Genomic DNA, 72,089 nt, shown 5'->3' with positions numbered 1-72,089 from the left:
AATTCACCAAACTACGTTTTGCGTAGATGGACCAAAGGTGCTAATACTAGTGTTGGACAACATCGTGAGGGCTCATCTCAGCAGCAGACCCTGTAGCCTATGTGGTTACTTCAAGACATTGCTAACCGAATATCCAGTGAAGGATCCCTTTCCACAAAGAGGTATGGTTTGGCGCATAAGCATATGAGCCAATGTCTTAATGACTTGTTGAATTTGCCATCAACCAGTGGGGTTTCCACTACCAATTTGGGATCACAACGTTCCACTGTATTTCCATCAGATCTGAACACCACACCCGTCTATTGTCCAAGGGAGTCGTCTTTAAATAAAGGGAGACCTAATAGTAGTCGGTTGAAGTCGGCCCTGGAAAAATTGAGGAATAGACGTCCTTACCATTGCTCGCATTGTGGAAGTACAAGACATAACGCGGTGAAATGTCATTTATCTCGTAAGTGTTTTATACCCTTAAAATGTTGTGATGCCGTCGTAGTATTCTTTTTTAATAAACTAATTGGTTACTTTTGTGTAAGTTAATGGATATGCAGGTGATGCGAACAGCCAACCTCACAATCAACGAAATCTGCATAACGATTTGTAGGGTACATATATGAGAGCAATTACATTTTGCAATGGGTAGATAAGTCGGATCATGGATTTGTGAATAGAGCAATTTCGAAGATGTTGTGTGATGCACTCAGCAATTGTGGCATTAAATTAGTTATTAAATGATCACATTGGTCAAAATAATGGAGGATATTCATTCATAGTTATCAGAAATGATGTTTTAATCAAAGTCTTTCGCGGATTAGTTGCTATCCCGGTGTTCAAAATATTATGTGTCAAGGTTTCCTTGGAGGTGTTTACAAAAAAAGAAAAAAAGGTTTCGTTGGAGGTTTCGAAACCCTGGTATGAATGTATAAAAGTTTAGGGTGTTAGAGAAGCCCCAACATGACCTGATTCAATACCCCAACTCATAAACCCCATATATGAAAGTGTACAAGGAACATGAAAGTAAAGAAACCAAATCTACACGGTCAAGCCACTTACAACACATGCCATATTTCAATGTGCACAGAACTTGACGAGTAGATGGTGAATATATGTTTACTGGGAATGTTGAAGTCTATAAAAAAATAAACATTCAATATGTTGTAGTCCATTGTCATTTACCCCCACGCACCTGTAATAGAAGGGGAGCATAAATGGACACCCTACCCCTTCCCGAACACACAGACTGGTGGGTGCTGTCCAAACATATGGGGAAATGGAGCAACGAGGCAAATGGAGCACATAAATAGACAAGGTGGAGCAGGTATTGATTTGTGTGATTATCGAGTTGGCTTAAGAAAGAAGGGTTTGGATTGCCACTATGTGTACCGTTGTACATTGATGATTGTTGTGTGATCATGGATCAGGTAGATGGAAGATCTGAATCCCAGTGAAAGGCCCAGAACTGCTCTGTTCCCACTTGGGACAAAGTTGACAAAGTTTGTAAGAGTATAAACTTAGTCCCTCAGTTCATCAGGTGCAGGTAAATTATGAATTTGTAGAGAAGCCCTCTTTCTTGATTTTTATAGAATAGTATTATAGTACAAATAACCGTTGAAAAAGAAATGGATTAACAAAAAGGATTGGACTTGTAAACTCTTAAGTTTCACAAGTTTAAATGCTCGAAAAAAATTCGAAACAAGGATAATGTCAACCCAGTTCTTTGATTATAGTCGACTCTTGAGTCCAATATCTTTTTATCCTTATAAGAATCCAAATATCAGTCCGAGCAATTGATGTGTTGAGATTAAGTATAATCATGTGTGGTTTAAAAATCACGAATGAAGTTTAAAAAATGTCATCAGTTCATCCGTAGTTTATGACATCTAGGCACATGTAAACGACGTCACAACAAATATTAAGTGAACATACTATGAAAAAGTGAGCAAAATATTATTGTAAAGGCAGAGAGAAAGTGAAATTGCGATGTACACATATTACATTTAAATTTATTCAGCTAATCAAATTCTAGCAGAACAACACCCATATCTTTGTCACATATATTAACTGATAATCCCATAGATTTAAAGTAACCTTTACTTAAAATTACAGAACACACCACATGTAAAGTATCATAATCTGGGATGTATCCCAGTGGAATTATTGTCCCCCCCAATACTATAAGCATTGTTTGACATCACTAACAAGTACACCTCTAACAAACCTTTCATGATCGAACTCCCCTGAAAATAGTTGTCCTTAATAAAGTTTCAATATCTGTTTTGGCAATTAATTCAAAAACACAAGCATCCCCCAAATGTATATTGTTTATCTTTGCAAATTCAGCCAACCAGCACCCAATTTACCCTGACCTTTGCGTTGGATGAACCGGACTGCAAATCTTCTACCATGTGAATCCAAGAGTGTGACTGTATCACCTGCATCCGTGAGGTGCTTACGGACGAAAACTGCTTTGACAATCTGCAATACACCCATTGAATACAGTAATGGTTAACAACAACGTAATTGATTAGGGAAGATGTATGTGCATATAGAATTATTGGTTGGATCTTGACCATGCCTTCTCTACGTGCATAGCTTTTATGCATATACATAGAGTAGAATGGGTAGTAAGACTTGAAACTACGTGCAACTTGAGATGCCATACTGTCTTCTATTTCATGTGGACTATGCTTTCGTCCTTTTAGTGTAAAGCAGAAATTGATTTAAATAAACGCAATTAAAAGGAAGTGAGAACAATTTAAGTGAATTTGAGTGGTATTCATAATTATAGAATTACCATTTCGAAGAGGCAGGGCATGGTTGAGTGTGGCACGTAAAATGTCCACTGTGATATGAATTGGGCCATTCTTCTTACTAACGTTGAAGACACAACAGTCTCCAACTGAAATACCATTATCATCAATAAAAATTTTCCAACCGCCACGAAACGCAGCTTTGGTGTCATAGTTATATAAACGGACAGACCAACATTTACCATTAAAATAAAGGTTAATCAGATGACATCCCCTCTGGAAATGTTTGTGGGCAAATGGAAGATGAACATTCTGCACAAGGAATGTAAAACATGAATTTTGATTTAAATGGAATTAGAAATTTGAAGGCATTTGAAAAGGTCATAATGATAAAGTAATATAATTGTGTTACCAAGCCCTTGTGTAGATACGAAGTTTTCATGACGCATTTTCTTTCTAATTAAGTCCAAATTAAAATTGCCTCTAACAGAATGAGTGGAACTAGAAACACCAGATACGAGATCGATTGATGTTCTAATTGAACCGGACATCATATTTGGTAGGTTCCCTGTTTGACCTTCTTCTGCTTTTGTGACATTAGGCTCCAACATTCAATATTGTGATTCACAACCACTAGGGTCAAACACAATTACTTTGAAAATCGAATGCACATCGTATTCGAAGAGTAATAAACAACCACACTCGAGTTTCAATTGCTTGGAGAATAAGTTCTAGCCATTTGTAAAAGAAATTTGACCATCACTTTTATTTTTGTCTACTTTCCACATGTATCCGGTATGAACCCTTAGAATGACCACATTTGGAACTTGATCTCCATATCTTCGTGCAAACTCATTGGGGATATCCTGGTATAAAACAAAGGGTGTTATTGCACATTGACATGGCATTCTTCGTTCATATATTAGGGTTTTCTTCCCATGTTGAAAGTTATAAATTGCAAGTATGTGTAATAGATTATTATGTTAAGAAATCAAAATATTATAATATTGTTACAAATGAAGAATATTTCAAGTCGGATAACATATATGCTTCAACAACACAAATAATTAACAAGCCTTAAAATAGTGGAAAGAAACTTACAAATGTCATACTTGATTCTATAGTTATTAGGAAAAATGTACTCGATTAAGTTAGATGTGCGCCAAAAGCGCAAAAATAAAGGGTTGTATGTGGACTTCGTTAAAGCATTTAAAGACCAGGATTCAATATTTCTACACTTACTAGTTTTTCAGCAGAAGAGTGAACTATGAATTTGATGAATGTTGGTAAACAAGGAGGAACCACCCACGGGTTATTTACGCCCATGATGCTCAACGTCTCCTCCACTGATTTGAGGAACAAATCCGTTGATAAAGGATTTGGTAATAATATTATTTAGTTGAAGGGGTTTATGCCCCAGCAAAACGAATATAACTTTACAGTGATAAGTCCTATTTTTTGTTAATGGTAAGTTTTTTTTTGGGTAGAACCTGTTTTTTGTTTTTTACATTTTTTTTTTTTGGATAAAGTGTTTTTTACACTTTTGAAAGTACCCCTTTCTCAAAATAGAAGTTTTTTTAATTCCACAATTCTATTGGGATATCCACACATAGGGCAAAAAGAATAGTCCCACATCGGATATGAAACGGATATGGGTGGGTTAATGGGTACTTGGGCACCCTCTCCTTAACGGCTAGCTTTTAAGGATGAAACCCAAGTCCTTAACAAGTGGTATCAGAGCTGGGGAGTAGAAATTTTCGTTTGACCGAGTGTTCTCGGGGTTTGATCTCAGGCTTTACGTGTTTGCCTTCCGCGTGGAGGGGGAGATATATTGATTTTTTTTTAACATGAACTGTTGGATGCATGCCAAGAATTTTAGAAGTAGAGGATGTAGATATCATGTGGATATTATAAATCTATCTACAATCTTTTGTTCATAACTTCCTCCCAAGTACTGAAAATAGGTGTGATACAATAAGTACTCATGATCTAAGTGGGTCCCACAATATAGTGAGGGGGATGACAGGTGGTCAGCTTTATTATGACCCATCTTGGCAAAAGTATTTGAATGATCATTTGAAGTGACAATTCAAAGCCTATTAGTAGAGGAGGAAGGGACTGATAATGAGACTATATTGGGAAGGTAAGCGTAGAAGAAGGACTTAAATGTTTCTACACAAGCTGGACTGATTGATTTGATTCATTTTAGAGTACTGGTAAACTGGATTTAAAAACAATAATATAAACAAGGATATGTGTACATGACGGTCCATGAGAAGAATAGTTTTTTTCAAGTGGGTCAGTTCCAGGTGAAAGCCTAGTAGAGGGAGGGAGTGACAATGACAGTGTGTTGGGAAGGTCATCGTCCAACCAGGAGGTCCAGGATTCATTCTTTTTATTTTTTAAATTTTTGATTTTGATTTTGATTTTTTATTTTTTGGTAACATTTTTTATTTTGATTCACTTCAGATCAGTGGTACACTGGATATAAAGAACAATAATATAAGAAGTCCTTTGAAAACGCAACCTCTCATTACTGCCATCCAACGGGTGGGAGTTGATAAAGATTCACAAGTTTTTGAACATCCTGTTAGACCTTTTGACCGAAGGTAAACCCCCAAAAAAATATGAACCGATCGGTTCAAACTCACTCATACCGAACCCAATACTCTAAATTACACTGATCTGCAAGGGTTTCTATTGTTTTGGGTCATCGTCTTCATCCTCCTTATCGGCTGCTCTGCTACAAGGCTACACCGGTTCTGCAACTGCATTATACATGGTGCGTAAAAAGCAGCATCTGTAACTATCCCTCTCTATTGTTTAATTTTTTTTTTGTTTTTTTTCCTTTATTTTAATCATATGTGTAATTGCAGAGATATGGCTGACACAACACCAAAGAAGGAATTGCTTAAAAATGTGTTGGTGTATCCTGACACAACACCACCGTTATGTGAATGTGGTGGTGGAAAGATGGTTTATCTTATATCCCAAACAGCAAAGAATCCTGACCGTCCATTTTATAAATGTCCTCGAGGTGGTGGGCATGGAGGAGACTTCCTTTGGGTGGATGAATATTGGGCAAAGATAGAGCAAGACATAGATACTTATCCTTTTTTTTTTACCATCTCACCCAACCGCTAACCATATCTAGATATGCATATGCACCTCCAAAGGAAAATGTGGTAACAACAGCACACCGACATGTGGAAGAGGTGAATATGCCTTACCAAAAAATTACTCTTTATGAAGGTAATTATTTTTTCTCCCTGTATGTAAGATATAACCATTCTTTGTATTAATTTATGCAGGCTGGAACTGTTGATGAGGATGAAACATAGGAAAGCCGAGTCACAGTATTGAACAGTACTTAAAACCAGTGTATTGTGTTTTTTTGTATTTTCCCTGTATGTAAGATTTAACCATTTTTTGTATTCATTTATGCAGGCTGGAACTGTTGGTGAAGATGAAACACAAGAAAGCCGAGTCATAGATGTGGACTTCACCACTTAAAACCAGTCTACTGTGATGCATGAATCAGTCCATCAGAGGAAGTTGATGGAAATGGATATTACTTATGGACATGTTATCTATTTTGTCTTATAATATTTGAGTTTGTTACTCTAGTCTCTACAATCGATCTATGCAAATTCCCTACATTCAAGATTTGAATTATAATCTTAGTTATTTTATGGAGTTGTATCTAGAATTTTGTGTGCTGCAATGACAAAATATTATTAGTATGGAAAGTCTAATCAATGGATTTGAGTCACTGATTCCAGTTCAAATGTAGATGCTAAAATTCAGGATTCATTAGGAAATAACCTTCACATGAGATGTATGGTTATATATGTATATCTTGGTATTCCTCAAGATATTCCTACAAACCAATCAATAACAGGGATTCATCATTAGTTTTTTCCCTATCATATAGCCAATAAGATTATCGACATAAAATTCTTTGCAACGGATTTTGTCGTCATACAAGTTTTGGTAGTTAACAAACAAGATTCCAGCTTTATAATGGTGGAATATGAATAATATGACTGAAGATAACACATTTATTTGGAGCATTATTTTGCTTCACACCTTCTGTTTGGAACCATAGTCTAAATTGTATGCTGCTATGGATTGAAGGTGATTCGTTAACAGTGGTAACCACAATTCTATCTCACAAAATCCCTTGGTACGTGCTTCAGGCAAGTCTGGGGGACGTTATAAGGAGTAGAGGATCAAATAGGTGGAAGAAAAAAGCAATTACAGAATCTGTAAATGGAGATACAGAGTTGAGAAATAGATTTTAACAACCATTGATGCAAGTTGGAAATACAAAATGAAAGTAAAAACCATTGCAATCTCCATTAACCTTCATCAGAAACATCACTTCTTTCAATTAACCCAAACATGAAAGTAAAAAGCCATCTAACAAGAAGAACAAATGTTCACTTACGATCATTTTTTAAGATATCAGCATATTGGTTCTAATTTAGGACATACCAAATTAACCGAGAGTAGACGTAAAGATAGCTGAACAAGTATTCAATGTTTTGGATTACCCTCCAGTTTCAATTATGTCTTTTAATTTACAAATCGATGAATCACAACATAATAGAAATTTGAAATAAACGGTTCACACAGTAATTATAAGAAATCACAATAATTGTTACTAATCCGTTACATGTTACAGATAAACCCAAGGACAGAAAATCTCCTTTATATACGAAAGACAATATATTTCCCTAATGTAAGGTATGATGTATAACAAATTCGTACCATACGTCTTGGAAAACACAGAACATCTTTTCGATCCTGGAAGGTTTGCTTTTCCAAGACTAATGGTCAACATCAATGCTTAAACTAAGGAAATATGAAATTTTCATTAATAAAGGACAACGTTCTGAATTGGGTTTTACTTTAAATGCTCATGAGAACACCGTACATTGATCACTTGTAGTTGAACATAGTCATCACGCTAAACAAATGATGATTGAAGTTGTGGAAGCACTGTCTTTTCATGGTCCTCTTTCTCCCTTGTCGATGGATTCTCCCGCTCAATTATGAAAGAAGCCGTATCAGCGTTCATCACAGAAGGGGGAGACGAGGGAAAGAAATCCCAAACAATGTGCTCTATCAACTTCAGTGTGCTTGACAGTAGATCTGTAGAGACAATTATGAATTCCCTTTCTTGTCCCTGAAATTGTTCCACACTCCTAACCTTGGGGGAGGTAGAACACAACAATGATCTTGACGATGTGATATGTCGACAGAAGATCACACCTGAAGTAGGAAGGTCGATGAAAAATCACACCTGAATATGAAACAATATTCATACATAAGAAGGGTACTCGGCCTGTCCAACGAAAAGTGCTGCAGAAAGGGGCCATGAGTAAATCCATATGGGATAAAACGAGAGAAGATAGTGAGAAACCAAAACAGATATGCACTTCGTAGGTACTCATGTTTGTTGATCTTGTGTGAGTAAAATTTATGAAGTACAGTAGTTAAAGCCATACTATTTATAAGGCTAAGGATGTGACTTAATGAGCTACACTAGGGATTTGTTTATCTCTATTTGTAGATTTGTAGATTGTAGATGTAGATTTTAAATCCAAGGAACATGAGAAACGATCCATCTACTCCAACATATATCGAATTTGTCACACGTCACATCGCCGCAAATTTTTATGTTGTAGTTAATGGTAAGATGCGTTTGTACCAAAACAAAATATTGGTAAAAGATGCGCAATAAATGACCAAATCCATTGGAAGGTGAAAAAGAATAATTACTTTTGACAAAAGGTGTTATTGAAACTTAGCTAATCTTATTGGAATTCGAAAAGTCTTATTGATGTATATACACTTAAATTGGTACTTTATTTTATTTTTGGTAAAGATTTAAATTGGTACTTGATACAGTCTTGGAGGATGGAAAGTTTTTGTTGGAGTTCAGATCGGGTACCGACATGGGGATGGGTGGGTAGCTGGTACATTCATTGCTTTTGGCTCATTGCAAGCCATATAATGTACCAGATAGATTGTAGTTAATGGTAAGATGCGCAATGAATGTACCAGATATAGTGGAAGTTAAGAAAGAGTAATGAGTTTTGAAAAAGGTGTCATTGAAACTTAGCTAATCTTCTTCGAATTTGAAAAATCCTATTGATATATTGTACACACTTAAATTGGTACTTGATAGATTGTGTTGAAGGATGGAAAGTTTTTCTTGTTTCCATACGTTACATTGTACCAAGCCATCTATTTGCTTTTCGGATAGCTATATTCTCTCCGAATCCTCATCCGTTTAGTTTTCGGACGGATCCGGCTACTGCTACACTGATATGGACACGGATACGAAAATGGATTTTGGCTATTCATTTACACTCCTACATCCGAGGATTGTCACGCTACATGTGATCAACCAATCTCTCTCTCTCTGTCTATCCCTATCTCTCTGTATCTCTATCGTAGTTAATGGTAAGATCTGCAGAATATCTGAACAATTGAGACTGGATCGTCTCAATTTTAATGTAAATTAACTATTAAATACAAAAAAAAAAAAACTTGGTGGTATATCTGAACGATGGACATTGGATCGTTGCAATTATAATGTAAAGTAAGTATAAAATAAAAAAAAGAAACTTTCATTTCGTTGTATGAATGACCTTAGGCTGAGTTTGTATGCATTCTTTATTGTAAACATGATATTGTCAATATACAACCAATGCAACAATGGTTTATACCACGGTCGTTGGAGAACAGTCGACCGATCTATGATGACAAGTCGACTGAATTTTGCCACACAATCGACTGCTCATGATTAACAAGTCAACCGTTTAATCACAATTAGGTGCTACCATTTTGGGTAAGAGTAATACACTTACTTTAACACTATACATAGATTTGTGAACTACAAAATAATGGTCAGTTTTCCGAATGTCGGTACTTGCCTTTAATTAATAGTATGGATATGGAAATAGAGATGATTTGACAGACAGGGTAATATATAGTCGACCGGTGCATGATGACAAGTCGACTGCTTCATGATTAACATGCGACTGCTCCATAGTAACCAATCCACTTTGTAACGAGACTAAAGTAATAGCATAAGTCAACAATAGAGAAATACTCGGGGATAGAGAGAGAGAGAGAGACATAGTACACCATTAGGGTTTTCTGTTCTCTAAGTGTTGAGAATTCAAAGTTCAAAATATAACATATTATGGTATCTCTGTCGTAGTTAATGGTAAGATCCGCAGAATTTCTGAACGATGGACACTGGATAGTCACAATTATAATGTAAATTAACTATTAAATACAAAAAAAAAAACTTGGTGGTATGAATCAACATAGGCTGAGTTTGTATGCATTCTTCATTGTAAACATGATATTGTCACAATAGAACCATTGCAAGGATGGTTTATACCACGGTTGTTGGAGAACAGTGGACCTATCTGTGATGACAAGTCGACTGAATTTTGCCACACACTCGACTGCTCATGATTAACAAGTCCACCGTTCAATGACAATTAAGTAATACCTTTTTGGGTAAAAGTAATACCCTTACTTTTACTTTTTTTTTTTTTTGGCTACAATACCCATACTTCAATACTGTACATAGATTTACATTGGTAAGGTGTGCAGAATATCAGAATGATGGACATTGGATTGTTGCAATTATAATGTAAAGTAAGTATAAAATAAAATAAAAAAAAACTTTCATTTCGTTGTATGAATGACCTTAGGGCTGAGTTTGTATGCATTCTTTATTGTAAACATGATATTGTCAATATACAACCAATGCAATGATGGTTTATACCACGGTCGTTGGAGAACAGTCGACCTATCTATGATGACAAGTCGACTGAATTTCGCCACACAATCGACTTACCTAAATTAATCAGTCCACCGTTTCATGACAATTAAGTAATACCATTTTGGATAAGAGTACTACCCTTACTTAACAGTATACATAGATTTGTGGACTACAAAATAATGCTCCGTTTTCCGAATGTCGGAAAAAATCTTAATTAACAGTATAGATATGGAAATAGAAATGATTGGACAGACAGGGGTAATATAGAGTCGACTGGTGCATGATGACAAGTCGACCGATAAGGCCGCCCTGGCAAATGAATCCGCCACATAATTGGAGGATCTTGGAACAAAAGAAAAAATACATGATTCAAATTTCTTTTGCATATATCAAAATATGATGGCAAATACTATAAATTTCCTTCTCCACCTGTGAATCTGCAGTTAGTTGGTGGATCAATTTTTGACAATCCGATTCCACTGTGACATGGGCAGGTCCAATTGTAACCGCATGTAATAGTCCAGATCTAATAGAAATTGCTTCACCAATTCGAGGGGATTCACAATGGATGCAAGAAGAATAGGCTGATATTGGAGAGGCAGACTCATTTGTAAGGATAAAGCCTATGCCACCCCGTTTTGTTTTATTATTACAAGCAACATCACAGTTGATTTGAATGAAATTCGAGGGAGGAGGATTCCTTTTGCATGTAGGATATGTTTCAAAAGTTTAGTTACCATCCTTTGCTTTTGGGTGAGTTTGTGCAGTAGCAGCTAATGATTCCCAATTTCTTTCCCCAAAAATAATATAGTATTCAACATGATAGGTAGAACACTTGAAAATTCCAACTATTACATCATTCACTACGACCATACTTCTTGTTCAACGCTTCCCAAATCATAGAACTTGAGTCAATTTGATAGTAATCACGAATTCACGATACACTTGAATAGAGAGACGTGTCAATATACGAAATTTGCACTTTTCGTCAGCACTCTCCCATTCAATCCTCTCCGTCTCAAGTCCAACATCATCACTTTCGTTCGATTTCGGTACTACTAAAGGAAACAATACCCCAACTTGATACAAAGCGAATAGCATAAGACGTTTCCAACGTTTGAAATTTTGACCGTTGAAGAGCTCAATTCTTTCAAACAAAGATTGAATCCTCTTTTCGTCCGGCGACAGACGAATACAACTTAAATCACTGATGGAGGGCTGAGGTGGATGGGCTCCATAGGTGGGAATGGCAGACATGTTTGACACCTAGTAGTAAAAATGGACGTGCAAATGCACGTGTAATCATTTGTTAATTGCTGGAGAAAAAAATATTTTGGTTTTAGAAGGTAATGCGACTTTGTCAATGTGCAAAATAGTATGAAGTACTAAACTATTGTTCAATAAATATTCATGCATATCATAAAAAATTATGGGAAAATGGTGTCTATGGTCTCCTTCAGCATTGCTTGTAAATCTTATGAGGTTTTATTTGGGAAATAAGGTCTTGAATTTGTGAAACATAATCAAACTGAGCCAAGGTAGCAGAATAAAACTGAAATCTTGAAAGACAAGGGGGAGGAGAGAGGTAGACTCATGGGAGTATTGGCGTAGGCCACACACCCAGAGAGAGAACTTTTTCAATAAAATTTAACATATTTTCAAGTAAGAACAACCTCATAGTTTTTTCACCAAAAAAAAAAAAAAAAGAACACCCTCATAGACCTAATTTAATTTAAGGAAGAACAGTCTATAATGTTGCATGTAGCACATTCCTAATCAAAACAATTTCCCGAGCCCATTTACAAGCTTCACACTTTAGAAGTTCTTCATCTTCAATTGATAACCACCCAGAAGAGCCATTTCTCTTATTGCAGACTGAAATGGTACAGATGGGTTCAGGTGGTGTTGGGAGAGCAACAGGAGTAGTCTACATTCCCCAGATTATCTCCTGCAATCGCTTACGACAATTTATAAGCTTTGTTGATGATGATGGTGAACATCCTTGGTCAACTTTTTTCAGAATTTCTAAAGCTTGATCTTTTAGTGGGTAATTAGTGCACAAGAGGATTAATCCGAGCATGTATCCAGCTACTTCATGTCCAAGATAAGTTGCTTTCTTCAGTAGCTCAACCCCTAACTCATATTCCTTTCTACTAAAATATTCCACCATTCCTTGCTTGAACAGGGCTTTTGGGTTACCATTCTCCTCGCACTGTCTTATGAAGGAATGATACCCAAGTGAAACCCGCCATGGAATTTCCAGTAGCTTTTCTAACGAGACCCTTCGAAGTACTTCTGTGTCAAGCCCAGCCCTGTACAATTGTTTACAAGTCTGTTTCAGGTTGAATAGGCCAGTCACTGCAGAAGATCCAACTCGAGCTACCACCTCTGTTAGCAGCTCGTTTGGCAAAGTTTCAATGGATGGAAGCAGTTGTTTCTTAGCTTGTTTCATCATCTTTGAACGATCCATTATAAGACAGAGAGTAGCAGTAGCAGCAGAAAGGAGGGCTTGGAAGACAGATTATGAATTAGTCAAACATAAAGGAGGGTTTGGAAGACAGATTATGAATTAGTCCAACATAATCAAACTGAGCCAAGGGGTTCTGAAGCTTTGTATTATGTATTTAAACGAAAAATTTGCTGTATAGTCCACATATAGTTAAAGATGTACCAAATAACTACTTTAATTGCAGAAATCTATAATCCTACAAAAAAAAAAATTTAATTGCTACAGACCAAGTGAGTGTAGAAGAGTTAACAATCCCCTAATTGTGGTGATATTGGGACAGCCAAATGGAAAGAGGTTGAAAAAGATTCATTCATGTACCAGTCAAATAAAGGTTTTGTTGGCTAGAGAAAAGAATAATTTTATGGGAAACCCTAATTTAAGTAAATAGTATATCTTGTTAGTTAAAGGCCTGATAATTTTGGTTGAATAATCCTCAAGTTTTCAAAGTAACACAATAGTGTATCCTTTTGAGGGTGTTAATTAGATCAACCATGAAGGGGAAAAACTTGTATCTACAGGCTTTTCGATCAACAAATGATGAACCCTGATAAAAATCCTCTACAATACCGGCGGGGGGGGGGGGGGCAGTGCACATCCGACGGGAAAGCAAAGGCCATGTGTGCCATGTGTGCTGCGCCACGTGAGCTCTGCTGTACCGTCAGATGTGCACTGCCGCCCCGCCGGTATTGTAGAGGATCCTAGTCCAAATGAACCCACTACCAACACAATAGTAAGTGTGTTGGTGGTGGTCTTCTCGTACATTTGGGAGTGGAGTTAGCAACTACAGCAGAATTTGTCAACATATTGCAAACAAACTCCAGTAAACACGACAGTCTACAAGTTAGAAAAGGATGACAAAAAATACCAAATATCCTCCAAATTGAAGGAAGTAGAAAACAAAAACAGATATACAAAGAATAAAAAATTGTTTGGTTGTGCAATAACTCCAATAAAAAAATGGACAACATACAAAACCATCCAACACGGAAAAGGACTGTAACCAAAAATTCATCCAACCTCCAAACTATTCTCAAACTCATTAAAACTACCGAATCAACCATCCATGACAAGTACGATAATTATCATACAAAATGAACGTAGTGGTCAACAAAAATATTCTTCTTCGATCAAACGGAGACGAGCAGAAATACATTAACCAAATTGAGACGTTATTGATTAAAAGAGTCAAGAAGGAGGAGATGTACCTCTACGTTTTCATATTATACAGTAGGAGGACATGTACCTTGAAAACGTTTTCCTCTGATACGCTAGATGAAACGAAGAGAATGATACTTCTTCGACCCTTCAGTTTGTCCAAGTCGGAGACAAATAAGAAATGGAGAAGATGACCCTTCAATATTGTCTATATACACTGGCCAAAGGGTATCTAGCAGGATCCGAAACGGTTTAGGGTTAGTATCCTTTGGCATTGAACATTTGAACCGTCTTTTTTAGAAGATTGGAGAAGTTTTTTTTTAATTTTTTTATAGTCGTATTTTTTTGGTACAAACGAAGAGTTGTTCTAATTTTTATTTTAATTATTTTTTTTGAAAGAATGGAAGAGTCCATTTTTTTTGTAGTAATAGTCATATCACTATAACTATTCATTCTTAACTTCTTAAATAATTTAAATCCACTTACCTAAAAAAAGGAAAATTTCACTGTACACACTACTCACGATTAATGAAGGCTATTTCTTGGGAGAGAATAAACTAGTCACGATTAATGAAGGCCCTTTCTTGGGAGAGAATAAGGGAATGGTTAAGGTAATACCTTAACTACTAAGCAGGAAAATGATTAATGAAGGGTATTTATTTGGGTATATTGATAATTAAATTTTTTTTTTGGTAATAGGTTTATTGATATTGTTGAATGGTAGATAGTATGAAATATGATAGCCTAGATATAATCATATAATAGATAGAATAGATACATGGATTACAAATTTCACCAAAAAAAAAAAAAAAGATATATGGATTACAATCAAAGCCACCAAGCTATTGTGACGAAGTTAATGAGGATTGTTGGGATTGACTTGTTCACTTTACTTTATTGGGTTTTGTATATGTTGGGAACTGGAATGTAATCATCAAAAGATCTTCTATTTAATCCACAACTTTCTTTACGTATGCCCAACTCCTAATGGAGTTCTGTGTCCAAATAAATGACCAAATCTCAATCTCCTCTTCATTGAGTCAAACACAACATGTCCACTACTAAGGGTTGTAAGCGTAAATGCAGGTGTTTGGTTTTTTATTCATATATAAATCATCGAAATAAACATTACTTGTATCTATTTTTTCTTTTATTTTTAAACAAAAAATTTTTATTTTCCAATAGCAAAGGTTTTTTTTTTTCACATATAAATCATCGAAATAAAAATGTTCAGTCAAGTATTTGTTCTTGGGTGTTATTTCTTTAAAAAAAATGTAGAAAGGCTGATGCTGCCTTAGCCGGTAGTGCAAAAACAAAGAGTTCCTTATCAAACAGTACCAGAATCACCGTTAGGAAGATCGGATTCAACTTTGTACCATTTGTTCTCTGCGGCAAATAACAACGCAGAGTAGTCGTTTATTCACAATAAAATTAGTATTAAAGCAATGACAGCTATGAAGCATGTACGATGATTTGACATATTGCATCTATTACTGTCAAGTTTTGAACATGACTTCTACAAAAAAAAAAGTTTTGAACATGACCGATATGTAATGAATTTAGGTTTATTCGACTCTTCCAATAAGCAAAAAACAAGTGTTCAATTTCCCTTTATTTCTTTGGTCAACAAATCCAAATCTAAACTCACAAAGATAAAGCATTCGTGGCCAATGATGTGCTCAAACATGCACCTTTGTGGCATCTGTAAATGTTGTAGGATTTGCAAAAAAATTTACAAGGTAACGAAGATAACATGGTAGGGTTGTAATGTAATGTGTCAATGCGGTCAAAGTACGATGTTATATGAACCATTAACCAACATGATATTTTAAAAATGAACCCTAACAGTTGACCGATCTATGACGCTTGGTTGATGATCAAACGTGATAAGTCGATCTATTATAGCCATCCAGTCCACCCATCAATGGGTTATGAGTTATGGCTACTCTAATAAACCTACCTATATATGGGTTCTAAGAAGGTGGGCATATTCAGTATGCAACATACAACATCAATGTTCCCCTGTTATGTGATTCAAAAGCACCTCAAGGACCCCCCTACACACAAGAGAGTAGGGTAACCACCTCTCCAAAAGGGCTCACACCTTAACGAAGCAACCATATATATATATATATATATATATACACCTCAACCTAGTCTCCCACAACAAATGTGGGACAAATCTTGACCTCAATATTGCCTCTTTCACACAAGAGAGCACAATAAATTAAAACCAATAATTGGAGGGAAGTAAAAAGGAGGGAACGATCATAATACACATGTTTTTATACTTTTATTGTAAAAGTGCTTTTTGAAATAATAATTTGACTCAAAAAATGCTTTTTTAAAATAATAACACAACACTAACCATGTGCTTATGAAGTCCTAAAATTGAGGGTGAAGGAGTAATTTCATCCTTTAATTCGAAAGCTAACCACAGTCACCCTCTTCCTCTCCTTGTAGGAAGGGCCGAACACTAACTAATTTAGGGATTGAATCAAGGGTAACATTAGTGTATGCAAAATCAATTTTACAATAAAATTTTGATCTTGTGGATTGAACAAAGTTCCCAACCTTATATGTACTAAATTGTATCTGTTACGTGGAAGATAATGTACAAAATAAAATAAAATAAAAGAGAAACAATAGGGATAGAAAGAGAGGAAGAGACAGAGAAATTTGGGATAGAGTTTTGCTTTACACACGAAGCAAATTATATATATATTTTTTTGTTGGATAGAAATTCAAGATTAATGTTTTTGTTCCAAATGTCGTTTCTCTTTCACCTTTTCACAAATTAATACACGTAAAATAAATGGTTATCACAACTACCCACTTCCCACACCTACAACTTCTCCTACATTTTCTCTCCAACTCATCCGGTTGCTAATAACTAATTATACACTTACTCCTAATCAACCACTTAATATTAAATAAATGATAAATAAGATATACGTAACAGTATCGTACCACCATCATCAGATTTGTATCACAAGCTTGATGAAGAGGATAGTAAATTCCAAACAACATTAGTTAGTTTACAGCAGGAGACAGATTAAACATTGTAAATTGCAAAATAGTTTACAAAAACCTTATGAAAAATATGTATCAAAACTTAAACATCAGGTACGAGCATTCAGAATGAGTACTAGATTTCTGAGGAGGTGTTTGGTGAGTTGGTCTCAGTATCTGCACGGGCATTAGACGAAGGCTGACGAGGGTTGTGGCCTTTCGAAGGCCTATCTCAACCACAATGCTTTCGTTGGCCCGCTGCTGCAAGTCTAATTACCTTTTCAATCTTGGCTGAATGAGTATCACCATCAGTTATTGTAGGGTTGGGTTGAAAGTGGGTACTCATATCAGTACCACCAGCACCTATTGTAGGGTTGGGTTATGAGTGAGTACTCTTAAGATTTGATACTTGCCGGTTCAACTTGTCATGGGCATCCAGAAACTGCACAATCAGTATTCGTCTTAGAAAATTCATTTCACCCCTGCATTTATATTAGGAACAAAAAATAGTGATCACAGACGTATATGGAAGTTATGGATAAACATACAATATGAAGTTGTGATTGAGCAGCTACCAGTTTGGCCTCTAGTTCAATATTTGTTGCTTGTACCTGTATTCTAACAATATTATATCATCATAAATCCTTTGAGTATCAGCTGAATAAAATATTGTCATTGGGTATACATGTACAAGACTACAACAATTAATGGATTGGTCAATACAATATGATACATACCTTAGTCATAATGCCCCATGCTGTTTCCAACTGTAATGCTAATTCTTGATTTTGCTTGAGCAATGCCTGAGACTGAAAGAAAGGAATTTCGGATTAATAGTGAATAAACCCTTCTCATATTCAAAATCAAGTGTGACTATATTAAAATTACCCTTTGATAGGAATCAATGTATAGGTCCTGGTATCGATTTTTACTCCCCTGCAGTCACAAAACATACAATTTTCGTAAACATAAAACATCACATATTAATTGACATGAAAAACATCTATGTTGATAATCGAGGGAATAGTATTTCTTACATGATTGTCATACATCTCTTTTCCCTTGAAATTGGAACACTCTCTTTTCTCCAATACACGACCCTGTTGTTCTTCATTCTGCTGATGCTCAGGTTCTTCTTCAGTTAAGTCAATGTTTGCAATGACAACATCTCTACCTTCACCCGCCTTTTCTACTATATGATAGAGACTGAATACACCCCGACCTCCGGACCGAAATATTAGAACTACCGGATGTTCTCCCTTTTGATCTTTATCTTTTACTTTTGTCATTCATCTTTACCAAAACCCATATAAAATATATTTTCAAAAAAACATCCTCAAGAAAATAAAGAGTAAACACAATTATTCAGACTAGAGAATATTTGGAACGGTAACGCATAACAATTGGACTGCATACAACTCCAAATCTTATTCCAAATAACTGATTTTTTGACACAAAAAATCGAGGGTTTCATTTTCTAATCTACTGTTCAGTTTTTCAATTACATTTTATACACATATTACTGGCGACATTTGTTTGCATTTCTATTTAATATACAGAAAATAAACGACATTATCCTGTATGGCTAATGAATCAAATTTGGGGAAGCAGAACCAAAAAATATGAGGACTGGGATAACCAGAAATAGAGAAATGAAAATGGAACAATGTAACATACCTTGGAATGGGCCTTACTCATGCCTACTATAGAAGGAGGTCAGACAACCAGGGGAGACAGAGACGACCGATCCTCTTAACAATGGCCTAAGTTTAGGGTTTCTTGTCCACCAAGGCACCAACTTACAACGGAGAGTCGTCGTTTAGTATGATTTGCCAAATAAAAAAAGGGTATTGTTTTTTTTTTAAATTTATTTCGTAATGAATAATAAATAGGGAACTGACATTGGCGGCCAACTTTTTACCCAAATATTAATGGGCTGACAAGTATTGAAAATGAGCGATATGCAATCAATTTACGTCTTTTCGACTCTTCCAATAACGCAAGAAACAAGGTTTAAATTTTCCTTTATATTTTTAGGGTGAACAGTAATAGTTTGATCAACTCGAGACTGGAGTTAAATTATTTAAATCACAAGTACAAAGATTATAACTATGGATCGTGGCCAATGATGTCCCCAAAGATGAACCTTTGTTGGATATGTAAATTTTGTAGGATTCTACCAAAAAAAAAAAAGTAAATTTTGTAGGATTTGAAAAATATTCTCAAGGTTATGAGAGTAACACTCAGCCTTATAATGTAAAAAAATAACGGTATTTGTATGATGTGATTTCTAGCAGTAACCCAAAATTTTTTATTTTTTTTCAATTAACCATAACAGTCAACCGATCAGGTTACTTGGGTGATGTTCAAAAGTCAAAAATCGATCTATTATTTGTACCAGTCGACTGATCATTGCTGACCAGTCTGATAAATCCACGTATATTGGTTGATATGAAGGTGGCCGTATCCATTCTCGAACATGTAAGGTGAATCTTACACTCTTACATGAGTGAAAGTACATATAGATATGTATGGGTCTATTTTCCCATACACTCACAACTCGGGATGTAAACGGATCGGTTTTGGCTCGGATAGTGCTATACCCGCATCCGCATTCGATTACCTTTTGGACGAATTTGGATAGAGCTAAACGGATACGAACACGGATATGGATCGGAGATATAATCCGTTTACATGTAAATATAGCTTGTCGGATTGGTATAGCCTATCCGTATCCACATCAATTTACCTTTCGCATGGATTCGGATAGTTCTAAATGGATACGGAACCGGATTTGGGCTATTCATTTACTCCCCTACTCACAACTGTTACACTATTAAATATTGTATATATACATTACCATTAATAATTGTTGTATGGGTTAATAGGGTGTTATGATTTATTTTTAGTATGATGTCTATATATCTATCTACGTTGATTGTGTATGGTTGTCAGGGAACTTAGGGTCAATTTTGTGTATGTTTTGTATATATGTAATTAGTAAGTGTGTATATGTGTCATGGGTGTAACGGTTATTTTGAGTTATGTGTATACAGCATTTAATAGTTGTCAGTCGAATCTAAATTATCGGTTATCTTCGTAGTCTCACTATGGTGAACATATCATATTGGTTAGTAAAGTTATGTATGTGTTTTAATGTCTACAAGGGGTGTAATGATATTTTTTTATGTCAATAGGATATATGGAATTTGTAGTTGTGGTTTGGGTATGACAGGTCTCAACAGGTTGTTTGGGTTTTCCTATATCAATTATATATCTATATAATTCATAATTGTGTATCATTGTAACCATTGAAACGAGGTATTGTAATATTTTTTGTTATGTAATCTTAGGGGGTGCACATGACTGATTTTATATGAATTCTAGCCTATATGTAATTGCATATTTTTCAACGGGATCTGCCAAAATTTTTGTTCTATATGAAATATTATTCCTTATAAGGTCATTCTGTTGATATAAAAACAACCTATAAATCAATGTCCTAAATTACAAGAAATTTGTTACTATTTCATACAATAATCTTATAAAAATGAACCCATCAACGCTGACAAATCGACCAATTAATGTCATAAAGTTGACTGCAAAATTGAAAAATTTGACCGATATAGTACAAGACTGCAAATGGCTTACGTAACACTATATACATATTTCATTACAAGTACACCAGTTATTGTTACCCTAAACTACAAATTTAGTAACAACCAGGAGATCAAGTTGAACAGTAAACTTGTGTGATTACAGTTTCATAAAAAAAAAGTTCAACACTAAACTTGTTTATTGCTATGAGTTCCAAAATCTCAATAAAAACCGGTCAACTGATTAAAACTTAACATTGGAAGTAACAGTCTCTTCATAGCAACAATCAGTCATCTGATCATGTACCTTCTTTCAAACAGAACTCCTGATATCGGGTGTCTCCTATCATTGGTTATGATTTACTCTGTGTAAGTATAAAAAAAAATAACAACATATATAAAAAGTTGAAGAAAATCGTGCCTTCTAACCTTTAACTGGGTAATTACTGTGTTTAAGCCTTAAACCAAAACAAAAAAGTACCATTTGGAATAATGACAATTCATTCAAAACCCTAACTGCGATAGAAGACATCTAATACCCATACACATAGGGATGTAAGCGGATCGGAATCGGCTCGGATAGTGGTATATCCGCATCTGTATCTGATTTGCTTTTGCACGGATTCAGATAGTGGTTATTGTGAATGTAAGTTGTCATTTGTATTCCTAAATTGAATAGTTACAAGAGATGATATTTATTGTTACAATGACACCCATTGGATTAGGAATTTATGAAGGATTTACATGTGATAAGGATGGTAGTAACTATAGATCACATGCGATGATAATAGAAGGATTCTCTAGTCACATGTGTTGGTTAAAGGTAAGAGCTTGAGAGTGTTAAGGAAACCAAGGATACCCAATATAGCGCATATATTGGTCAATACTGAATAGTGCTTAATGGCGTTTTACAAAAAAAAATAAACAATAGTGCTATATGGATACGGACACGGATATGGATCGGATATTTTATCCGTTTACATGTAAATATAGCTTCTCGGATAGCTATTGACTATCCGTATCCACATCCGGTTAGCAATCGGACGGATTCGGATAGTGATACATGGATACGCAAGCGGATTTTGGCTATTCATTTACACCTCTACATACACAACTAAGAATCGTAGCACCAACCATACTCATACATAATTACTAAATGGCTCCCTTACTAAATAATGCTAATAAAAATTTGGGGGAAGTTTTCATATACGGTCGTGTAAGCATGCACGGTCGTGTCCCCTCTCACAGAGAATTGGAAATAGCATAAGCCTCCACGCATTACTTAATGCCTTGAAACTCCCACCGTCTCACATGTAAGCCGTGTAGGGTATGAAAACTTTTCCCTAAACAATTAATGGAAAACCGTAATACTCAAATATGACCCGTAATACAAATGCCCATTTTCTCTTTTGCTTTTTGCCTTTACACAGTTCCCTTAAAGTGAGGAGGAAACCTTGCGGTCCATACTTGGGAGGATTCAGAGTTGTGAATTTTTCAAGGGATACACAGCTGTGCAGTTGTATCACAACATAGCACGATGCAGAGTACTGAAGACACTACAACCTATTCACCTAAAAAAAAAAAAACTACAACATTGATTTGATTGACACTTATGACTTGATGGCCTTCTCTATCTTCTCCAAGTGCACATTAAATGCCTACATACATAATCATTGCGCTTTGGAGACGAAATTGGAGAGGAAAACCTTAAATGAAAATATCGGATGTTGCATGGTAAGTGGCTTTTGGGATAAGGACTCCCTAATAACTTAAAAATAGGAAGGGTGAAAATGGGATTTTCACATGATATTATTGCAAGAGATGTATGGGCATGATTAGAGGCCATGTTTAAATCTCTTCTCAAACTCAAACGTTGACGCAGACAATTAGAGATAGATGTAGAGAGAGAATTTGGGAGGTAGAGGATGTCGACATAAACTCCCAAAAATTTGTAATCATGCCAAATAGTATAGAACCAAAATAGGTTTGAAGTAGGTTGTCCACACAATCAGGATTGACGGTAGTATCAGCAAGGTTCAAATTTACAGAAACTTGACTCTCAAGAAAGAGATCTTTACAAGATTAATGATTCACTGTGACTATGTGTGAGACTTGAAAGAAAGAGAGACACAATTTTGCCGGGAAAGTAAGTGTAGTTGGTGGGAAAAAGAAGCAAGATAGCTAAGGTAATCTCAGAGAAAGACACCCAATTACTTGAAAAGTTTGAAAAATCTGACAAGGAAGCAAAGAACTTTCCCCGCCAAATTTTTTCCTATAAAGGCAAATGATATCAGCTTATCAGTATCACTTCACTCTACTCCATCCAATAACTCTTCCTTTAGACCACCCATGAAGATTCCTACTATTGTTCCTAGGCACCAAAAGAATGGAACAACATTCTCACCTCTCCACTGTAGCAGGAGGAGGACAATACTCCCTCTGCAACTGAGAAGCGCCAAAAATAGGTGGCGCAACCAGCTTGCTGCTCTGATTCCTCCCCAACATCAAAGGCCAGGTTCAAGTGCTTTGAACCCAATAATCATACCGGATGATCCGGCTGTGGTCGAATACATTGACATCTCCTCTAGTTCTGACGAGGAGGATGAAGTTCCTACTCTGAAAATAGAAGCGGGAACCCATAATCTGCCTTTTTTCCCAAAAAGAGAGGAGGTAGAAGCGACTGCGGTTAGGGATGAAGTGAAACTGAAAGGCAAAGCTGTTTGCGCCACTGCTATACAAGATGGGGCTGGACCGAGTACACCAGCAAGGGGAAACTTCGTACATCCAACATACTCTGTACGTCCTAATCGTGTACTCAGTCTCCCACCTTCATATTTTAGGTCGATGTTGCTGAGCCGTCGTTCGCAATCACCATTATCTCGGAGCAACTCCACCACGGCGGGATAGTCCAGCAAATAGTTCCCCACTCCCCTTTTATATGCTCCCCTTTACAACTTTGATTGGCTGACCAATTTTGCAGTAATTTTGTTTGCTCTGCGAAACTTTTGTGTCTTACACTTTTTAAGGGAATGTTCTACGTCGGTTTGTGTTTGTTTTTTTTTTTTTTGGGTAACAACTTTTCTGTGTTTTTGTGCTTACCTACTGGTTTGGTCCACTTTTGTCTGTATCAAGGGTTTACATGTTTTTGTCTCTTGATGATCATATATGGAGAAAATCTGGTTGGAATATTTCACCTGTGATATAAAATCTGTCTATGAATGGCAAGCTAGAATTGGTATGACATGTGATATAGAATGTTATCTCAGTGAATATCTCCTACTTTAGTTTCCATATTTTATGTGATTCATTACCTTGTATAACTACAGTGGAGATCATGGAATTTGGGTATCAGTATATATACTCTCCTATTGAGAGGAGATAATCATGCAATGAAATTCACTGTACTTATCTAACAGTCTCTTTCAGTTCTTTTGGGAAAGTTCCACGTACTTCTGTGTGTTTCTTACGTTACCTTTTGTAAGTTTGTGTAGCAAGGAGGAGTGTGTGCAGTTTTTAGGTTATGTTGGGGTAATGTTCACCTACTGAAGGCTACGTCCTCAACTCCAAGTCGTTCAGATAGAATCTAAATTTAAAAAATGTTCCATCTGAACGAATGTGAGTTGATTGTGTATGCCCACGTATGTCAACATTCACCTCCTCCTGTACCCGTTTAAAAATATGTGATTAAGTACTTTTTCAATCTTTATCTTTAAATTAGGGTATTTTTACTCAAGTTCTATATCCTATGAGTCTATCACCACGGGCCCTTGGGGCCTAATCATAGCTACACACGCGGTTTTGGTGCATTTCCAACGGTAGCGGATGGACTGACTTACTATATTATAAAAAATAAAAAAAAGATGGACTAACTTACTAACATTCAATTTCGTAATTATTGTTGGGTTAATAGATAAATTTCGTAATTCTGTACGCCTAATTTTTTTTTGTTGGTAAAATTCTCTACGTCTTAGACTGACCAAAGCCACGTGCCCAGTCTCTCCACAACATGGGGACCAGGAATGGAATAATGTGGAAAATAACTTTATGGCTCAACCTGATGTCATGTTTCAAGTTGAAGTGAAGAGAAACGTTCATTAAGAGTCATCACTATCGTAATCATCTGCGTCTTCTTCAGCTATGGTTTATAATGTAGGAGAGTTTGAAGATTTCTGAGGAGAGATCAAAAGGGTTGGAGCAACCTCCATCCTTGACTGAAAATACCTGACGCCTTGCCATTCAAATTGCAGGGAACCTCTAAGTACTAGGTTAAATATCTCTGTTTTTCTTCCTTAATTATCTCTGGTGGAGGAGTGAAAGAGAGATCTTACGAGAAGATCGAGATGGAGCTATAAGAAGCCTTCTTTAGCTGACCAAGGGATGAGAAATTTAACTTTGTTCTCAATCAAATCAAATTGGTTCAAGGTTGTTCAGTTTTTTAAATTCGTGTATTTGTGTTTGGATTCCAATTTCTTCATAATTTCAGGGTGTACCCTAATGCCAACAACTGAATATGTCCTCTTATTCTGTCAGTTGAAATGTTTGTTTATTTCTTCCTCTTGAGTTTGTGAGACAAATTAGATTCATGCCCCATTGTTTTTGAGGTTCCTTCAAAGCAAATTAAAGGAAAACAGTTTATTGGACTCACTGTGTTAATGGTGGCTATGTGGTGGGAATGTTTGCAGTTGAACAAACTTCTAATGTCTTGAGTTGTTAACCCATTTTTTCCCCTTTGACCACCCTTCCCTTGCTTATTTCGGAAGGACTGGACAAGAATCCACAACTGTCTCTTCCCCCTATCATCGTCTGCAACTCATATTTCTAATTATCTATTGGGTTAAGCACCAATATTGACTTAAGGTTAATTAAACTGACGTGCCTACAATGTAAATTATTAAAGGAAAACATAATCAATGTTGGACGGAGTTAAATATCTCTTCTACTCCTCCTTCATTATCTATGGTGGAGGGCAGACCCAGGGATCTTAGGAGAAGATCGAGATGAAACTATAAGAGACCTTCTTTACCTTTCCAAGGGATGGGTTTCTGTGTACCTGGTGGATGAAATGGAGAGACGAGGCAGAGGGTCATGGGATGCCAAACAACCTGTGTTTCCCATTTATAGAGGAGAGAGTCTTAAGTGGAGATGGTCAAAATAAAAACTTGAAGAAGCCATTACCGGTAATAAAGCAAGCCAAGAGAACTGGTACTATTATTGGCTAATGTGAGGGAGGGAAAGGTGGGAATAAGAAGAAGGAAGACAAAAACTGGTCTGGATTTAAACCAGGGGAGTGGGGCGGTTGGACTAATAGTGACAGAGGAGTTACAGGTGTCACGTCGTGTTTGTCAGAAAAGAAGAAAGAACAATGAAGAAAGAAAGAGAAACGATGGATGCGGAGGAGTGAGGGAGGAGAGAGAATGTTAGGTGAGTTACGTTGGGTTAAGGTTGATTACTATCATTCATTAGATCAGGTAGTGCCACATGTCGTGATTGTGGGGGTACTTATACGAATATTTTCATGATGGGAACTGGGTTAAAAACCAGGGGATCATACGTAATTTACCATTTCAATTATCCCTTCCCTCTCTCACATTAGTGACTTTACTATCTCCTGCACTCTCATACTACAAACACTTCTTCATACACATGGGTAATCATGCAGTGTAGGGGAAAAAATTTAGCTGCTACACCCATACCAGAAATGGTCCTGCTACAAGGCTAGCAGCCAAGGAAATGGAATAATTCACTTCCCCTTTGGGTTCATAAATACCCTCGTAGGTTTTAGTCTTTTCTGAAATACCCTTTAAGATCCCATTTCTTTGACTGCCAACCTTGTAGCAGGAACAATCCTGCTACTAGTGTAGCAGCAAAATTTCTATCCACTTTAGGACATGTCATCCATCACAACCCTACATGACATGATGTGTCACACAAAGTAGTTCATTGGAAACCCTAATTTTTTGATAAACTGCTGCCCTTTTCCCATATATAAGGCACTTGTGGTATTCCAAGGTTCTTTGTCGCTTTGGACTCTCTTTGCTCCCCTGTTCTTCTCACCGTTCTGTACTCCTTCTCCTCTGCCGTTTCCTCCACTCTTGCACTAATCGGTTCTACTTCCCTGTTTACCCCACTAATTGCGGTGTCCTACGGCTGTGTACTGAAGCTTGAGTTGCTCCTCTGGAGCTTTGCTTCCCTGATTTTGGTTGAGCACTGTCATGGTCTCTAGGCACTCTGATTCTCGGCATCGTCCCTATCACCGGTCTTTGGATCATTTTGGTCACCATCGCAGTTCCCGGTTGAATGAGGCCTTACCGGGTTATATATGGATTTTGGCACTGAACTCTTACCCAGTCGATGCCCCTGACGTGGAAGCTCGCTCTCTTTATGGGTTTACTATTGGTTTTCCCAAACCTCAAAGGGGGGTTCTTGGCAACTTTCTTGGTAGGCTGTGGGAGCCTCTTGGAGTAATTACTATTTGCTGTTTTGAGAAGGCATGTTTTTATGCTGAATTCCAAACTTTGACTCAAAGGGATCAAATTCTGACGTTAGCACCATGGTGGTTCAATACGTGTTTGATACAAGTGTTCAAGCACCCTCCTCATGACCCACATTTTTGGTATGAAAAGGAAACGGTCCAGATTTGGGCCCAGGTTAGTGAGATACCTGATAAGTGTTTCTCGGCCAACTTGGTTCGCCAAGCGGTTTCGTGTGCTGGTAAGGCACTTGAGGTTCAACTGAACTTTGGTGATTTGGGACTACCACAGGGGACTGCCAGAGTCAAAATTGCTTTTAAGAAGCACCGGTCCGTCAGTATTTCCTCTAAGATCCAGGACGAGTTGGGTATTAGATACCCTGTGGAGATTTGTTATGAACTGCTGCTTTTTTGTGAGTACTGCGGACATATCTGTCATGACATCGGTCATTGTCCTTATCTGAAGGGGGCCCCTAATCCTAACCTGCCCCAGGTTGGATTTTACCGGTGTGCTGTGGTTCCTCCTATACAGGTCAATATTTACTAGGTGCCTAATGAGCGAAGCACTGTTAGGGCTGAACGGTCTTCGTCTGCTTTGGAGGTCTCAAATGAAGGCGAAAGGAAATCCTTCGAACAAACCCCTATCAACCAGGCTTTTGTACAGGATTCTTCGGTTTCGGCCATTACTGTACCACCTATGCTGACCCAGAGGAATTCAACTCGCACTTTTGATGCTAAGAATTTGGCCGAACTTAATGCCCTAAGGACACAGACTCACTCACATTTCTTTGCAATGGCTGAAGAGTTGTAATGGAACTTTCTTGATGTGGTGAGCCCCAGATTAGTGTCGACTTGGTTGTCTGACGCCCCTCCTACAGTGCCCATCCATCAAGTTTCTGAATCAGCGAATTTCTTCCACAACACGGTCATCGCTAATGTTGGCTCTTCGGGCGTGCATTATTCTCAGCAGGCTCTATCTTCTGGTGCAGTTTTTATGGGTGCTCAGACTGCGCTGCCTGTGTCCAAGAAGCGCAAAATAACTTTTCCTGCATGGCCATCCACTATGCTCGCGGAGTTTGACAAACTGAAGGACTCTCTTTCCCATGTTCTGGAACTGTCCTCTGATCCCCAACTGCTCATTGCTATGCTTCAAGATTGGTTTTTTGCCATTTTGGTCTCTGATAATTACGAGTTGCCTATTCATCCTCCTATGTACTCCTCCATCCCCACCTACTATCTCAGTGACCCCGACGATCTTTCCGCCGAAGCCCAGGTAAGTTACTCATTCTCTGATCATTATTCTCTTGTCTTTGAATTGTGGAATATTTTCTCTGCTGTTCTCCTTTGCCTCTCCCTTTCCTGGTTTATACTGGAAGGCCGATATTTGAGACGTGGATTTCACCACCAAAGGTTACTCTTAATTCTTAGTTATCTTTTACGTTCTACTTTCATCTTGGTTGTACTGTTTGCCTACTGTAGTTCTTTGTTGCCTGTTTTTCGTAATTCTTGTTTATTTAATCTTGTTGCTTTAGCATGTTCTTTTTTTTGTTTTAGGTTTGGTGTGCTTCTGTTCTGTACCTGTATCTAATTCTTGTTTGTCTACGGACTATTTGTTGGGGCCATCATGATTCTTCTCTCTTGGAACGTTAGGGGTTTAAATAATCGTTTCACACCCCACTGTCTTCACCACCATTTAACTAAATTCTCTCGTGATAGAATTTTCCTTTCTGAAACCAAGGTGGTGAATTATGATGATTGCTGTTGTAAGGATCTCACTTCTAAGTACTCTTCAGTGGCCTCTTTACGTACTACTGGGGTAAGGGGTTTAAAGGGACGGCTTTGGGTTCTTGCTAAACCTGGACACCAATTGCTTCATCTCCATGCACATTTTATTTCCATCCTTCTCAACGGCTTTAATACTACCCCATTGGTTACTGTCTGTGTCATATGCTCCCCCTCACGCTTCTGACCCCCTACATTTTGGGGAGTGTTGGCTTGGACGATTATATCGATACTTGTGAATGGGCATTTCCCTTCAACCTTTGTCTTTCCCTGGAACCCCCTTTACTTGGACTAATAAACAACGCCCTCCCAAATTAATTAAACAATGTCTGGACCAACCATTTGCTAACCTTGCCTTGCTTCTTCTTTTCCTCTGTCTCACATGCACAAATTGCCTTCGCTGGGGTCGGATCACAATTCCATTGTCATCCACACCTCTCCTTTTGTGAAATCCTTTAACAAGTGTTTTCATTGGACTCTGATGTCATTGGAGGTTTGTTTGACCCAGTGATCTGTCAGGAGGATCATCGATCTCTCCTCTCGCCCCCTTTAGGAAGTGAAATCCGCCAAGTAGTTTTTTTCTATGGTGGCCTTCAAAGCCGCTGGAATGGATGGGTTTCAGGCATAGTTTGTATCAAACTTTTTGGACCTTACTGACCCTGATGTGATTCGGCTTGTGCATTCACTTCTTTCCACTGGGTCGCTTCCTCAAGGTTGTTTGAATACCCCATTTTGTATGATCCCCAACCATGATGATGCTAACACTGCTAATGACTTCAGGCCTATTAGCCTCTGTAATGTTTCTTATAAGGGACAATTACTATCACTACCCTACACTTAGCCTATATTTATTAAAACCCTACCTTAAACTTCTTTTCTAGTACTACCCTACTTTTAAACTTTGACATCTCCTTCTGCCCTTATGTTTTTAAATACCCAGATTGCCCTTCCTTTTCACCTAGTAACCTGCTAATTTATTTAATCTACCATTCATCTTCTAATTTTTACCCAATTTTATGTCATTAAAATAGTACAAAATGAAACCACTCACCCACTTCTTTTCTCTCCTAGTTTTTACTACATTCGGTGTTTTTCTTTTTTATTTTTCCTTCAATTTTCTATTTTATTCAATTTTTATTCAACATTTCATTCTCACTGTTCTTCTTCGAAGAGATCATGGTTTTAAGTATCGGTAACGTATCGGGCAATGCGTACTTATTTTGCTCGTCACTGATACCATCACTGTGCCGATACCTTTTCGGTACTACGCCACATACATGTAGGGCTGTAAACAGATCGGATTCGGTTTGGACAGTGCTATATCTGCATCCGCATCCGAAATCCTTTTCGGACGGATTCAGACACTGCTAAACCAATACGAACACGGATATGGATTGGATGTTTTATCCGTTTACATGTAAATATAGATTTTTGGATAGCTATAGCCTATCCATATCCCCATCTGTTTAGCTTTTCGACCGATTCGAATACTGCTAAACGGATACGGACACGGATACGAAAACAGATTTCGGCTATTCATTTACACCCCTACATACAAGGGATAAAATTGTGTGCAAGGATATTGGTAATGCCAAAACATCCTTCTATTCAAATCATCCCTGGGTGCCTACAATACCAACCCATGTTATTCCACCAACCTTCTTACACACGTCGGTACAAATGGTAAGTGATCTTAGTTCTAACTCTGGTTGGAATTCTTCTTTACTTAACAATTTATTCCCTCCTTGCTGTTTTTCTCAAATTTCAAGACCCGCTATTTCAGACTCTGAGGATCAGTGGAAATGCTTCTTGACAAAAACTGGGACTATCTCCACTCGACAGGCTCGCTCTTATCTACAAAGTACTAATCACCATAACAAGCATCTGTCCACTTGGTGGCGTTTTATCTGAAAACTTAAACTTAATCCAAAATTTAAAATGTTTATTTGGCGTGTCTTACTTGCAGGTTTACCTGTCCAGGATATTATCTCTCACTGGCTGCCGGTCGAGCCTACATGCTTTCTCTGTGGTACTCGTGATGAAACCCAATGGCATCTTTTTATATCTTCTAAATGGACTAAGCATGTCTGGGCATCTGGGCCCCTCATCCTGAGAACAGAGCACCTTAGTAGTCCCAATATTGCACATCTTTGTGCCTCCCTTCTCAATTCCAAAGCTTTGGATTTGACTTCCCCTTCCTCGTTTATTTCCATATTTTATTTTAAGAAGCTATTTTCTGTGCTTTGTAAGAAACAATGTCTCAAGAGGGTTGTCTCGGGCCGACCCGTACTTGCTTTTATCTAATGTCAGTCGTTGGATGTGCTATTGGAATTTTTAACCCCCCATATTAATGCACTCACATCCCCTACCCCCCAGAATATAGCATGCACCACTAATTATAGTACCCTGCCTAATAACGATATCCCATTCCCTATTCTGTGCTGCGCAGGCCTCTCTAAATTGTCCATGGGCCTAACTGGCCCGGAGTATAAGGGTATTGCATTTTTTTTTTGAAGGCAAAAGTGTTTTTGTGTCTGCAGGAATTTCACGTTCAACTAACCCAAGGGAGGCTGAGCTAACAGGATTCTTGCAGGGGTGGAAACATGCGCTCTGGAATAGATTCAATCCCAAGGAGATATGGATATCTTATCTAACCATGGTCTTAATACCAGCGTCCTAGGCTGGTAGGTTCAATGGGGATTATACTCCTCCCAGGTTCCCGAATGTGTAGGTTCCTATATGTACCCCCTTACAATCCTGACACGTAGCGGAGGTGGTCAAACGGTCTCATTGTTAAATAAGTTTTTTAATTATTAACTAACCTTGCTTATCTATAGCCATATCCTGACCCTGATTAACCAAACCATACCCCTACCTTCACCCTGGTTTACTATACAATTGTTGATCGATTCAAAAAAGGGTTTTCCATTTAATTCTGTTGCCCGATAGGAAGAAGCTGATCCAACGGCTATGAAGCTCCCCGTTGCATCGCTCTGTTGGAAGGCAAAGGCTCGAATAGACAAATTTAACTTCACAGATAGATAGAGATAGAATAAGAGAGGTAGACAGATATAGATAGATAGAGGAATGTCCTAGATAGAGACAGAATAAGAGAGGTAGCGGGAGATGGAGTGGTGTAATAAGAAGATCTTACCAGGCAACAACATCTTGTACCACAATAGGATAGTAGGCGCCACCCAGGAAATCAGGATTGACGGGATTGACGGTGGTTGCAATAGGTTAACTTTGAAAGAAATCTTGAATGGGAGACAGTTGCAGAAGGCTCGATTCAAATCAACAATAGAAATAGGAATGAGAGAGAGAAACTGCCATTTCACTGTGTATGAGAGCTTGAAAGAAAGAGAGACACTAAAGTAATGTGGGGAAAATATGTTCTACCTTAAAAAAAAAATAAAAAATTGTGGGGAAAATATGTTAATGGCTTTTGTTGGGAAAATATATCCAAGTTGGCACAAGACTGTTCCAACTTCAAACCCAAACAAATGGAGTCAATTAATAGTCAACTGCCTAAATTGATAATCCCTTGGTAACTTGTGCTTCTTCAAGACGGGTGGGCCCCACACCCCTCTTCTGAGAGGAACTAGGGAACTACACCTGTCAGGGAACCGTAGGTGCAACATATTCTACCTCCTCCCCTCCTCTAACAAGTCCACATCGTCTACTCTATTCAATAACCCACGTCTCAATCCTTCATTCATTTCTTCTTCTCCACCGTAACTCCCCTCGAACTCCTCTAACTCTTCTGGCCACTCCATCTTCTCCAACCTCTTTTTTCGGTCAGCCCAAACCCTCTTGGCCAACAATCTTTCTAATCTGAAACCTTAATCACACCCATTTCTATCTCCATCACATTTCTTGTACCCATTTATATCCCCAAATCTCTTCTTCCCAGAAACCATAACCATCATATACATGGCATCCAAAGAGCAGTCGGGAACAGTCTTTAGAGGACCTGAAATAAACGACGACTTGAAGCAAGTAATGGGTCCTTCATCATCCCCACTTCACATATATACACCAAAATCCCCAACTCTTCTATTCCCAGAAACTATACCCAACATATCTACGGGATCACCATCGGAATCTGAAATATTTCTAGGAACATGCAAAGTTATAGTCAGAGAGTATGAGAGTGACGGTGATTTGGAGAGCGACGGATGTTCTCTAACTGAAGACGACAGAGATTCGTTTATGCGTGGTTCCTCACCCCCCCAGGTAAGTTTATTCGACTTTGATAAAGGGCGGTTTAGTTGGTATCTTTATCAGTCTAGAAACATCGAACAAGGAAGAAAGGTCATATATCAACATGTCTCTACTTTAAATATCCCCCATCTCTTAGAGGGAAAGTCGAATTTGCTCTATCCTACCACAGACTGCTACCCCGTATTAGTAAGACTGTTCTATTGCAATATGCGCATTGAGCAGATTGGCTCAACCTTCAGAATTATTTCTTTTGTCAAAGGAGTGTATTTTGAATTTGGACTCGAAGAATTGGACTATATTCTAGAGTTAGAGGAATCGGACACACAAAAGTACTTCCCTCCATCCATCCATTTATATGAATTGGATGTGGCTAATGAGATTTTGGAAACCATTTTACGTAAATCTCCATGTTCTCCAAACATTAAAATAACGTCCAACCATTTGTACACCGTAGCAAAGGTGCTACATTTGATGTCCAATCAAATATACTACCCCGTGGTGGTAGATGTGATTTAGTTCGTCCTTTTGAAGCATATATCATTTACTGCCTGATGCGTGAACAGAAAATTTGTATGTCTTGGATCATCATGAATCACATGGTATGGTTCGGCATTCACAATGACCAAGGGAACCTCCCATATGGCCGCCTCATCACTAAAATTCTACAACATTTCAATGTTGATCTCACCCATGAGGTTACTATTCAACCACCTGCAAATATTGACACCAACAGTCTGAAGATGCTCAAGATTCCAAACACCACAACTCTCACTGACAGTCATGGAACTGATTGAGTGTTGGGACACTATCTGTTTCTTTTTGGGTTGTAATCCAACATTTCATGCCACATTTCTGCTCTTTAAGTGGACTGTTTATTTAGATACAATTCTTTTGTTTTGTGGATTTAATTTTTATGGGGTCAATTGACCATTACCTCTCTTTGGATATGTGTGTGGGATAATGTTTCTAATTTGGCCTTTTGTGTTTTTGTTGAAGCAAAGCTTTTTGGAAATTACCTCCACACTCATATATGTTGGGTATAACCAAAACAATGAATCAGGCTGTGGTGGGCAACAGTCTATATAGCCCATCTAACCTGAAACCCTAGTCTTTCCCGTAAATACTATAGCTGGAGGCCCCAACATATGCAGGTGGAAGTGGAGGATCCGGACTCCAACATATCCAGTTTATTCAAAAGTTGATATGTAGGGTGTATTGTTTCAACCAACTTTGTGCTTAAACCCTAAACCCTAACAATTTATTCATTTGATATACATTTTTGTGCATGCCTTTTTCCTTCCTCATCATTAAATTATTCGTAACAATTAACGACCGTAAAAGGAAAGGGAAGGAAATTTAGTGACTAACAGGAGAAGGAAATACAAGGCACTCTCCCCTTATAAAATTCTTCTGAATCGACGGATATTGAGCCTTCAAATATTGAACACCTTTTCATTTTATTGCCCAGGTTTGTTGCTCATCTAAAGCCTTTCTATGAACTACTTTTGGGATACTATTGGAAATGCTTTGTGGGGACTTAGTCTTTGTCTTCAACTTTTGCACCTCTTTGACCTCAAGAGTGGACTTATCTCATCTCAAAAGGTATGTATGGATGTATAAGGGTGCCCATGTATACTGGCATTAAAGGAAGTGGACAAAGTAAACTCATGAAGGGGTACAGTTCGCGGCCTAACTTAGCCGATAAATAACCAAGTATTATGCTCGCCAAAATGTCATTTTATCATTTCCATCATTGCTTTTTTACTGCTGTCATTCTTTCAAAACCCTTATACTTGCACATCTTGGCCAAACTCTTGCAACACAACTTACTTTAACACTTCATTATGCCTTATGATAGACTGCTTTAGTTACATTTCAGCACGAATGATAAACCCTTAAGTTCCTATTTGTTGATTTCTCTATTAAATCATTTGTCATACGCTTAGGGTACCGCCTTTATTGAAGTTTCCCTACCCCATGTTTAATGGGAGCTGCTGAATGTTGCAGCAAAAGCTATAGCTGTTACTGATGCTGGAAATTTATTTCGTTCTCCCATACACCCCTTCAACCTAGGGCATGCTCTGCGAAAACCTAGGACACACCCAAGGTGATCCAATACGTTTCGTGCTGTCTATGTTGGAATCAACATTATTGAACGTAGAATTAAATTCCTTATAATTTTCATTCATATACTTTTGTCGATTCTTAATGTCAATTAGTCATTAAACCTCTTATTGTGCCTTATATCCTCAAATACTTGGTGCTTAATCATACGAAATATAAACTCCATATACTTCGTTACCAAGGGACTATATAATGCTAATCTTGCATTTTTAGTGCACATAATATCAAAATGTTGCAATATTCTCATCACATTTGTGCATGGACAATCCAAATGAAACAACCAATTCGTTCAAGATTGAGGACTATTTTCTGTTCACAACTCATCTAATTTGTGCAACCAGCGTGACTACTAATTAAAGTAAGCTATTTTTTCCATCGGTTCTCCACCACATTTCTTTGCATAATTTGTTCCTAGGTAGCACAACCCCTAACCACAAGACTAAACATGCCACACAACATTTTTCAATGAATAACAATAATTTTTACATTAATAAGGCAAGGACAATTGTGTTGCAATTTCATACATTTAAAGTAAGTATATAAAAACATGTCACACATTACTGTTATTATTTACATATAAAGTATACTAACGGATGAAATACCCAATCATTATTCCTAATACTAAGAAAAAGCAAGCAAATGACATTGCCACTACAAATTTCATATAAGCCCCTTCATTCAAATAGTTGATTGTCCCTCCATATACATCTACATAGCTTTGATGAGTTTCATCCAACCCGGCTTCAACAATTGATTTCATCTCCAACGATCATTCATGGACATCACCACTCAATATATTACTTTGCGATATCCCTTCGATCCCATCTGATTGTTGACTGGAATTGTATAATTTGAACATACTTTCAGCTTTGGAATGGCAGCTGTAAGCCTTATAGACAGCATTTGGATAACGAAGGACGTGCATACTGCACTCTTCCCAACTCATGTAAATTCCTGGTTTTCGCCCCTGAAAGACAACATAATACTTTTGCCCCATTTTCCCTCTTCAACGATCTACAACCCATCATAAGATTTTAGCATCACTATCTAATTTCTACACAACATAAGGGGATTACTTACCAACAAATTTCAGCCGTTGACAAAAGAGTACGATACAGTGGTTCCAACACATGCTGGTTCAATTAACATATAATTATTCTAAAATCCCAACATGTAAATCCATGCAACAGTGGTCTCAACAACAGTTTTGTTTTTAATCCATACATAATTACATCAAACGCCTATGTTACCAACATAAATCTAATACATTACTGAAAATTTTTTTTCTTCTTATTCTTAATTTTTTGGAACTGGAAGCTTTATATATATAAATTTTGTATAGAGGGGGGGTTCGAACCAGGGAGGGGATCAGGTACCAGCCAGGAGACTCGAACTTGAGACCTCCTGGTGACCATGGGCATGAAGTGCACCACGGCTCACCAATTGAACTAGGAAGTTGTTGGTACATTACTGAAATTAACCCATACTACTTCTTATAATACTCTAATAAGAAGACAATTCAGACCTCACAACAATGAACAATCCAACAGGGGGATATGTTACATGCGATTAATACTCAAATCAAATACAAATCAAACCCAACCGAGTGTAGATCTAAACACACCTCCATTCATATGAACGAAAAAAACAACTCTACATTATACACATCCATTTTATAATAAATAACTCTGATATTTCAACACTTTACTTTCTGTACACCTGCATTCAACATTGTTCTTCTATGGAATCTTATATGTTAGAAACACACAGATGGATTAACACTACTTGTTATGACACATCCAACCAAACCCACAATCCCACTTCAATATAACCCACATTCCAACTTCATCGAAAACCCATAATAAAACGACCTGACCTCCAAAGTTGGGGTAAAATGTAACATGAACAGTTCCTAAAACCCATACCTGTATTTTGGAAACTCAGTCAAATAGCAGGACTGAATGAGTTGAAGGCAGCAACACAAACTTTGGGTTTACCACATTGACAATAGAGTAATAGATTAACTGATTGCTACAGGAAGTAGATACAGAAATGTTAGAGATCTGAATTTCACATCCCTAATGTATTGGAGGTGGAAGAAGATGATCAGGGTAAATCTAAAGGGTAAATCAGGGTACTCACATACATTACCCATCACGTTTTGACCGATGGGGTTTGGGTGTTAAAATGGACGGTGAGACTTAAACAAGGCATTCGAAAATTAAACTAAGAATCATTCATGAGTTCTGATTTAAACTCCATGGGAATCCTAAAAGGATAGAATCCCTAGGATTAGTAGCTCTTATGGAGGATAAGAATAACCCTCATGGGCCTCTGATTGGCCCCATGGCCATTGACCAAGGACTGGTTCGAGCTCAAGCCAAAACTCAGCAGCTGTTGTCTGAGCGAACGATACAGCCTGTGGATGGTACATCACCCGCTCAGTGAAAAAGAGCATCGTCCGCTCTAATTCATATGGACTGCTGCCTACACAGTCCACTGGCTTGCGGACGATGCTCATAGTTGGCTCTATCCCATCGTCTGCTCAGGCCAATGAATGCTGGTTTGGGAATTTAACTTCAAACATGATGCCCAAACCTTCTCTCACCTATTGTATGATTATTTATCGACATGTTAGGGTAATGTACACCTACGATAGAGGGCGTGCACTACATAAAACCTGTGATTTCTTATGCTTTGGTGATTATGAGTGGATTGAACATTTGATCTATTTTATGGAATGTTTCTCATTAGGCATGTGCTTAGGATATGTATAATGATGAGATGTGCTTGATATGCATGCTATGTCTTATGGATTGATGCGAACATGATGAGATACAATTATGATATATGATACTAAGATGAAACTTTATTTTGAATGTTATGCGATTAATGATATGAAAGATATGGAACATGAATGAGTGATGGAATCCTAGTGTCGTGAGTGTGCACCGGAGTTGGGATTGCTATGAGAGTGTTGTGAGGAGAGTGATCTGAATATATAATGATTATGATTTGTGTATGATGGATTGGGTTGGGATGTGACCAGCCGACCGGTATTTCAGCATCATACTCGACATAGTACTACTATCTAGTGTATGTGTGTAAGCTAGAGGGGGCGAGAGGGTAGCCGGGCCACCATGATTGGCACTACGGACTCAACCTTTAGGCCACACATGTGCATACCTATGCATCTCAATAGTTGTTTGCTGGTTAGGATATAGTTTACCCAATACTACGACCCTTATTGGTAGGGGTTTAGGTGTCGGGCAAACCCATAGGTCCCAATCGTGTTTTTGAGGTAGTCCACCGCGAAGTCTAAGCATCGATAGTGATTCGGGCTGGGCACCAAAACGGATTTATATCGCGGGTTAGTGAACAATCTAGTGGAGAGGTCTAGTCTCGTTGGCTTCAATTGTAGTATGGGTTTGACATTGTTGAAATATTATCCGGTTTATGGCACTGCTTACCGACGATGCTATCTGTGCTATGGTAGTACTTGACCCGACTTAGAATCTTGTTGTTAGGGGGAAAATGAACAAAAACATTCATGCATCAGAAGTGATGTGCATACTTTAGCATGCATTATAGATGTACCTATTGATATATGTTTATGTGTGGTTTAATCGCTCACATGACTTGTGGAAGCTCATCCCTCGGGAACCTTTGTTTTTAGATGCTAATACAGAAAATGCTATGGAGACCGATGAGGAGTCCTGATGGCCATACTTGGCTGGTATTGGCGTTTGGGGAGACCCTGGCTGGACACTTATACCTAGTCATAACATTATGGGGAGATCCGATGAGGAGGGACATGATGGTGATCAGACATGCGAGATAGATACTCAGGGAGAGTATTGGTGTGGGCTAGAGGCCCAATGATTTGGAACACTATTTATATCTTGTTTTGAGAATGCTATGGATGACTGTAATTAAATGATGGTGGATATTTACATTTGGTCCTTTCCTTATATAGTTGATCTTATGGTAGTTGGTACTTATTAATACTTCGATTTTAGGCAAATTGTATAATTGAATTATATGATATCACTTTGAAATCCTTAATCATATGTTATTAGTATCCTTTAACTCTTCCGTTGTGACTATGAATTTATCTCTGATCTTTATTCTTGGAATGGTGAACACAGTATTGCAATGCGAGATACACACGTATGTATGCTCAAATTCCTACCCTGACATCAACATGTCTAGGTGTACCCAATACGACAACCATATGATAAGGGTGCCAAGCCCAAACCTAGTCGTGACTCCAATTTAAAGTCAAAACTTCAGGACACATACTGCTCATCATTTTATGTAACAAGTGATAATAATTAAACCAAATAATTTAAACGGTTCAAAGAAAATAAATTGGGTTTGATGGACACATAAATCCAACATGCATGCCACTTGAAGTTGCCAACTTAGAAGTAATACCACTAAGTTGATCAAAGAGGGACAACAATCGGAGCTGACGAAACCAAATTTTTCTTAGGAGAGCAATCCCATCCACCCGCTTCAGTATGAGACAGATTAAAAAATTGAGGAACCCAAGCTTCCCCTCTGGACTCTCTTTCTCTTGACAGCTCTCTCTGCTTATTCTCAATAATAATCTTTGCTTCTTTTGCTTTCTCCCATTCTTTGTTCAATATGCTTTGGCTCACTTCACTCCAGACAAGAACTGATTCACTTGGCTGTAATTCCTGATTTGGAAATTCAGAAATGATTAGCTATAAGAAGTCCTAAAACTAAACAATGGATGAGTAGTAATGGCAGAGGTTGATACCTTGGAATTGTTGACAACAGGAATTTTCAGTTTTGAAATTGCTTCTTTCGCATTGTATATAACTGTAACTGTCCCTTTGTTCACGTCCTTCGCTGTTACAGTGCTGCATGCACAATGACACAAAAATCTTGTTTGGGTTATTCATCCTTTTCCTTTTTTTATCCATCCAATCAATCAAGTTTACCGCTGCGTTTGATATGCATTCTTGGAACATTTTAGTCAATAATGAACTCAGATGATAATTTTCACTGTTTTAATCATCTCATAATGCATCCCAAGAATGCATACCAAACGCAGTCTAAAAAACGCACTTATAGTTCCAAGGGCAAAGCCAGTCCAGCTATTGAGCATAAGTGGTACCTTTTTTTTTAGGGTAAATAGCAAATATATTCAACAAGCACAAAGAATCCAAGGATACTAGAGAGAGAGGAACACTGCCCAATTAAGCAGGCGACAGGAGGATTACATCAAGAGGGAAGCAAGAATGCCCCAACTGGAAACAATGTGGAAATTGTTGCTGTTGTCTAGAGCAGCAGGACTTAACTGAACTTAGCTAGAGTATTATTTTAGGGAGAATGTTATCTGTGCCACAGCGCAGGCTGCACCCAAGCACATGAGCAGCCTGTGCAGGGGGCAAAGTGTTCATTGCGCCCACCCCATGTGCCTGGGCGCAGCCAGTGCTACGGCATAGAGAATAGCACCCCATTATTTTAATATCCTATGAGAAATTTACAAGGATAAGAATAAAATTTTAGGAAAAAAAGCTTTGCACGAAGCCAATATACTATTGCCCTCTCAAATGATTTTTTTTATTGTCTTTCTCTCTTGTCTTTATTTTTTCTCTATTATGTGGGTCCCATGTGAATGATACCATTCTCTGTATCAGACTTGGTAATGTGAATATTATTCCTCAATCAATATAGTTGGTTTACAAAGAGTATATATAGGGAACTAGTGAATCCCTAGTAGGCGAAGATCCACATGTGATAATAGGAAACAGTCTATTTCACATGTGGATATACAAGGTAGTGAATATTTACAAATCAAAGTAATACAAGGAAAGTAATGTAAATGGAATGCACAATGCATGGTAGATAATATAGATGGAATGGACAATTCATGGTAGGAAATATAAATGGAAGGAGACCAATATAGCACATTCCATGGATGAGAACGGCTATATTGGTCAATACACCCCCTCAAGATGAACAGCCGGTGTGGCGGATCTTTAGCTTGTCCCTCATAAACTGAAATCCCGCGGTTGGCAGCGCTTTGGTCAATATGTCTGCTATTTGATCATGGGTTGAGATGAACTGCACTTGTAGGGACTTGGCTGTAACTCGCTCTCGGACAAAGTGGAAGTCGATCTCCACGTGCTTTGTCTGAGCGTGGAAAACCGGATTTGCTGACAGATATGTAGCCTCGATATTGTCACACCACAGAATCGAGGCCGTGGACTGTGGAATGCCAAGTTCTTTAAACAATGTCTGCAACCAGATCAACTCAGCCACGACCTCTGCTAAGGCCTTGTATTCTGCCTCTGTAGATGAGCGGGACACTGTTTTCTACTTTCTTGAGTTCCATGAAATAATATTGGGCCCTAAGAAAATGGCATAGGCACCTGTAGACCGCCGATCAATAGGACTGCCAGCCCAGTCCGCATCTGTATAGGCCTGAAGAGTCAACGAAGCCGATCTTTGAAATACAAGACCATGAGTCATAGTGCCCTTTAGATATCGCAGAATTCGTTTCACTAGGGTCCAATCATCATTCTTTGGGGAGTACATAAATTAACAGACACGATTCAATGCAAATGTCACATCTGGTCTTGTAAGGGCTACATACTAAAGTGCACCCACAATAGACCGGTAGTGACTTGGGTCAGAATAAGAAGCACCCCCTGAATCAGATGGCTTTGAAGAGGTTGATATAGGTGTAGATATAGACTTGCAGTCTTTCATCCCCGCTCGATCAAGTAGATCAGATATGTAGCGCTATTGGGAGAGAACAAGACCCCCCGGGTGTAAGAGGCCTCAATTCCCAAAAAGTAATGTAACAATCCCAGATCCTTGATGGAAAATTCCTTGGCCAGGCTGGTCAATAGAGCTGAAATACTAGGCTGTGAGTCACCAGCAACCAAGATATCGTCGACATAGATGAGTACATATATAACCGAACCACCCTGTCTCAATATAAATAAAGACGTGTCAGTCTTAGACGCAGTGAAACCAGTGGATAAAAGAAACCTAGACAGCCTTTGGAACCAAGCTCGTGGGGCCTGTTTAAGGCCGTATAGTGACCTATGTAGCCGGCACACATGAGTAGGATGAGACTTGTCCTCAAAACCAAGTGGTTGGACCATGTAAACTTCTTCGGTCAACTCTCCATGTAGGAAAGCATTTTGGACATCCAACTGCCTTATGGGCCATCCTTTGGATACGGCTAGAGAGATGACTGTGCGAATGGTTTGTTGTTTCACCACTAGGCTAAAGGTTTCACTATAGTCCACCCCCTGCTACTAATGGAACCCTTTTACTACCACATGTGCCTACGTTCACAACACCGCCATTTTTAATTAGAGCATTAAACTCCTTAGCCATGGCAGTGTGCCATACGGGAACCTTGACAGCCTGTGAAAAATAAGTGGGTTCAATGGGTGGGTTTGGTTGGGTAGGAAGTGAGTGAAGCGCCGCTTTTTGTGAACGCAGGCGCATGTGGTGACGGTGTGGTGGAGGTGGAATATGGGCTGGTGGATCCTGATAGAGATCCACAATGGTGCGGGTCCGTGGAGGTGGTGATGATGGGCTGGGTTTCGGGCTGTGGGTTTCACAGTTTGGTGATGGGACATGAGGTGGTGACAAGGGTGGAGAGGCTACAGTCGGTGGTTGAATGGGTCGTGATGGTGTGGTTGGGTTCGGCAATGGTGCTAGGGCTGTTGGTATAGCAGCCCAAGGCAAGTGAACTGGAGGTGATGGCGGTGTTGGAGTTGAGAGAGATGCAGAAGGAAATATATTTTTAGAAAAGGACACATGCCGAAAAACTTGAATGCGACCAGTAGAGCGGTCTAAGCACCGGTATGCTAGATGAGACAGACTGTAACCCAAAAAGACGTATGGTGCAGAATGAAAATCCATTTTGTGAGCATTGAAAGGACAGAGAAGAAGAAAACATAAACAGCCAAAAACTTGTAGAAAAGAGTAGTTTGGAACCCGATGAAAAAGTAGTTGGTAGGGAGACATCCCTGAATTGATGCGTGAAGGTACGCGGTTAATGAGGAAAATCGTAGTTTCAAAAGCAAAAACCCAATATGTTTGAGGGACAGAAGCATGGGCCAATAAAGATAAACCAGTTTCCACAATGTGCCTATGACGGCGCTCCACCGCACCCTGCTGTTCATGGGTGTGAGGAGCAGAAAGACGGTGAGAGATCCCAACATCAATGAAAAATTTTGGTAAGGTCCGAAATTCCCCACCCCAGTCTATTTGGACAGATTTGATTTTCCTATTAAATTGCAGCTCAACCAATTTTTGGAAAGCAATAAAAATCCCAAAAACTTCTGATTTTTGAACCATAGGATAGAACCATACGTATTTGGAATAGTCATCAACAAATATAGCATAATACCGGTGTCCAGCAGGAGAGGGGGTAGGGGATGGTCCCCAAACATCACTAAAGATTAATTCCAAAGGATATAAATTGCGAGAAAAAGTTTCGCCTAAAGTTTGGCGACAAGCCTTGCCCAATTGGCAGGCAGCACATAAATTATTGAAAGATGATTTAGAAAAAGGAAAATTATTTTGATGTACGACATGACGAACAAGCTGTGAATGAGGATGGCCACGGCGACAATGCCAGCCATCAAGAGAAGTGCGACTTGTAAGGTGAGCCGAAGGAGAATTGCCCACGGACGATGGAATCGTGTAAAGACCGCCATCACTTGGACCGGACAGAATTGTAGTTTTGGTTCTCCGATCCTTCACAAAAAAACAAGACGGATGAAATTCAAAAAGGACATCATTGTCAGTAGCAAATCTATTGACAGAAAGAAGAGGTTTCGAAATCGAAGGAACATGCAATACATCAGATAAAAGAAAATTTCGAGAAGAAGAAGGTGAAGAAATGGATGTTGTACCAATATTGGATATGGGTATACTCTTACCATTGCCGACCTATTGGGAATCCGAACCCTTGTAAGAATCATATGAGGATAGTGAATGGAGATTGGGTGTCACATGATGTGTGGCACCCGTGTCCAGGTACCAAGTAAACGGCTGAGATGGGTTGTATGTAGGTGTGGGTAGGATGGGTGGCTTTGAGTGGCCAGGATAGTTGGTGTAATGTGCCATGGGTGTGGTGTTGGGCTGGTATTGAAAAGAAGAAAGTGAGCAAGTTGGAAAATTGGGTGGCGGTTTAGGCTTACTGTAACATTGCAGGGTGTCATGGGTGTCCCTATTTCACTAATGGCACCATAGTCTGGTTCCTGGAGAACGGCCACGGCCTCCCCTGCCATGGTTCCCACGACCACGCCAGGACCCACCCCCATGGCCAGAAAAGGGAGGGCGGGTGTCCTGCTGGGATGTTGTCCTTTGAACTTGATTGGTAGAGGGAGGAGTGGTAGAAGATGCACCATCATTCAGAGAGAGTTTTGTAAGTTTGGTACCATGCAAGAATTCATGGCTGAGCAGCATCGCATGCAAGTCATCATAGGGCAGCAGAGTAGTGCGAGTAAGAAGTGATGAGACAATGTCATTGAAGTCGGACTTCAATCCCTTAAAGATGTGGAGATTGAAGGTGCTTTGACGCAAGGGATGCCCAGCAGCGCTCAGTTCTTCAGAAATCGTCCTTGCGCATTGCAGGAAATTGGAAACCGATTCATCAGGTTTCTGTTCAAACTCTTGGAGAGCCATTGTTAGAGACATGATGCGACTCTCAGAGGGTGATGAAAAGGTAGTGTGCAGTGTCTCCCATATGTCCTGGCTTGTGCGCTTGCCAAGAACCAACGGGAAGACCTCTTCAGAGAGAGAAGAGATGAGTAGACTCCGAAGTAATGAGTCCTGTCGTCGCCAATGGAGTGCAGTAGCAGGGTCGGTTGGGCAAGGTGTAGTGCCATTGAGATGGCCGAATAGTCCTTGGCCATCAAGAAAGGGTTCGATCTGGGTCTGCCAGAACAAGGAATTCTTGGAATTTAGTTTCATAGATATGTAGTGATGAGCATGATGAAGGGAAGGAGATCCAGATGGAAGAAGTGTGGGTAAGAGAAGTGCTGTCCACGGTGGGAGTGATGGTTGAATCTTGGACGGTCTCCCCAGCCATGGAGAAAAAAAAAAAAGAAAAGGTAGAGAAGAAAGCTCGTTGGAGCAACTAGGCTCTTGATACCATATCAGACTTGGTGATGTGAATATTATTCCTCAATCAATATAGTTGGTTTACAAAGAGTAAATATAGGGAACTAGAGAATCCCTAGTAGGTGAAGATCCCACATGTGATAATAGGAAACAGTCTATATCACTTGTGGATATACAAGGTAGTGAATATTTACAAATCAATGTAATACAAGGAAAGTAATGTAAATGGAATGCACAATGCATGGAAGGTAATATAGATGGAATGGACAATTCATGGTAGGAAATATACATGGAAGGAGACCAATATAGCATGTTCCACGGATGAGAACGGCTATATTGGTCAATACTCTATTCTTTGTGCTTCCATTGGTGTGGCTTAGAATATTCCCTCCACCTAGGGATGTAAATGAATACAGAAAATCCGAATCCTATTTACATCCGTATCCATTTAGGGATATCCGTATTCGTTTATATTAAGATATCCAGAAAATTATCTGAATACTCCGATAAAAATCCTTCCGAAAAAAAAATCTGAATACTTAATAATAAAAAATTAAGTAAATCATGATCTTGAGGGTTTTTGAAACTTCAACAGGTTCTAGAATATGAGGAAAAGAGAATCATAATCTAAGAGATATGGATTGAGAGTGAATTGTATCCACTATGGGGAGGAAGGTCGGGGTTACACAAGGTAGAGATGTAAACGGCTGGTTAAAAATCAGAATTCAATATGCATCCGAATTCGTATAAAAGTATTCATATTCGACAATGAAATATCTGGATCCGATCATATCCAATCCATATCCAAGTCAAATCTGATCCATTTACATCCCTATTGCTCCCCCCTCCCCCCCACACGCACATTGGCTTTGTGGGAACCCTATCCCAAGAATTTAGTACCCATCTAGGAGGGTAAAAGTAGGAATATTGCTACCCTCCCCTTTTACCAAGTCACCAATCGAGATAAAGCCGATTAGGTAACTATACACACACACACACACACACACACTCCTACATACTTTTGAATATTTCGTGTAGAAGCTAGAACAGACCTCGAGCCTAAGGTTTGTGCCGAGTGATAGTTGTGGTTTACCTAGTCTTGAAGGGGTTTTTGCTACCCCATTTTTCATCCATCTGCTAGAGTTCATTTGTCACACAAATATGTAAAGTAAATTGTATTATCATTTAATTATAAGTTAATTTTCAGAAAATAAATTCAATAATATTATGAACTAAAGTTTTGAAACTTAATTGTTCAAACCAAAACAATAAACTTTGTTTAAAAACGAAAGGAAAAACTTCATATATTTTGGTTCATATTGTTGAGATAGGCCACAAATTTGACATGTGGCTTCTATCTAAGGATTTCTCCCCATTTGTCTAAGTGTTGGGAAGATCAAAATAATCAATCCATGTGGCAAATAAGTTGGCCATGCATGGCAAACAGATCCTTTTTTCCTTAACATTGTCAAAAAAAATTGAAATTTCATGAAATTGAGAAGAAATTAAATAGAAAAATATGAAGAGATGAATGTGCCAGAAAAGTTTCTAGGTAACCACATAGATGGAAATTCAGATTTCCACTGAGAATTCATGTTTTCCCCTCGTTTCTATAGTAACTATGAGAGTGTTCTCTAAGCAAGTAGGATAGAGGAGTGCATTAATGAAGTATGATAAAACGGTATCATATATAGGAGGGTAGCAAAGTCATTTCATGTGAGGAGGATAGAGATAGACAAAGAGGTGCTAACATACGCTATCCAGTAGTTCAGAGAACATTTTTTGTTATGTGCCTACTGGGGCCCACTCTAGTGTATGGGCGCTAGATTGGCCTAGCCTAGTATCGGTCAAGTACCTAACATTTGGTATCAAAGCTGGGCACCACGTCACGGGTTTGAGTCATGGAGAGGGCTACTTGGAGTAGAGTGAAAGCCGTCAAGAAAGGGCTACCTGCCACCAGGCAAAAACTCAAGAGCAGAGTAGAGCCGCTTGAAAAGGGCTACCTACCTCCAGATTGAAAGCTACCTAGAGTGACAGCCGCCAAGAATGACAACTGTGGAAGCGTGGTGGTCTGTTATGTGCCTAATGAGGCCTACTGTAGTGTATGGGCGCTAGACTAGGCCAGCCTAGTATAGAATAGGTTAAAGGGCTAGATTTAACGCATTTCATCAGCTTCAGAGCTTTTGACGTATCGATCAAGTACCTAACATTTGCCCATAACTATAATAACAACAAAAATGCAGCCTAAATAAACAAACTTATCTGATACTTTATGGTCATTAATGCAAAGTTCAACAAAAATACAAACCTGTCCCAGTGACCTTTGATCTCATAGAGAGTGATACTCTTAGTTGTTGATGAAAAATCAAATATCCTCCCCTTAACAGATCTTTCCTTTCCCGGATTACTTCTATAACACAGTTCGGCTCCAAGCCCTGACTCTTCACATTGGATTGTAATGTCACCAACCCAATCCGTGCAATGTTTTGGAAAGAATCTAATCACCAGCTTAGGAGAGTTCATCACATAATTCTCACCATGATTCAACAGCTTCAATTGCCTCTTCCCATGCAATGTAGCTTCTACTGTTGTACCTAAAATAGAATTTTTAAAAGATTATAAATGGTTCAACACCCAAACATTAACACACAAAAGCACCGACAAAAAATGGCCAAATTTTTGTTTATTTTGGCACCAATCCATGTGAAACCTATCCGTCCTCCTTACAACAAAAAGCGACAGAGGAGCATATTTCTTATGAACCATAGGAGGATGGTGTTGGATTATGTCCATCAAACCCGGTTAATTTGGAATAAATAAATATAATATTATTTTATTGCATAAATTTATTTACAGGCTTATAAGTTTGTTCCATGGGTTTTCACCTAAAACGGTTCTTGACTAGGGATAGAACCAGACATCTTGTCCATATGGTCATTACATTGTATGTCACTAGAAAAGTTATTTTCAGGGGCATAAATGTAAGTACACATAATGTATATGCATAGAAAGGACTCTGGTACATATTCTCATATATGTGTTACTACCTGTCGTATTAAGGAGAGATGTGTGTCTGTCACCAGTGACCCTCTGACCTAAGAGATCTTTATCGTTACGTTGTTATATTATGGGTTTTGGTACGCTAATAGTTGATGTCATATGGACTATATATCGGTGTGTTGAATTCGTGATGGCACATCGTAAACAAAAGAGATGCTAAACATGAAATCCACTATCCTTAATTAGAGAATATCAAGTAGAGAGAATGCATGTTATCAATCGGACTGGAATCTGAATTCAGTGGCATTTTTGTAAATGGTTTACAAAATTTTATTTTTTATTTATTAAATATATTAGTATATTATTTTAAATAATATTTAATCATATTTTAATCGTCTGATTATAATCACATGATCTCTGACCAAAGACATGGACAATAGATTGGTGTTTAACAGTATTTAATTACATGTCCTATAGTACATCATGAGATATTGCTTAGCGGAGGACTATATGCAAATTAAAGAATTTAATTATGCATGACATCTAATTAAGAAATTAAAATAGTTTTGTGATATTTTATTTATGGTCATTAATTTTATTTGATAAATATTGATTATAATTAAAATATCACAGAGTTCCTTTTTAGATTCTACCTCTTCCCTCTTTAGAAGTAAGTTGGAATGCAAGTCAAACTTTTCTTCACCAACAGTTTCCTATTCACCTTAGAAAAGTGAATAAAGGAATCCCACACAACCCTAAGGGTTTGTGGTTATATATTGTAGCACCAAGAGGAGGGGGAGAACAGTTTTGGCCGAATCTTCTCTCTCACTCTCATCAAGTGTGATTTTGGTGTAGTGCTTTGAGGTCTTGAATCTCAAGTTGTTGGTGATAGTTCGAGTGGATTGTTTGCTTTGATTTAAAGATTTATAAGTTGATCTTCTTCAAATCCCTTCGTTGCTCAAGTGTGGAAGAACTATTATCTGGAAGAGGAACTGCACTTGTGGTTCTCAAGTAACCTGTGTTTCCTGTGATAATTTTTGTTATGAGAAAAGATCTTAAACTTGAATGCAAAGGTAAAATACCCGATCCAAATTCCGTTGCGCATACGGGTAACCAGGCTAGTGGTTGAATTCCAACATATGGAATTTTCATTCTTTCATAATAAATAATATTTATAGTCTTTTAAAACCGTAATTTTTTCTATAAAGTTTTATTAAACAATAGGGAAAAAGAACGGTCACGTGGATCCTGTGCCAAACACAAGAAGACGTGAAATTACCACCTCGTCTCCTGTGAAATAAAATATCTCATCCATATTGATGCTCCTACACTCTCATTGGCCCCACACTAGTGCACGACCCATGCGACTAGAGAACTATCTTACCCTAAATAATATAAAGGAAGTAGTTCTCTGTCTGAAAGCACAGCCTACACTACCTATGTCTATCTTTCTTCTCTCCCAAAACATGGGGTAGAGATGTCTTTTCACATGAAGAAGACAAAAACTCGTAGGAACGATGGCATAGGCCACGCAATCGAACAAAGTTTTTTTTCCAGCATAAAGTTGCCCATTTCTTTTCTTTTTTTTTTTTGGTAAATAAAGTTGCCGAAGTCTTATCTTCCATTTTTGTTGCTTTTATGGGCACAAAGGATGATAATTCTATCCTCCCATGGGTCCTCACCACAACACATTCCCAACTATATCCCATGATTCCTATTGACGTTTAGAATACAGAAGGTTGAGTTACCATGAAATTTTGGGGCAGGATGTTGGCACCAAAGCATCTCCAACTTTTCCTTCTCATCGGTTGCATGAAGTGCTGTCACTGGTGGGTGATGTGAAACCTATTAACCCAAAAAAAAATTTGAAAAGAAATAATTAAGGGCTAATCCATCATAACAGTTAGATAGATAGGCCTCATCTGTGGAGAATTTGAATATAAACTGGTTTGATAGCTCTATACTATCCCTAAATATTTTCTTAAGAGAAAGTTCTCTGTCCCGAAGTGTGGCCTATATATGTCTACACTCCTATGAGTCTATCTCTCTCTTTACCATTTGAAAAGACACCTTTGTCCCCTTGTTTTGAAGAGGAGAGAGATAGACACATGAAGTGCTGGCCTAGACCACACTCCCGAACAGAAAACTATTTTGATTTTATTATTATTATTATTATTTTTCTCTCTAAATTTCAAAAGCATGGAATGTGAAAGATGAATGAATGACAGATCAAGAGGATCAATTTATTACCTGCTCAAGTAGAACATTGAGGGTTCCCCTTGAGACATGGTGGGTTTCTCCAAGAATGGGATTGAAGGGAGCAACACCAGCAAGGGGAGGCCGTGTAGTTGATATGCTCCAAGCAACAACACCCATAATTCTATCAAGTGAGCTCTTACCATTAGCGCACCTGCTCAACAGATCATCACTAATGCAGTACACAGATTCTCCAATTAACTGGAGAAGTGATTTCGGAAGGTTGAAGTGAGGTGGCAGCTGCATTTCCCAAAAAAAAAAAACATAAATATTAACTGGAGTTAAGGGCAGGAGTTCACTGTTTGATCATGTAGCGCGCGCTTGCACCAGGGTGGGGTCAATGAGAAAATGTATGGGATCTGTGTGAACAGGATTTTTTTTATTTCACTAGGGATAGAAATGGTAAATTTACACAGTCCAATGCCCAGGCACAGAAACCACATGATCAGTTAGCGTTCTTTTTTTTCGTTAAAAGGAAAACCCAAAACCAAATCGGTAAGAAATTTGATGTGGTTGTTTGTCCGTTCAACCTCGATATTGACATCCCTATTAGATTAAATTGATCCTTAATTCTAGGTGTTACCATGCCTAGTGAAGTATAAGAATTGGGATCCTCTACTTCTGCCTGCCCGGTACAACCGTGTGTGCCTCAGACATAATAGGGCGATGAAAAGATTGCCTTACCCCTGCATGAGCGCCTTGCCCAAGCGGGGGTAAGGCGGTCTTTTCCGCCTTGCTATGTGTAGGGCACACAGCAATACCGGGCAGGCGGAAGTAGAGGATTCGGACTCGAAGTATAAAGCTTAGATATTTACCACTTGGCAACACCTGAGTTAGTGCACTTGATAGAGGATCCCACATATGTCTCAATTGCTAAATTTTAGTCTAAAGTAAATGAGGAAAGTTGGTCAAATTATGATTTGAAGTGTTAGTAAAATTATCAACATGCCATCAAATGGAGATGAATATAAAATACAAAATTGACATCTTTTGTAATTTTAATTACTTCCCCCACTCATTTGAAGTCGAAATTGTACCAATGAGATGCTTGTTTGGTTCTCCATCACATGGACTAACCCATGTATTGCCATATAGCTCTCTACGCTTCCGGACAGAGAACCACTTCATCCTTTGTATTATTATGGATAAGAGATCGTTGCCTAGTCATGTGATTTATGCACCAGTGTGGGGGCCAATGAGAGCATGTGCAGAGGCATCACATGGATGATATTTTTTATTACACAAGGCCGGGTGATTATTTTGCATGCTCTTATGTCTTAGCGCAGGGGCCATGCAACTAGGCACCGTTCTTTTTCATGATGGATCAAATAAGGAGACAAACCTGGAAACGAGTGAGATCAGATCCAGGCCGTACGTTTTTGAAGACGCTCAAGGCTCGCTGGAGATGATCCTTTGTGCTTAGATCAACATTCATTCCGCCATCTAACGATATCGGAGGTGTAAGGACAGGATTCTTGTCAACATTTTCTTCTGTACTCTGCATCGCATTATAACAATTCCATGTTAAACACTAATATGATTCTTGTCACCATTTTCCTCTTTCAGAGTTTTAGTAGCCCTTTAGGTATGGAATTTTTTTTCCCTTCCCTTTTTTTTTTTTTTTTTAATATAAATAATTATATCTTTCATAAATATTTCATGGGAGAAAGAAAGCTATCCGGTTAGGCGCTAGGCGTGGCGACCAGACCTAGACACAAAACTGCCTTGCGGCCTTTGAAAATCACCGCCTTGCACTCATGGAAAGTCAGATCGAAACTCCCAGGCACCCCCAAGGCAGTTATGTAACGATCGAGTAGCATTCTATTCCCCATATTTCATATAATACAATTATGTCAAAAAATTTCAACTTGGCCAAAAGATAATTGCAGTACATGAAATGGAATACTTTATTAACATATAATTAAAATGAAAATGTACACATGACCGTAGCTGTACCGCACAATAGCACAGTAGCGCTGCAATGCACAGCAATGGATAAAAATTCGAGGCGATCTCATAATTATTGCACTAAAGTAAGAATAAGTGTACTGTCGGGCCCACCAACTATTCCAATAATTCCAAAGGTTGCCACACAAGTCAAACAAGACCCACCTCATAAAACATTAACCGGTCAAAAATAAATTAACCAGCGCATGTTAGTCATCCATCACCAACCCAGCGCATGTTAGTCGTTAACGAAATTTACTAGAAGAAATAAGAGGTTGAGCTGGTTGAGGCTATTTGCCGGCCATGGTGGGCGTGGATCGGAGAAGCTCACCGGACCAGCGAGAACAGTTAATCTTGTTTACCGGAAAACACTTTCGGGTTTGGGGCTATATCAGTTGTAGAAAAACCACTATAAATTTTTTGAGGGAGAGAGAATTAAGAAGGTTGAATTCTGAGACTCTTTTAAGCTTAGTGGATTAGGGAATAAAGGTTTTAATCTGAAAACAAAACCACGGGTATTTTACACAAAACCAATCTTGATTAAGTATGAAAACAAATAAACACAGAGAGAGAGAGAGAGAGAGAGAGAGAGATACCATTTTGAAGAGATGAAGTAGACAAAGAGTCACGAGCTGAACTGAAACGGTTTCTTCAGATACCAAATAAGAGGTTTGAGCCTTTGACCTTTAAGGTCGAGAGGGTGGGTTTTATATGTATATGGAGAATAGTGGAGGGGACTTCGTGACTTCTCAATATGCCAAAGGGAGAACAAAATTTCTTCTGAATTTTAAATGAAAATGCGAACTGCATGATTGGGCAACACGCTAATAAACTCTCTTGAGGGAAAAAATAATAAATATTTTATAATAGAGGGATCAACACGCCACCCTAGGGCTGCAAGTTTGGCCCGAATCCGCCCTGGCCCGCCCTGAGCCTGAACAGGGCCTGGGATAAGATTTCTGGCCCTGAGGGCGGGTTAGGGCCAGAAATTCCTAGCCCTGAGTCAGGGTCGGGTCGGGTCAGGGTTGAGACGTCGGGCTCAGCCCGACCCTGATTTTTTATCCTGATTTTGGCACTGAAGAAATTTCTTTATTTATTAAAAAATAAAAGCTATTATTAATATAAATTAGTGCTTAGCGCATTTGGCAGTTTGTGTTGTGAAAAAACTATTTGCCGCCAAAAGGTCTTGGTTTCAAGCCTCCTCTCTCACATCTTCTCTAGACTTGTCATTTTAATTTAATTATTGTAGGGCCATTAGGCCAAGCCCGACCCAATCAAGGTGGGCTTGGGCTGGGCTTGGCCCGTCAGGGTCAGGGTTAGGGTCAAGGTATTTAGGCCCTAAGTCAGGGTCAGGGCGGGCTTGGGCCCAGCTAAGGGGACTCAAGGTTGGGCTAGGGTTTTAAAAAGCCCGGCCCAACCCGACCCTGTTGCAGACCTACGCTACCCATTTATATGGCATCTTACACGTCAAGTTAATAGTGGACAATGAAAAGTAAAGTTGTAAAGTCAGTTTTGGTCAGACTTAATTGGTCTTCGCCAGTTTAAGGTCTTGCACTATTACCGTATCTTTTCGTTCATTGGGCCTCATAAGCTAGGCGTGGACACATTTATATTTCGGTGGTTGGTTAGTCTCAATCGGATGCCCATAAAGTTTAACCAAACACTATAAATGTCCAAATAATAATCGGGTCTAGGCCCAACATCATACATTCATACCATTTACTAATTGCAAGTGGTAATCTTGTGATCGAAGGTTGAAGCAATAGCCGTATATTTCGGTGGTTGGTTAGTCTCAATCGGATGCCCATAAAGTTTAACCAAACACTATAAATGTCCAAATAATAATCGGGTCTAGGCCCAACATCATACATTCATACGATTTACTAATTGCAAGTGGTAATCTTGTGATCGAAGGTTGAAGCAATAGCCGTGAAAGTTTTGACTGTAAAACAAGGGTTAATATACATAATTAAGCGCAACCGGCAATATGCCATGAAGACTCAAAACCTAATCCTAATTGCATCTAGATTGAAATGAGGAAAACCCTATTGAGGTTAATCAGAACCTAGAAAAGTAGAAAACCCTAATTATATATATTTTTTTTGGTAAGAGAAAACCCTAATTATATGACCTAACACAAATAAAATACGCATTGAAATTCATGCATAGTAAAATATGCTTAATTATCAAAATACCCCAAGGGCTAAAACAAGCCTAGAAAACATCTAGAAAATGTCTAAAAATAGGGGAAATCATTTTGAGTCTAAATCAATAGTAAAAACACTGGAAAAACATGATTTTGAACATACAAACGTGAAATCAATATTGAGCCATACAAAACCAATAAAACACCTATTCTAATGGTGGAAACCATGAAACGGTAAAAAGAAATATGGAAGAAAACATGGGTTAAATCAATGATAAGTTCTGGGATCTTATTTATCTGGACATCACCATTTTGTTTTCTGTTTTTTTACCAATGAATCCCTCCCATCTGGCTGCAACCATACCCTTTTTTGCATGATCCCAAAGAAAGAAAATGCCTCTTTGGCCGTTGATTTCAAACCAATCAGCCTCTGCAATGTGTCTTACAAAATCATTCCAAAAATTCTTGCAAATAGGTTAAGACCCTTTCTATCTTCCTTTATTTCCCAATTATAAGCTGCTTTCATTCCTAGACGGCAGATCTTCGACAATATTACAATTGCCCAGGAATTCTTCCATTATCTCAATCATCTCAAAGGCAAATCTGGTTATGCTGCTATCAAAATCGATATGTTCAAGGCCTACGACAAGGTTGAATGGCAGCTCATTGGGAATCTTTTCAAATTCTTGGGCTTCAATGATGACTGGATCATTCTGATAAACTCTCTAATCTCAACCACTTCTTTCTCTTTCAAACTTGAAGGAAGCTCTTTTGATTTCCTTAAACCTTCCAAAGGCCTTAGACAAGCTAGGATGCCCCCTAAGTCCATATCTTTTCCTTCTCAGTATGGAAGTTCTGTCCAGACTTCTTGTGGCTTACCATGATATCAATCTCTTTAAAGGTATTAAGATTGCAAGGGGTGCCCCTGAAATAAGTCATCTTCTCTTTGCAAATGATACCTTTATTTTCTACAGGGCTAATGATGAAGATTTCTTAACCATCAAAGCTATTTTAGACCTCTTTTCTGACTTAACCGGGCAGGAAATAAACTTCCAGAAGAGGAAGTTGTGTTTTAGTCAATATGTTGAGAACTCCATGAAAAAGAGACTTTGTGGTCTCATGCATATGAAGGAGATGTCTCCCCACTCTTTGTACCTGGGCACTAAACGCTTTCATTCTAAATCCAAGTATAAAGACCTTACCCATGTTGTAGATAGAGTTCGGTCTAAGCTCTCGACTTGGAAAGCCAATTACTTATCATATGCAGGTTGTAAAATTTTAATCCAATCTGTTTTGGCCTCCACCCCTTCCTATCTAACGTCATGCTTCCTCTTCCCTCTGAAAACTTGCAAGGATTTGGATTCGATCTATCTCCGATTCTGAAATAAGGACCACAGAGAGGGGGGAAAATGTCATTTATTAGGCTAGGACAAAATCTGTCTACCTCTTATAGAGGGAGGACTTGGACTTAGGAAATCTGAAGTTCACAACAAAGTCTTGATCCTGAAACTTGGGTGGAGACTGTTGAATGAGACAACTTCTATCTGCGCTAAAGTTGTCAAAGGAAAATATTTTCCTAAATTGTCCATTTTTCAGCCAAAAATCCTTGCGAAGAGGGGCTCATGAACTTGGAATAGTATTGCAAAAACTCTTCCGGAGTTAAACATGATGGTGTTTTGACATATTGGGAATGGTAAGACTACTTCCTACTGGTATGACCACTGGATACCTTCCACATCTGGTAAGTTCTTACCTCAAATTACTTTGCACACCAATACTTTCCATAATGCCCATGACCTAATGTCTAACGCATCATGGAATAGAGTAAGCTTGCAATCTTGTTTTGATCCTTTGACTGTCTCTAATATTTTGCGCATTAATAGTTTCAATACTGAGGACTCATGGAGCTGTTCTCTTTCAAAATCTGGCAAATATTCAACAAAGAAAGCAACTTCTTGCATTACCACTATTTTTAGTTCTCCTAGGCCCTTGATGTTCCATTGGTGGAAATTCTTTTGGAAACTTAATATTCATCCTCGTTTTAAAATTTTCTTTTGGCGTGTTTTAAATGCAGGAATCCCTATCAGGGCATCTCTTTCAAAATGGATACCCATCGAGCCTTCATGTGTTTTCTATGGCGCTTACGATGAATCAATGAGGCATCTTTTCTTATCATGTGATTGGACTAAGTGTATCTGGGCTTCTGGCCCTCTTGGATTAAGAACTAAGCATTTATCTACTCTATCTTTCACCGACCTTTGTGCATCTTTCCTTGGCTCACAGGCCTTTGACAAATAATCTTTAATTTGGTTTTTCTCCGTCTTTATTATAACTTCTTATTATATTTGGCATGTAAGGGACAAAGTAATTATGTGTGCAGCTAAGGCTGATCCAATGGTGGTCATCCATAATGTCTTACGCTGGATTTCAGATCTAAATATTCAGCCCCCCCAGTTACAAATTCCTGTCCAGAATTGATACACAGCACACACCATCCACCATCCACCACTTCTTCAAGGATGGAGAGCAGCTAAGCATGAACATATTAATCTAAAAAAAATATGGTTTTGCAACAAGGGGCTTTGTGAAATGTTTAATTCTCTTTCTTCTATTCCCATCCCTTGGAACCTTATAAACAACTACTGTGAATTGGCAGAAGCTACTGGGAACTTTACTAGTATAGGTGTTAAATGGTGTGATATATCTTAGATGTACAAAACTCTGTAAGTCTTTTTGCTTCTCTATATAAATAGCCTTTTTCATCAAAAAAAGAAAAAGGAGAAAACCATAAATCTATCATGAGAAGTAAACATGCATTAAGACAGATGCAGATATAAGCATGAATCTATATTTTATGCATGCATACTAAGATGAAAGAATATGATACTAAGATGAACACTACTAACCCAAAGATCATCATCACATAGCATGTAAAAAGATAGACAAATCGATATGCATGAGAAACACCATGATCTAATAAAAGGACATAAAAGATCATGCTATCTTACTGTAGGTACAATACGCACCGGTCCAAACACCTTACGGGGGTCTGGAGTGCCTTCTTCGATTGGTCCCTGCTAGCAAGTCAAAGAGAGGAGTGTGTGGGATGCACGATTTAAAAATAATAAAAGAAAAAGAGTCTCCACCTAGGTTGTTATGGGCCTAGAACCCTGGGTGTAGCTCAAATCCCAGTTAAAGGATAGGGCTACGATTGATTCCATATGGTCTGGCCAGAGTATCTGTAAGAGGTCAGGTTGCAGAGATGAGAAGGTTTTACGACCTCACTCCGTCCAGATGTGCCGGTCTTTCTACTATATTCTAAGATTCAAATATTCTTCAGTAAAATGTCTTATACCAACATGCAAGGCTAGTATTTATACATGCGATCATGATACAAGTTCTACATTAATTAGCTGTAAACACACTAATATTTACACTAAAATAGGTTACTTTAAAAATCTACATTATGCCTTTGAAATAAAATGAGGGGTGAACATACCTAACTACGACCCTCAACGAGGATCAGAAAAGGAAGATTCCTTGCTTGGGTGAACTTTCGCACAGAAATTTCGACGAAAATTATGCTCTATCAGACGAGCTTTATCGATGGAATTGTAACAAAACCCTGACTTATTAAACGAACTTTTGTTGATGAAATTTGGGCAGAACCCTTACTTGTCAGGAGAATTTTGTTGACAAAATTTTGGTAGAACTCTGACCTATCGAATACACTTTGTTGAAGAAATTCGGGCAGAACCACGGCTCAAGTGGAGGGGGATTGACTATTTCTCTCTCTCTTAGAAGACTATACCATCGTAAAAAAGGTTGGGTTCAGAAGGTTCCCATTCTTGCGGATTCGGGACATCGAAAACCTTATCGAGGAACTACACACAAGGGAAAGGGACATCGGGGCGTCAAGATAACACTAAAACAAGTGAAAAACTCTAAAAAAATGGCTCTAGGGTAGAGAAATTCGGATTACAATTCAATTGGATAGGGAACCAAAAATAGATATTTTAGGATTTGGCATAAATTGATTCACTTTTGGTTCCACGGATCCATGGATCCCTTTTAGTCTCGAAAATGCCCTTTTTTATAGTTTTGAGCGTTGATTCGCGCTCGGACATCAGATTTTTTCGTGCAATATATCGTTAGATTCGTCTTTCCAAGAACTATCCATTAATATATATGTTGGTCCATGTTTTGGTCCAAAAATATTTTAAAATTTAGGACAAGTGTTAACACCATTTTGATGTAGGGGGGATTCTTGGCAGTTTTTTTAACATTGCTTCTATACCACTGGCTAATGTCAAGTGTTTTGCATTCAAAGTCATTTATCCGAACTTATCGGGATCACAATGAGGTAGGATAGGCGGATATGAGGGTGAGTCCTTGAGGGAGGTACTATGTCAATCCACTTCCTATTGCATACACATTCCTACATTGTACATGCACAACATAATTAGCTTTAGCCCCATAGGGTAGTTGTTGGAACCTATGTGTAGTCCGCAGTGAAACCACCCTTTGATCTCATACTTTTTAGGCCTCGAATACGGACCAGTCAGTGAGGGTGTTTCCTAGCATGCTTTAGGGAGATCACGCACATTTAGGTGTGCCTATAAACACCTCATTTTGTCTTTCCCCTGGAGGTTTTCCGTAACGATGATGAGCACCCTCTAAGGCCTAGAGCCGGTGTATTTATGGATGTAGCGTTAGTGTGCACTGTCCGAATCTATTTACCGATAGTCTTTTCCCCTGTCTGGAGCCCAAACCAGAGCCTCCAAGAACCCTTGGAACGGCTAGCCCTGACCCAGACCCCTTGGAATTAGCCTAGCCCATCCCAAAACCTTGCCCAAACCACCCAAGCCATGCCCGTCGACACTAGAACCCACCTCGAAACTTAAAGGCCCCAAGTCGATATTGAACCCACCTTCCATTGACATCGAGCCACATCCACTCACTGTCGAATAGTACCTTTTAACTGTCTATCTCACTTTGACATTTAGCTAATGAAAATCAACACTCAAATGCCATCCTTTGATGTTGAGTCCTATTCATCGACAACCATTCAATGTTGAGTGTACCGCACTTCGATGTCAACTCAGGCAATTTCACTGTCGAATAACAGCAAATCCGAGAAGCCCAAACCTTCCATATTTTGCTCCGATTGCGATACCTTTCACATCCCAGTCTATTTTTGACACTTTGGATCTCAATCTTGGCTCCCTTAGGCCCCAAGAAACAACCCCTAAGGCAACAAAACACTTACCTCTCAACCGTTGGTCCTTACCTTAACTTTATACCCATCATCGATGCAAAGACACCCCCATTGGACAATCCGGATTAACTCAGCCAATCTTACACAAATTTGGGAGTGCACACACCCCTCTACATCTATAAATACACCTCCTCCCATGTTGAGGAGGGTTACACAGTCCTTACATGCACTTTACATAGTCTTGGCCACTTGCTTCTACACACACAGTCCCCCCATGCCCCTTTCATGAGCTTTGCCCAAAGACAATGCTCCCTTACACTCATACTTAGCGTACATTCAAGAGCTTTGACGCCCACCATTCCCTACACCCCTTGAGAATCACAATCCCACTTGTGACATCAAGACTTTGAGAACACCAATCCAAAAATCTCGGCTTGACTACGAAGTGCTTGAGTACAAGAGACAAGAGAAGCCATAACAAGCGGTGATACTTGTTCGATGTACGAATCTCCTGAGTTACACCAGCTCTTTATCTTGATCTCTTTTATTAGGTAGGCCTTTGATCTTTCATCTCATTCAATTTTTATTGTTCTTTGTATATTATTACATTTTGCATCTCCAAGAGGAGTGTGATCCCGTCTTCCTAGACGGTGATCACACCTCGCTGCTCTTTCTCTTTTTTTATTTTTATAGACCTTGTATTCTTCTCATGCTTGCATTTCCATGATCCCAATCCCCCGTAATTAAGATTCCCTCATACACTATTGGCACACTTCTATTTCTTCTCGCTTCATTCCTATGTTTTCCCATGCATATGTATTAAATTAACATCTACATTTACATGCATTTATCACATCATCATGCTTAGCCTAGAGTCAATCATGTTTAGGTTATTTAGGTTTGTCGGCCCTTTGTTTTACTTTCCTGTATACTAACCCTTACCTTGCAGCCAAACTTTCGAGTATATGCTCCCTTCACCCTCCTTGTATTTTACTTTCTTGCATTTTACCTACGTCTTCTACACTGTCAAAGCATGTTTTTTTTTCATTCCAAAATGCCTAGCAATAGAAAGACCGGCAAGTCCGGGCGAACTGGAGTGCCTAATACCTTCCCCTGATCGTAACTTGACCCGTACCCAGACCAACGAACCATTTATCCCCAAAAGGGTGTCATTACATTTACATCATGGGTCCTACACCCTCCTCTAGGTGGCGACTCCAACATACATCTCACCTCTCTCTCTCCCCCTCCCCAAAGAGGGATGAGGTGGAGGACATGTGGCGATCCCCCACGATGCGGTCATTGTCCTCACAGTGCCCGGAAAGACTTAGTTTCTCTACTTAATTATATACCATAATGGACCTAAGGCTATGGAATAAATTACTATCTCCACCCTAGTTCGTCGAATAGTTTATTTAGAGAGTCTAGACCGTTGATTGGACACCAAAACTTTTCTAAAACTCTTTCAAAATAAATTATTAATATATAATAATATTCTAAATCTTTTGTAAACTATTTACAAAGCTTTCAATGGACTAGGAACTTCATCCAATGACATTCAGATATCTCTCTCACGATATTCATCCTATTCGAGAAGTGGATTCCATATTGAGAATCTTTTGCATTAACATATATGCACTGTGAATCCAATGTATTAATATGTAGCTAGTGGAGGCATCAACCATTAGTTTACAAAAACACACAATGTCTGGCTACACCGGTAAGGACTTCTTAGGTTTGGGGACCAAACAACTATCACAGAGATCCTTGTTTCATAAATAACCAACACTAAATCCATACAAGTTCTCAAACGATCCTGTTTGATACACACATATATGAGTATCTCCATTTATATCTGAAAACACCATTCACATGAGCATACAATGCAACAACCATGTAAACAAAACACCCTATTCTGTCCATAGTTGCAAACAATATATGGCAAAACTATAGGACACACTATTGCTTAAACTATATAGCTGTAAATAAATGATCATTAGACCATTTAATTAATTGAATTTGATGGACCTAGGTTGAGGTTCTCCCACTAGCTAGAGTCACCTTCCACTATCCTTTCTAGAACAAGCACCAAAAAGAGCTCTTCATTGCTGTCAACAATATGTATACTAGGATATTTGTTTATTGCAGTAAGAAGGCCAATCTCATGGTGGGCAACGTTTCCCTCTTCAATCGATTAATTTTTGCCCCCTCCTCTCTCTCTCTCTTTCTTTCTCTCTCTGGTCTTACCAGTGTGAAGGGAATTTGAATAGTTGGTTCGATTTTAGTTTACGTCCATTGCACTTAGATTGAACCAAAATTGAAACTAAACCAATGAACACCCTTTGTGACAGCACGACAGTGCTTGCTTATACATTATGACAGCCTGGTTGCGCTTACATTTGCAAAGGACTCCAAGTTTCATGGTAGAGCCAAGCACATTAATATATAGTATCACTACATTCAAGATATGGTCGCACAAGGTGAAGTTGTTCTGTAGCATATCTCCACTGGTAGTGGCTGATCCTTTGACAAAGCCCGTTGCCAGAGATGTTTTCCTGGTTCATGTTAGGAACCTAGGACTCAAGCGGATTTGATGTGTATTTTTTGGAAAACTTTTTATCAATGGACATTTATTTGTATTCCTCTTACATTTATTAATGAGAATATTTGTTTGAGCAATGTTGTGTGTATACATTCAGTATTGTAAAGATGTCACCAGACATTAAATCGACCTACTCACATTGGTGATTCACCTCGGCGCTTGAGGGTAGCAAGCGAAATGAGCCCATGAGCATATGTACCTGATGACACCTTAGTCAGAGCTAAGATGAGACCTTATTTGGTCCAACTTAGAAGATACCAAACTTCTATATAGCCTGTGGAAAGCCGGATGTGAGGTTTCAAGCAGAAACCATAAGGGTGACTGTGCTAGAAACTCAGGTTAGGCGCTTGAAGTAGTGACTAGACTAAGATTCGTATGGCGTTTATATTTTCATAAGTGACATGCCCACCTCAGTGGGAGTTGCGCCATAGCATGCATATCATACTGCATATGCTTATATCGACCGATTATGAGAGTGACTGAATGGATCCCTGCTTCATCACTGTGTGAGCCACGTGGATTATATTAATCCCATAGTACCCTTATTACCTGAGACAATGTCATGAAGAGGACACCCAATGATGCTACTTTGACGTTCTCCTTAGGATCATGGATGATGCGAACCAGCGGGAAATGATTGGGAAAGCTATTGGAGATAATTGGATTAACATGAGGGGCTCAGGGAAAACCATCTGACATTAGGGCCAATCAGGGTCAGCCCGGCCCGACCCTGAGGGCGGGTCAGGGTTGGATGTTTTAGGCCCTAAGTCAGGGTTGGGTTGAGCCTTGGCCCAGCTAAGGGGACTCAGGGTTGGGCTAGGGTTCTATAAAGCCCGGCCCAACCCGACCCTATTGCAGCCCTATATAATACCATATACATGTTACTTAATTATGCATTAATATTAATAAGCCCAACTAGAAGAAATCTTAGAATATAACACACTCATAAAGTAGCTAATCTCAAGTCAGATTACTCCTGCTTGAACTCCCAAAGGTGTTAGACCTCACATCACCTATAGCCAAGCAATCCACCAAAACATGTGTCATTACTCTTGGATAGACTTTAACTCCCAACCCATTGGCTTTAGCCAATAAATCAAGCTCATTATTCTAAACTATAAAAATTTATATCTCAAACTAACTTCTCTAAATTGTAGTCGCGGTGCTGAAAAATAAACAACTTCGATAAACCGATGGAAATATCCTCACGATAATGGAGATGCCGGCGGTCCCTGTTTGTTCAGACCTATGGAAGACGACGAATACTGAAAAACCCTCTTTAAGGGAAGACGACGATTAAGGAGAAACCCTCTTTTACCCTTTCCGGCCGCTACGTTATATGACGTTTTGCAATATCCTTCAGTTCCGCACATCAACTTGGACTGTGCAATTGACGGATTTGTCCTCATTTTTAAAAATTTACTTCAAAAGGAAAATTTCAAATCAACTGTCAGGCTGTCAGACTAACACATAAATGCTCTAGGCATAATCGACGCCTCAAAAGTAACCGTCTGAAATGGAAGGTTAGATTCAACAACGCTTTTCCAGCTTATTTCCACGCACGTCCCGCGATCTTTAAGCCTTAAATAAATTACTAACTATGAAATTTATAAAATATTAAACACATTGAAGAGTAGTATTTAGGTTGGGGTTGGACCCTAGACCTGGTTCAATTGAATTGGACAAGTGAAAGGGTTAATTTAAGGACATAGAGATTTATGAGGATTTGGGAATTGGACCATGGTTGGACCATGGTTTTGGTTCAAATAGTGGCTTATGGATTAAGTCATTTAAAGAAGTTGAAAAGGTTAGGTTAGGCCATTTATGAGACATTAGCAGAGAAAGGAGAGACAAAGAGAGAGGAGGAAACCCTAGCTTGTCATGGCTGGATTTATGGGAATGAAGGGGATTTGAGCTTAGATCATTGAAGGGAAAAGATTCCTGCTACTACAAAAAGTATTTTGAGTTACTCATCTTCAAGCACATAGCATTTGGGAGGGAGAAATAGGTAAAAACTTCACTCAAACCCTTTTGTTTCTTAAGCTAGAGGTTTAGGGTTTATTTGGTTGTGTTTATGGAGTGATTTAGCATACATTTCACCTTATTGCAGCCCTTGATCGAAGAGATTCGAAGTGGGTTGACGGATTTTCGAGTTAGGGTTTGAAAAAGTGTGGAAACTAAGGTATAATTATCTACATCCCTATTTAAGCTATTTTTCTTCTATGATTTATGTTCTAGTACACTTAGGGTGTGGATCTCAGTGATTTATGTTTGCCATTTTCATGATTTGGAGTTGGGAGTGGGAATCCATGAAAACCCCCAAATTTATGGGTTGAGAAGCTCTCTCGGGCTATTTTTCTTGAGCATTTAGCGAGTCCGGATCACTCACTGGATGATTCTATGATCAAAGCAGGTTTCCAAATTTGGGAAATAGAATTGTCTAAATTGTCATCCGGCGAGTTTGATCGACTCTGTTTGACTGATCTCACTTGGTTCCATTCAATAAGAATCTCCAATTTGGAAGGTTCTAGCTTAGGGTTTCATGGTGGCTTAGCTATGGGTTAGGGAATCAACTAAAGGAGGTCATCAATTGACATTAAATCAACATAATAGAAGTTCTAACTAGTATAAAACAAGAAGCCCTAAGCTTAGGTTAGAGATTAGATGAAAAATCTATCAAATGCTAAGATATTAGACATGGAGCTTCATAGTTTAGCTTGCTTATAATGAGGTGAGCTTTGTACAACAAGGGAACAAGCTTCTAAGCTAGATTTGGGTCTCAATTCACCTCTCCCACAAGCTCCAAGTCCAAGGTTGGTGTTAGGCTGAGTGGAGGAAGTGAGATGAGCTCAAGGGCAGCTCAAAATGGTCTTGGGATCCTTCCTTTCTCCTCCTTCCTCTTCACTTCTCCTTCTTCTTCTTTCCAAGTTGAGCACTCCACGTTTTTCTCTCTTTCTTAGGGTTTAGAAATGAGTGAAATGAGAGGAGGGGTAGGGTTTAGCTCAACTTAGCTAAGGTATTTAGGGTGTGTTTGGGGTGTTTTAGTGCCAAAAATGGGTTTTAGATGCTCGGGGACCCAAATAGGGTGTAGGGTTTTAGTCTTAGGTCAAAGATGGTCACATTAGGTCCTTAGTAAGTTAGGCTAACCCAAAGTGGAGCCCTAGGCTTGAGTCTTGATGACCCAACACAATGCCACACGAATTCTGGGCAATTTATGCCCAGCAGATGAAGTATAGAGCGGATGATGTATCGTCCGCTGGATTCCTTCTGTATCATCTGCTGAGGGTAAACCTAGGACAATTCCACTCCAAATGGGGTGGGGTCTTCTGGAGGGGGTCCATACACATAAGAGGGGTATAATTGGATACCTTTGGCATATAACTATCATACATAACTCATCAAGGTGTTGTTCTATTAGTGTGGTTGGGGTATAGGTGTAACAAGAACTGTCATTCTCATCATCATCATCATCCTCATCCCCACCTCCTCTAGCTTCTTCCTCTTCGGCCTCTCTTGCAACTTGCACCCAATCAGCTGGAAGTCCCACATTGCCCTCCCTTCCAGCCATCTTCATCTTCTTCAAAGAAGTTCTATCAAAATCTGTATCCCTCATTATACCACTCCAGGCCTCATCAATAGGCACACCAAAATGGGTGAGAATCTTCGTGATCTGCCATCAGTATGGAAGGTTGCTTGCATCTGGGTGCTCCACTCGATAAGCCATGGTCTGAATAATGATGTTCATAAGGCTAAATGGGTGACCGGTGTAAATGCAGTATGCACAGTAAGTTTGCATGAGTGACACCTGCATGGGAAACAAAGTGAAGGTTAGTACTGCTGTGTTTAAATCCTATGCTAAAGTAAGGAATTATGTAAGGAAAGTCGAAGGAAAGATTACCTGGTCCTTGTGCCCACCTGTGGGTTGCACAATCAACTGGACTATAAGTGAAAGGTTGCAAGGAGAAGGACACTAATCCTTGATGAGAAGGTGACCTTGAACTTGAGAGGGCCTTATAGTAGCCATCATGGTACGGTTCTCCTCGTGGGACATGATCTTGCTATACTCGGTCTTGGGAGGAGCATAAAGATTGGACCCCTCTAGAGAAATACCTTTTATCTTTGCCAACTCAGCTGCTGTAAAGGGGATGTCCCTCCTGTTGATCCGAGTAGTGACTCGTAGTCCCTCATCACCAAATAAGTCCGCGTGACCAGGTAGTAGAAGCACATCGGCTCAAAGATGATAGACCACCCAAGCCTAGCGAATCTCTGTGCAACCCGAAAAAAGGCAAAGTCATCATAGATAACCCGTCTTTTTGGCGTAACCTTAGCTCTTGCGTAGGAAGGCGATAGGTCGTGGTGATCCGCCTAGCAGAACCAATGTGCATCATATTCCTACTCTTGGGGTTGGTTTCTAGCTCCCCTTCTTCCTCTTAGTGGCATGATGCTTACCTACACATATGGAAATTTGAGAATATGAATGGGACATGAGGATCAAGCATGAAATAATCATTACCATACTGTGTGTGGAGTGTGTGTGCATCGATTTAAAGCCATTGAGATAAAAAATGCAGCAAAACAAAGAATTTTTTATTTTAAGCCTTGATCAATTGGATAATTCCCCAAAGGGAGGGTGAGTGTGTGAAATCATGTTTGGGTTAACCTAACAAAAATGTAAGTAACCTATCTCAACACATTCAAGCCCTAGAAACAAGCCACAGTGTATTTGGGGCGAATCTCCAAAAGCCCTAAATTAGGAATTTGGGGAAAACCCAAAATTTCAAGGAATGTGTTGAGAAGCATGGAATTCCTTATGGTTAATCAATCTATAAGCATGCTTACATTGTTTAAACACAAAAACAATCAACACATCGAACCAATTTGATCAAAATCTACCTACATTATCAAATTGAGAAAAACCCCTAAAATTCTAGGTTCAAAATTTGGGGAAAGGTGATTTGTGTATCAATTGAATGTCAATATAGTTCCATGTGCATGTAAACAATATTTAATCATATATGATGGAATCACACATACATGCAAAAAGAACAAAGAACCTAGCTTAAATCATAAATTTTAGCACTAAGTTGGAGAACATGGGAGAAAAAGTATAAAAAGAGAGTTTGATCAGATAAAACTCATCGTTGGCATCGAGGTTGTGGTGAAAAATCAATTCTAGAGCTTGGAATCAAGCCTATATGAGCAAGGAAATCTTGCTTGGTGTGTGGAAGAAGCTCCTCTCGTGGCTAGGGTTGAGTTAGAATGAGAAAGAATTCGTGCAGACTATTTAAAAGGTATTTTTGGCCTATACGGTCGAAGTATTCAACCCAGGTAATCGACCACACGATCGACCGCAAACCCAATTGGTGCCAAGATGGACCTACTGTTTCCATCGATCGCACCCCTATGTTCAACGACTTGCTTGAACCGCACAATCGACTGCATAGTGTAAATTTGGTCCTATTTTGGAATCTTTTGTGATTTTGGGATCCATGCGCATGGTTAAGCATTTTGACTCACCAGACCATGATCCTACCCCACTAATGCATACTTTTAAATGATTGTTTGATTAAATGCATGGTGGATTAAATGTGAGTTAATTTGAATTGGGTTATTCTTTTAGGAATCCAACCATGGTGCGCACCCGCAACTGCAATGGCAGCAGGCCTACCTCACCTAGTCCAGGAGCTACCAGGACCTCCAATAATGCAAACCCTCATACTTAGGGGTATGCCATGGCTAATGAGGTCAGCCCCATCGTTGAGGATATTTTGAGAGGGTTTTAGGCCCAACAAATGGATTATATGGAGAATATGAAGGCCTCTTTCCAATGGCAGCAGCAGGATCTTATGGCACATTTGGAGGCCCACCGTTAGGTAGATGAGTGAGCTAGGGCTATAAACATCGCGATTCCAGTACTTATTTCTCCTATGGTACCTCCTACCCCTTTTGTACCAGTAGTGGCTCTGGCACCAGCTCGAATGGACGTTTCCAAACTCATGGAAAGGTTCCAAAAGCTGAGACCAATGGAATTCTCCAGGTTGACAAAGGACCCGTTGCTTTCGACAATGTCAGTTTGAGAGATGGAGAAAGCCTTCTCGGTGTTGGATTGTACTGACAAGTACAAAGTCAGATGTGCCACCTTCTAGTTAAAGGGCAAGGCAAACATTTGGTGGAGGTCCACTTAGCCCATCCTTGTTGCTACCCATCTCGACATCACTGGGAGCAACTTAAGGAGGCATTCTTCGAGAATCATTTCCCATAAAGCTTTAGAAAAAGGAAAGGAACAGAATTCATGGGTCTTATTCAAGGTTCTAAATTTGTACTCGAATATCAACAAAAGTTCAAAGAGTTATTCTACTTTGCACTAGTCCATTTTAAGAAGGATGCAGAGAAAGCACAATGATTCGAGAAGGGGCTAAGGCCCGAAATCAGTGCCATACGAGTATCGCATGGGTTTCAGACCTATGTAAGGGTTGTACAAATGGCTAAATCCTTCAAGGAATGGCAGAGAGATTCATACCTTGCCCACCATGGGTATGGCAAAAGACCAGCTACAGCTCATGATGCAAGAGGACTTAGCAAGTTTCCTTGGGGACCCTACCTCAAACCCTCTCCAGTGCAATTTAGACGACCAGAGGCACCACAGTCGACCCGTACTATCCCATCATCGGCATCATCTTAGCCCACGGGTACCAGCGTATGATGCTACACTTGCAACCAGTTTAGTCAAATATCGAAGAGTTTCCCTCAAAAGAAACCTGATACGACACAACCCATAGCTCCACGACCAGCTTACCCTCAAGTGGTCGACCTAGCTCCACAACCCTCACAGGGCAATAGGATTCCGGGCCAGGTATATGCAGTCATGAATGTTGAGGCAAAGACGACACCAGGAGTCGTGACAGGTAACCTATCTTGTAACTATTCCTTGCATACGTGTGTATTAAGTGGTTCTTGCATATTAGTATGAATTGGTATCTTATTGCATGTCAGGTACTTTATCTATTGCATGCATCCCCGCTCATGTCCTTTACGATTTTGGTGTGTCTGATTCATTCGTTTCTCCCTCCTTTGCTAAGAAGATGGGAATAACACCCCACATCTAGCCCAACGACTTGTTGTTAGCACGCCTATAGGGAATGTAGTAGGTTTGGATGTTGTGTATGAGCCCTATCTAGTGCAAGTGTGTGGCCGAGACATGATCGTGCATCTCATCGAACTCGATATGACCATTTTTTATGTGATCCTGGGTATAGATTTTTTGACAGCCTACAGGGTAAACTTGTTGTGTGCTGAGCGGCAGATCATTTTCAGACCTGGGGGTGAGGAAGAATTTGTCTTTACCGGTGATAAGAAAAGAAATCTCAAAAGTTTATCATCTCGGCGCTCCAAGCTAAGAAGTTGTTAGACCGAGGGTGTGAATGTTGCTTAGCATCGGTAACCGACATGAAAGCAAAGGTAAGACCTTTGGAAGATTTAAAGACTGTAAAGGACTTTTTGGATGTATTTCTGGAGGACTTGAATGAGTTAGCACCCAACCGTGAGACTGATTTCGTCATTGACTTACTCCCAGGGGTGACACCAGTGTCCAAAGCACCTTATAGGATGGCATCGACCGAGTTGAAGGAACTACAGGCCTAGCTTCAAGATTTGTTGAAGAAATGATTCATTCGACCTAGTGTGACTACTTGGGGAGCCCCGGTCCTCTTCATCAAGAAGAAGGATGGCAACATGTGGATGTGTATCAACTATCGGGAACTCAACAAATTGACAATCAAGAACAAATATCTGCTACCTAGGATCGACTATCTATTTGATCCGCTTTAAGGTGCAAGCGTCTTCTCCAAGAAAGATTTAAGGTCAGGGTACCATCAGTTGAAGATCAAGGAGAGTGACATCAGTAAGACCACGTTCGGATCATGCTATGGTCACTATGAATTTCTAGTAATGTCTTTCGGATTGACCAACGGTCAACAACATTTATGGAGTTAATGAATAGGGTCTTTCAAGATGTTCTCGATAAGTTTGTCATCGTCTTTATTTATGATATTTTGATTTACTCCAAGATACTTCAGATTTGTATTATAGAGACTGAGGAAGAAGAAACTGTATGCCAAGTTTAGCAAGTGTGAGTTCTGGCTCACACAAGTAGCTTTCTTGGGTCAATAGTCTCCACTGAAGGAATCAAAGTTTATTTCCCAAAAGCCCAAACCCAAACAGAAAACAGAGTTCTACAGGGGGCACCGGATGTTCTGTCCGATCGATAGGATACATCGATCGGTCCTATCATCTGGTCAAACACAGGCTCGAATCTGAGTCCAAAACTCAAATGGTTTTGCCAAGACCTCAACCAAAGGTGGGAGAATAGGGGGAAAAGGTTCAACATGGCAAAACCTCCATGACTAAGCTCAACTTGGCTCATAAAAAGAGGGATTAGGCCAACTTAAGGTGTTAGAGCTTAAAACAAGGCATGGAAGTGATCATGCAAGGATTAAGGCTGAACAACAACATGCAATATGATCCATTGATCAAAAGGCATAAGGTTAGGTCTAAGGCAGCATAAACATGACTAAGGTGGCCTTGTATGCAATATCCAAAGAGGGTAAAGGTTGGAACCAAACATGCAACAAGATAAACATCAAAAAGAAAGGAAAAACACAAGAGGCAGCAACATCTAGCTTGTAGGCTAATGTACACCTATTTTTCTAGAGACAAGTAACACGGCATTGCCTCACAGGGTTGATTAAGGAATTGAGTGTGGGAATCCTCACGTACTTGAAGGTGAGTGGGAAGTAATTCTTTTATGGAGTATTCTTAATTTATAATATTATGTATGTTGCATTATTTGAGACATACATCATGTGTGTTATGATGCATGTTGTTGTATTGACATATTGATCTTATTGAGATAACCATTGTGAAATGAGCTTGTGAGTCTAGAGATAGAAGGCATGATATGGATTTGTATATAAATATACTCATTTATGTTGATCATTGTATGGGGGTTGGTATGGCTTTGTATGGGCTCTATGTATACCTTCAATCATTCGCATATACATCATACCTAGAATGCATGCGGCTAGAGCATGCTGTGTACTACACCCCTTACCAACAGGGGATAAGGTGTTGGTAACCGATGGTGACATCTGATGGGACTGGAACTCAGGTGGCAGTGGGACTCGACAGTATTGAGGGAGAGCTAGAGTTTACTTAGGGGTTTGCTGGGCAGGAGGTACACATGTTTGGTAGGCTTCCACTACAACATGAGTTGGTGTAGTACATAAAACCAGCATGGGACTTAGGCATTTATTTGGTAGGCATGGCTGTTGATGGTTATAATGTATCATGCATATATCATGGA

General features: G+C 39.0%; 2 protein-coding genes across 2 annotated transcripts; both read right to left on the bottom strand.

Moving 5' to 3' along the window:
• Nucleotides 1–12,484: 12,484 nt before the first annotated feature.
• On the bottom strand, nt 12,485–13,027 carry LOC122663038 (putative F-box protein At1g67623). The gene has a single exon (XM_043858747.1). The coding sequence runs from the start codon at nt 13,025–13,027 to the stop codon at nt 12,485–12,487; it is 543 nt and encodes a 180-aa protein (XP_043714682.1).
• A 26,815-nt stretch (nt 13,028–39,842) lies between these two features.
• On the bottom strand, nt 39,843–66,341 carry LOC122663037 (oxysterol-binding protein-related protein 4C-like). The gene is made up of 8 exons (XM_043858746.1): nt 66,097–66,341; nt 52,561–52,636; nt 52,158–52,313; nt 50,810–51,055; nt 50,308–50,404; nt 47,868–48,153; nt 40,215–40,317; nt 39,843–40,131 (listed from the first exon to the last, which is right to left on the bottom strand). The coding sequence occupies exons 1-8, from the start codon at nt 66,339–66,341 to the stop codon at nt 39,877–39,879; spliced, it is 1,464 nt and encodes a 487-aa protein (XP_043714681.1). The 3' UTR covers nt 39,843–39,876.
• Nucleotides 66,342–72,089: the final 5,748 nt, after the last annotated feature.

Source organism: Telopea speciosissima, chromosome 5 (genome assembly GCF_018873765.1).
Source record: "Telopea speciosissima isolate NSW1024214 ecotype Mountain lineage chromosome 5, Tspe_v1, whole genome shotgun sequence".
In the NCBI taxonomy this organism is placed as follows: domain Eukaryota; kingdom Viridiplantae; phylum Streptophyta; class Magnoliopsida; order Proteales; family Proteaceae; genus Telopea; species Telopea speciosissima.
Note: the sequence above shows the minus strand (reverse complement) of the source record. Positions and strands in the feature narration are given on the sequence as shown.

What these genes read in the sequence shown, in the direction of transcription:
- LOC122663038 (XM_043858747.1), bottom strand. Translation starts at nt 13,027, where the DNA reads ATGGATCGTTCAAAGATGATGAAACAAGCTAAGAAACAACTGCTTCCA.
- LOC122663037 (XM_043858746.1), bottom strand. Translation starts at nt 66,341, where the DNA reads ATGAGGGATACAGATTTTGATAGAACTTCTTTGAAGAAGATGAAGATG. An exon ending in CTTTCCATGAGTGCAAGGCG is followed by an intron (nt 52,314 to 52,560) that starts GTGATTTTCAAA and finishes AATGCGATGCAG; the next exon opens with AGTACAGAAGAAAATGTTGA. An exon ending in CTGATCTCACTCGTTTCCAG is followed by an intron (nt 51,056 to 52,157) that starts GTTTGTCTCCTT and finishes TGGGAAATGCAG; the next exon opens with CTGCCACCTCACTTCAACCT.